This window comes from Acanthochromis polyacanthus, chromosome 15 (assembly GCF_021347895.1).
Source record: "Acanthochromis polyacanthus isolate Apoly-LR-REF ecotype Palm Island chromosome 15, KAUST_Apoly_ChrSc, whole genome shotgun sequence".
Classification (NCBI taxonomy): domain Eukaryota; kingdom Metazoa; phylum Chordata; class Actinopteri; family Pomacentridae; genus Acanthochromis; species Acanthochromis polyacanthus.
In genome coordinates this window covers 36779765-36851853 of record NC_067127.1, presented here as the reverse complement: position 1 = coordinate 36851853, position 72089 = coordinate 36779765, and the positions used below count along the sequence as shown (strand labels likewise).

Sequence of the window (72089 nt, the reverse complement as noted above, 5' to 3'; positions counted from 1 at the left end):
TGAATACACCACTTTTAAAAAGTGTGTTTTATGTGAATTTTTGTTTATCACTACAGAAACAGTCGAGAGTATAATGTTTATTACGTCCACCTTGAGTTTCCAATTATGAATTTTGGTTCTTTTATAGACCCCTTTTAAGGTTTTCTGGGAAAAAGATGAAACCTGGTGGGTCGAAAATATACATACAGCAACTTAAATAATTACTTTTGCTGATTTTGGTCCTGGTTTTACACCTTTTTAGGATTGGTTTAGGACTGTCCTAGACTTTTTTTTAACCTCAAGAACACCAAACATGGAGGAGGCAGTATCATGCTCTGGTTCTTTCTAGAAGAGCTTCTGGACTGGCTTCATGTTGGACTGGTTCTTGACTTTCTTGGGACTGGTTTATGTTTGGTTTCAGTCTTGGTTCTCCTGGTTTTGGATGTGATTTAAAGTTGGTTTAGGATTTATTTTACTCTGGATCTGGTCCTGGATGAGGACTGGTTTCAGACGGTCTTGGGCGGGTGCTTTTTTTTTTTTAATCCCAAAAAGATAAAACCTACCATCAAGCTCAGATGTGGTGAATCAACAACTCAAAAATTATAAAACAAACAAACAAACAAAAAACATCTGAAATGACTAACAAGTGGTTCAAAATTACTTAAAATTGATTCAAACTGTTTAAAGGTTTCCCAAAATGACTCAGAATTTGTCCTACATGACTAAAAGTATGTCAAAAATGACTCAAACTTGTCCACAATGACTAAAGAATTGGTCCAAAATGATGAAGAATTGATGCAAAATAAATCAAAATGTTTCTAATTTTTAAATCAATCACTTGAAATCTGCAAAAAATGGTTAAAATGACTCAGAATTAGTCAGAAAAGACTCAGTTAGCAAAGAATGGTAAAGAAATGGTTCAATCAGGCTAGAATGAAAGCTCTAGACTGGTCTCCCCAAAGACCTAACTTAGACCCATCCAGAACCTGCAGAAACAAGTTAGAGTCACAAAGACAACAAGTTGAGTTGAACTGCACCAGAAGGGGTGCATTCAAAAAATGTTTTTTAAAAAAGTTCAAATGGTTTAAAAGTTGTCCAAAAATGACTCAAATTTATCCAAAACAACAAACTGCTCAAAAATAACTAAGAATTGGTGCAAAATTTCTCAAAATCTGTCCAAATTTGCTCAGAAATTGCATGAAACCTGTTCAAAATGACTATAAAAATGGTGAAGAGGGACTCAAAATTGGTCCGAAATGACTTAGTGATAAAGAAATGATTCAATCAGGCTAGAATTAAAGCTCTAGACTGGTCTCCCCAAAGTTCTGGCTTAAACCCATCAAGAACCTGAAGAAACCAGTCTGAGTCAGGTAAACTGATATACAATGATACCGCCACCTCCATGCTGGAATAGGAACTACAGTGTCCAGAGGAGTTGAAGATAAACCAGAAGACTGAAACCAGAAGAGCCCAGCTGAGGTGGAAATGAATGAATTTAACCAAATATTAACGATTCTGTTTGTATATTTATGACCCAGAAGATCTTAAATAAATCTAAGAGGGAACTAAAACTGGATGCTAAATGACTGATGCTGTGACAAAGATCCCTGAAATTCTGCAGTGCTCCAGCTTCTGCATCCCATCCAGCTGCATGAGGAGAGTTTTTTTAACCTAAATCCAAACAGCATCAGCAATTTAGTCATTTTATCCATTTTGTGCATAAAAGCAGCTGCAGGTGAGAGGAGGAGGGTCGACGGGCTTTCAGTGCAGCGTTTTACCGTAAAATCAGAAATAATATCAGCACTGAGGCCAGACACGTTTTCCCACAATGCATCAGTGCTGCTGCTGCCACTCTGTAAGTGAATGTTTTTTTTTCTGGTCGTCTTTTAGAACAGCAGGTTTCCACTTGGATGCAGTTTATTCCTCCTCTCAGACAGATGTAAAGACGGAGGAAGTCTGGCTGAGCAAAGAGAAAATGGAATAAAAGCAAAATGTCATTGAAGTGGTCCATTATGTGCAGAACAAGGAGGGGTTTTTGTTCTCAGACTAAATTTAACTTCCTCAGTACATTTTGTGACACCTTTGGCTAAATCTATCCTAAATATGGTAATTTAAAGACATGTGACTGTGATTTTACCAAACATCGTGCACACGAGATAAAAAAAATGATGTTAAACGTAAAAATAAACCGCCTGAGTCGTTTAGTTTCTGCAGATTTTAAACTCTAAAACCCACAAAAATGGTTCAAAAGGCCTAATATCTTTGCAAAATGACACCATTTATCAGCAAGAAACTGAGAAAAACAGAACTAATCAATGGATTTTCAGCTTTGTGACAACTATCCAACCAAATTTAAGCTGGAAATCACTGGATTCTACTTATTTCACTGAAAAAACGAGTCAAAAACGGACTATTTGCAATAGATCATGTAAAATAAAAAAACATGCAAAGAAATCTGTTTATTAAAGTGAAATAATAAAATATCTACAGATTGTAAGAGTCTTTCGTTGTCTTGGGCGGGTCATGGACTTTTTAGGAGTAGTTTAGGTTTGACTTTGGACCAGATTTTGTACTGGTTTTTGACTGTATTTAGGACTGTCTTGAACATGTTTTTGGACTGGTTATAGTTTGATTTGGTCCTGGTTCTAGGTCTGTTTAGGACTGATTAAGGACTGGTTTAGGACTGTCATTTTATTTTTTTAGCCCCAAGAGCATCAACCCTACCATCAAGCATGGTGGTGGCAGTATCATGCTCAGGGCCTCTCTCGAAATGATTTCATTTCAGACTGTCTTGGGTGGGTATTGGACTTTATAGGAGTAGTTTAGGTGTGGTTTTGGTCCCAGTTTTGTTCTGGTTTTGGATGTCTTTTTAGGACTGGTTTGGGAGTGTTTCTAAAACTGGTTTCAGTTTTGGTTTAGGACTGGTTTCAGACTGTATTCTGACAGGTCCTGAACTTTTTGTGGACTGGTTTAGGTTTGATTTTGGTCCTGGTTTTGACTTTTTGAGAACTGGTTTCAATACTGGTATACTACTGGTATTTATGACCAGTTTAGGACTGGTTTCAGACTGTATTCGGACTGGTTCAGAAATTGTTTTTGGACTTGTTTAGGTTTGATTTTGGGCTTGGTTTTAGACCTTATAGGACTGGTTTAGGTTTGATTTTGGGCTTGGTTTTAGACCTGCTTAGGACTGGTTTAGTACTGGTTTAGGACTGCATTTTGACTGGTTCTGAACTTTTTTTGGACTGGTTTAGATTTGATTTTGGGCTTGGTTTTAGACCTGCTTAGGACTGGTTTAGACTGGTTTAGAACTGCATTTTGACTGGTTCTGAACTTTTTTTGGACTGGTTTAGGTTTGATTTTGGGCTTGGTTTTAGACCTGCTTAGGACTGGTTTAGACTGGTTTCAGATTGTCTTGGGCGGGTCTTGGACTTCTTTTTAGGAGTAGTTAGGGTTTGATTTTGGTCCCAGTATTTAGACTTTTTAGGACTCCTGTCAGACTGTTTCTAAAATCGGTCTCAGTTTTGGTTTAGGACTGGTTTCAGAATGTATTCTGACTGGTCCTGAGCATTTTTTGAACTGGTTTAGGTTTGATTTTGGTCCTGATTTCACACCCTTTTTAATTCTTTGGAAAAACAGGTGGATTGTGTGAAACTACTCTGACAACAGAGGAAAACAAACTGTAGAGGAAGACGAGTATAAAGCACCAAGAACAGCAACAAAGAGAGTGGAGAAGGTGAGCCGAGGTTTTCTGGGCTCTCAAGGCTTCATGAAGAATTCCTTTTGGCCTCGATGGGATCCAGTTTGTTTTTGTGAAGCAGCTTCCAAAGATCGTCTGGAGGGAAGTGACCTTTCCACGTTCTCCTCCTAAACTCACCGTGAAAAACTCTTTTCCCCAAACGCTGCACGTGAGATAAGACACTCTGTGAAGGATTAAAAGGTCAAATGCATGTTTTAAAGCTAAACATGAGGTTTAATGTCCTGCAGGAACAAATCAACCACATCCAACCTGTTTCTGATTCACCAGGTCCGGTTTTCCAGCTGGGAGTCTTTATTTGACTCCAGCAGATGACATGAACACCGCCATAAACAATGACTACATCATTAAAAAACAAACAAAATGCTCAAAAACATACATTAAGAAGAATATGGAATATTGTATGTGTGAGAACTGAGTAAATAACAGCAAACTATAAACAATCTAAAAAAAATCTATTTACATTCAGTTAAGTGGTGGAATTTTACATTCTGTAAAACGATGAATTTGTATTATTTGTAAAAGTACAGATTTTTGACCTGAGTGCAGTGTACAATGACCTGAAATATCTGTAAAAAAAAACATCATTTACAAAAATACATATGTAAAATTATACTTATTTTATTTTTATGAGTCATTACAAAAGAAAAAAATGAAAAATAATAATAAATTGTTCACAAATATTTTTGAACTATTTTAAACAGATTTTTCAGTATAAAATATTCATAATTTTTCTTTTTAATGGTAGCATATATCCAATAAAAATATTTTACTGAGTTAAATTAAATTAAAAACATAATGAGTTTTTGTCAGAAATAGAATAGAATAAAATTACTTTATTCATATATAAATAAATAAATACAATAAATAAATAAAATAAATATAAAAAAATTTCAGAAATGTTGAAATTATTTAGACTTTTGCCCCTTTATAAATAAATGATTTTAATTTCAAACACTTAATTTTCTATTACTTTTTATACTATTTTCTCTATTTAAAAAAATAATTAAAAAATTATCTTTCAATTGTTTTACTAACAATTTTCTGTTATTAAAATACTTTCAAAAAACTCTAAAAAAAACCTCCCAGTTGGTTGCTGTATTTTATAAAACTCCGTAGAGAGTGCTGAACTGATTAAATCTGAGTCTACAAATACTTCAGAATCAGTTAATTATTGCAGTAATTAAGAAGTTCTTCTTTAAATGAACGCTCGTCTGTAAACGTGTGAAGCTCTCCACTGTGTTTGACTGTATCTGTTTGTTTGACTGTATCTGACTGTTTTTGACGGTATCTGACTGTTTTTTTAACTGTATATGACTGTATATGACTGTTTTTGATTGTATCTCACTGTTTTTTGACTTCTTTAAATGAACGCTCGTCTGTAAACGTGTGAAGCTCTCCACTGTGTTTGACTGTTTGTTTGACTGTATCTGTTTGTTTGACTGTATCTGACTGTTTGTTTGACTGTATCTGACTGTATCTGACTGTATCTGACTGTTTCTGATTGTATCTGACTGTTTCTGATTGTATCTGACTGTACTGGACTGTATCTGACTGTTTGTTTGACTGTATCTGACTGTATCTGACTGTTTCTGTTTGTTTGACTGTATCTGACTGTGTGTTTGACTGTATTTGATTGTTTCTGACTGTTTCTGATTATATCTGACTGTATCTGACTGTTTGACTGTATCTGACTGTACTGGACTGTATCTGACTGTTTGTTTGACTGTATCTGACTGTATCTGACTGTTTCTGTTTGTTTGACTGTATCTGACTGTGTGTTTGACTGTATTTGATTGTTTCTGACTGTTTCTGATTATATCTGACTGTGTCTGACTGTTTGACTGTATCTGACTGTACTGGACTGTATCTGACTGTTTGTTTGACTGTATCTGACTGTATCTGACTGTTTCTGTTTGTTTGACTGTATCTGACTGTTTCTGACTGTTTGTTTGACTGTATCTCACTGTTTTGACTGTTTTTGACGGTTTTTGTCTCTCTGACCTGCTCTCAGCCTCAGCCGGAGGTCTGTGGTTTTATTAATGAAGCAGCTAATCAGATTATATGTCGGTGTAATCTTTTAATCCCTAATCCTGATAAAAGACGGGAGAATCTGATAAGGCCGACACACAATCCCTCCCTGTTGTTGTTAGCATCAGATAAGGACGAACAATGAACAGAAAAAATAAGGAATCACACTGGATATGAATCTTTCTGCAGCGTCAGACTAAAAAAACGAGTATTTCTGAAAACTGAAGCAACTGTAGGAGGATTTATTCTTTAAAAAACTTCACTGAGGCCGAATCTTAGATGACTTTATTATGAAATCAAGTTGTTACAGCAGCAGAACACAGAATATGAGGGTATAACAAAATAAAATAATATAAATATTAAATGTAATATAGAAAAATTTACTGAATACTAATAGTATTAATTAACAGTAAAGTGAACACCGACGACTTTACATCAGATCAAAGTGTCATTACTTCAGTGATGTCCCAAGAAAAGATAGAATTAGATCTGCCTTGGAGTCTGGCTGAGGATTTAAATATATACTTATTTTTATTAGATATATGTTTATTTTTGAGGCTGTTTGATGAAAAAAAGACCTCAGAATTGTGTCTGCTGGTAACTCTGGCAGCTGGTCGTGGATCTACAAACACTAATTTGAGCTTTGGACTCCAAAAAAACAACATTAAAGCTTTTTCTTGTGAACATGTGGTTTAAAAAGATGAATCAAAGACGAGTTATTTGTCCTCAGAAACATGTTTTCAGCTGCAGTCCTGATTCAGCTCTGAATTCTGCATGGAATCAAAGAGAAGCTGGATGTGAGGCGTCAGAGCTGAAGCTAACATTTAACTTTCTGCAGGATAACGATGCTGGACGCTGCAGGAAATCCACTCAGGAACAAATCAGAATGAAGAAACGGAAGGAAGACGAAGAAGATTTAAAAATAAAGATCCAGTTTTTCTGTCCTTGATTGAATATAAGACCAAATCGGAGATCAGCTTTCTATACAAAACACCTGAAAGTAAATTAAAGTTATTATTAAATGTAGTATTAGAGGGTAAATGTAGCGTTAGAGGGTAAATGTATCATTAGAGGGTAAATGTAGCATTAGACGGTAAATGTAGCGTTAGAGGCTAAATGTATCATTAGAGGGTAAATGTAGCGTTAGAGGGTAAATGTAGCATTAGAGGGTAAATGTAGCGTTAGAGGGTAAATGTAGCGTTAGAGGGTAAATGTAGCATTAGAGGGTAAATGTAGCACGAGAGGTTAAATGTAGCATTAGAGGGTAAATGTAGCATTAGAGGGTAAATGTAGCGTTAGAGGGTAAATATAGCATTAGAGGGTAAATATAGCATTAGAGGGTAACTGTAGGGTTAGAGGGTAAATGTAGCGTTAGAGGGTAAATGTAGTATTAGAGGGTAAATGTAGCGTTAGAGGGTAAATGTAGCGTTAGAGGGTAAATGTAGCATTAGAGGGTAAATGTAGTATTAGAGGGTAAATGTAGTGTTAGAGGGTAAATATAGCATTAGGGGGTAAATATAGCATTAGAGGGAAAATGTAGGGTTAGAGGGTAAATGTAGCGTTAGAGGGTAAATGTAGCATTAGAGGGTAAATGTAGCGTTAGAGGGTAAATGTAGCATTAGAGGGTAAATGTAGCGTTAGAGGGTAAATGTAGCATTAGAGGGTAAATGTAGCGTTAGAGGGTAAATGTAGCATTAGAGGGTAAATGTAGCGTTAGAGGGTAAATATAGCATTAGAGGGTAAATATAGCATTAGAGGGAAAATGTAGGGTTAGAGGGTAAATGTAGCGTTAGAGGGTAAATGTAGCGTTACAGGGTAAATGTAGCATTAGAGGGTAAATGTAGCATTAGAGGGTAACTGTAGGGTTAGAGGGTAAATGTAGCGTTAGAGGGTAAATGTAGTATTAGAGGGTAAATGTAGCATTAGAGGGTAAATGTAGCGTTAGAGGGTAAATGTAGCGTTAGAGGGTAAATGTAGCATTAGAGGGTAAATGTAGCATTAGAGGATAAATGTTGTATTCGAGGGTAAATGTAGCATTAGAGGGTAAATGTAGCGTTAGAGGGTAAATGTAGCATTAGAGGGTAAATGTAGTGTTAGAAGGTAAATGTAGCGTTAGAGGGTAAATGTAGCATTAGAGGGTAAATGTAGCGTTAGAGGGTAAATGTAGCATTAGAGGGTAAATATAGCGTTAGAGGGTAAATGTAGTATTAGAGGGTAAATGTAGCATTGGAGGGTAAATGTAGTGTTAGAGGGTAAATGTAGTACTAGAGGATAAATATAGTATTAGAGGGTAAATTTAGCATTAGAGGGTAAATGTAGCATTAGAGGATAAATGTTGTATTAGAGGGTAAATGTAGTATTAGAGGGTAAATGTAGTGTTAGAGGGTAAATGTAGTGTTAGAGGGTAAATATGGCATTAAAGGGTAAATGTAGTGTTAGAGGGTAAATGTAGCATTAGAGGATAAATGTCGTGTTAGAGGGTAAATGTAGTGTTAGAGGGTAAATATAGCATTAGAGGGTAAATGTAGCATTAGAGGGTAAATATAGCTTTAGAGGGTAAATGTAGTGTTAGAGGGTAAATGTAGCATTAGAGGGTAAATGTAGTGTTAGAGGGTAAATGTAGCGTTAGAGGGTAAATGTAGCATTAGAGGGTAAATGTAGCGTTAGAAGGTAAATGTAGCGTTAGAGGGTAAATGTAGCATTAGAGGGTAAATGTAGCGTTAGAAGGTAAATATAGCATTAGAGGGTAAATATAGCATTAGAGGGTAAATGTAGTGTTAGAGGGTAAATGTAGCGTTAGAGGGTAAATGTAGCGTTAGAGGGTAAATGTAGCATTACAGGGTAAATATAGCATTACAGGGTAAATATAGCATTAGAGGGTAAATGTAGGGTTAGAGGGTAAATGTAGCGTTAGAGGGTAAATGTAGCGTTAGAAGGTAAATGTAGCGTTAGAGGGTAAATGTAGCGTTAGAAGGTAAATGTAGCGTTAGAGGGTAAATGTAGCATTAGAGGGTAAATGTAGCGTTCGAGGGTAAATATAGCATTAGAGGGTAAATATAGCATTAGAGGGTAAATGTAGCGTTAGAGGGTAAATGTAGCGTTAGAGGGTAAATGTAGCATTAGAGGGTAAATGTAGCGTTAGAGGGTAAATATAGCATTAGAGGGTAAATATAGCATTAGAGGGTAAATGTAGCGTTAGAGGGTAAATGTAGCGTTAGAGGGTAAATGTAGTATTAGAGGGTAAATGTAGCATTAGAGGGTAAATGTAGCGTTAGAAGGTAAATGTAGCGTTAGAGGGTAAATGTAGCATTAGAGGGTAAATGTAGCGTTAGAGGGTAAATATAGCATTAGGGGGTAAATATAGCATTAGAGGGTAAATGTAGGGTTAGAGGGTAAATGTAGCGTTAGAGGGTAAATGTAGCGTTAGAGGGTAATGTAGCATTAGAGGGTAAATGTAGCATTAGAGAGTAAATGTAGCGTTAGAAGGTAAATGTAGCGTTAGAGGGTAAATGTAGCATTAGAGGGTAAATGTAGCGTTAGAGGGTAAATATAGCGTTAGAGGATAAATGTAGCATTAGAGGGTAAATGTAGTACTGGATGGTAAATATAGCATTACAGGGTAAATGTAGCATTAAAGGGTAAATGTAGTGTTAGAGGGTAAGTATAGCATTAGAAGATAAATGTAGTATTAGAGGGTAAATATAATATTAGAAGGTAAATATAGCATTAGAGGGTAAATGTAGCATTGCAGGGTAAATGTAGCATTAGAGGGTAAATGTAGCGTTAGAGAGTAAATGTAGCGTTAGAGGGTAAATATAGTATTAGAAGGTAAATATAGCATTAGAGGGTAAATGTAGCATTAGAGGATAAATGTTGTATTAGAGGGTAAATGTAGCATTAGAGGGTAAATGTAGTGTTAGAGGGTAAATGTAGTACTAGAGGGTAAATATAGTATTAGAGGGTAAATATAGCATTAGAAGATAAATGTAGTATTAGAGGGTAAATTTAGCATTAGAGGGTAAATGTAGCATTAGAGAATAAATGTTGTATTAGAGGGTAAATGTAGCATTAGAGGGTAAATGTAGCGTTAGAGGGTAAATGTAGTAGTAGAGGGTAAATGTAGTGTTAGAGGGTAAATATAGCATTAAAGGGTAAATGTAGTGTTAGAGGGTAAATGTAGCATTAGAGGGTAAATGTAGTGTTAGAGGGTAAATGTAGCATTAGAAGATAAATGTAGTTTTAGAGGGTAAATATAGTATTAGAAGGTAAATATAGCATTAGAGGGTAAATGTAGCATTGCAGGGTAAATGTAGCATTAGAGGGAATATGTTGTACTGGAGGTAAAATGTAGCGTTAAAGGGTAAATGTTAGCCTAGCCGCGCTAGACAACCACGGCAACGAATTTAATTCTCTGCCAGGGTGGGTCTAGTTACCCTCCATAAGGCTCAAGGCTGGATTCTCCTAAAACTGGCCGGACCAATCACCATGAAGTGTAGAGTCAGAAGGCGGGCGTAACTAAGTACGACAGAGGTGCGACGATTCTGACAGAAACAACTGGAAACAACTAGCCTAGCCACGCTAGACAACCCACGGCAACGAATTTAATTCTCTGCCAGGGTCGACAACAAAAACGACAACAGTCGTTGAGCTCCATTAGCACCGACTCTGAATAATCTTTCTGTTAACATGTCTGTAATATACTTGAGCTTCACCCATTGACTGTATAAATAAGGCTTCACGGAACTCCCGCATCCTCTGATTTCCAGCGCTCTAGGAACTACGTCAGCCGATTCGTTGCTGCAGAGTGATTTGATCGACAACCTTTTAGCCCGCCTCCCTCCCTGTCGAGAGTTTGTAGACCCTTATGTCTTCAGAGCTGGGTCTAGCACGGCTAGGCTAGTTAAATGTAGCATTAGAGGATAAATGTAGTGTTAAAGGATAAATGTAGTGTTAGAGGGTCAATGAAGTGTTAAAGTATAAATGTAGTGTTAGAGGGTAAATGTAGTATTAGAGGGTAAATGTAGCGTTAGAGGGTAAATTGTAGTGTCAGAGGGTAAATGTAGTATTAGAGGGTAAATGTAGCGTTAGAGGGTAAATTGTAGCGTCAGAGGGTAAATGTAGTATTAGAGGGTAAATGTAGCGTTAGAGGGTAAATTGTAGCGTCAGAGGGTAAATGTAGTATTAGAGGATAAATGTAGCGTTAGAGGGTAAATGTAGTGTCAGAGGGTAAATGTAGTGTTAGAGGATAAATGTAGCGTTAGAGGGTAAATTGTAGCGTCAGAGGGTAAATGTAGTATTAGAGGATAAATGTAGCGTTAGAGGGTAAATTGTAGCGTCAGAGGGTAAATGTAGTATTAGAGGATAAATGTAGCGTTAGAGGGTAAATGTAGTGTCAGAGGGTAAATGTAGTGTTAGAGGGTAAATGTAGCGTTAGAGGGTAAATGTAGTGTCAGAGGGTAAATGTAGTGTTAGAGGGTAAATGTAGCGTTAGAGGGTAAATGTAGTGTCAGAGGGTAAATGTAGTGTTAGAGGGTAAATGTAGCATTAGAGGATAAATGTAGCATTAGAGGGTAAATATGTTTGCCTATTATGATGAGGCCGGGGTCTAAGGTAGCAATGGGCACCATGACAACGCATCTTGTGGTCGTTAATGACCTCCGTCTGCAGCTCATGTGTTTTCAGACATGTCAATGACAACTCGACAGACTTTGTAAAACCAAATTGACTCTACAGTCTCAAAAAAAATAATTTTTACTGAAACTTCATCCCAAATGATTCATAATTTGTCTAACATCAAAGAAAATCTGTCAAAAGTAAGAAAAAGAGTCAAAAATGACCCAAGAAGTGTCCAAAATAACTTGAACACTGTTTAAAATGACAATTTTTGAATCAAGATCAAACCTAATCTCTTAGAAAACAACATCAACATTATTTTTCTCTGTCTTTGTTGTCATCTCTGAGGTAACACTTCCTGCAGTTCAACCTACACAAAGATGTTTGATTTTTAAATTGTAGATTGTTTTTTTTACTTTTTTTTAAATTTTTATTCATTTATATATACAAACAGAACATGAGATCATCATGGGTGTCACAATTACATCAAAGATTCTTTTACACATACATCACAATATAATGTCACATCATTCAAGGTGCATACACAATCCATCTTTTCCAGCGTTTGATACCTTTCTCTAGTTCGAGTCTCAAAACAAAAGTAAGTCTCTCCATGCAATAAATTTCTTTAATGATCCCATGCCACTGGTCCAATGTTGGAGGGTCCGACTGCAACCATTTCCGGGTTATAGCTTTCCTACTACTTGCCAAAAGTATTTTCAATAAATATTTGTCCCTATGTAGATCTACAAAAGAGTAATCTAAATCCACCCCTATTATTGTATTTATCTCAGCTGCCACCTCCCTCCAGTATGGTTGGACTTTCGGGCAGGCCCAAAACACATGAAAGTGATTAGCCATAGAGTTACCACATTGCCTCCAACAAACACCTCGGCTCTGTACGCCTGTTTGCCGTGCTGTTATTTTAGGAGTCATAAAAAATCTCACTACATTCTTCCAGCCGAACTCTCTCGACGATCTTGAGTTTGCAGTGGTCGCTTGTGTTTCGCATATTTCCATCCAAGTCTCTTCTGATATTTGTGTTTCTGACTCCCTCTCCCATTTTTGTTTAATGTATGTCGTAGAATGATTTTTAGAAGCTTGTATACTTCCGTATATCCTTGAGACCAACTTTTTGTTGTCTTCTTTTTGATACACATCATGAAATATGGAAATCAGATTATATTCCCCCTCCTCTTTGGTCTGTAGTTTTTTATTATAGTAGTCTCTGACTTGCAGGTATCTATAGAAGTCCTGCTTTTCCAATCCATATTTGTCTGAAATTGACTCGTAAATTGTAGATTTAAACGTCTGAGAAATATCTCTTTAGGCTGACTAAAATGTCGGGAAAACATCTCGAAGCTGAAGACATTTGCCTTGAAAAAGTAGTAAAACTGATGGAAAATATCAAAAGATGTCAACAAAAAGGAATTATTTCTGCTAAAGAAGGTGATGCTATAGCTTCTGAGGCTAAAAACTAACTAAATAAATACTGCATCTGTCAATATTTATGTTGAATTAATGTTACAGTAGTTTCTCTGTGGTGTAGATCAAATATTCAATATTTTATATTTGATTTTCCAAATATGTAAAAAAAAAAACTCCAATTTCCATTTAAATGTTCCTTTTTAATGACAGAATTAGCTTTTTTTGTGTACTTGCTGTTGTTCTGTCGCCTCCCAGAAAATAATTTATTGCTTTTGTTGTTTATTGCTTGCTGTTACTTTATTATTTACTTTTTAATGTATTTTTTAAATTGAGTTTTCAATTTTATTGCATTTTTACATTTTTGTTATTTAAATTTTGTAAACAATTTTCTTTATTTTATGTTTTTTAAATTATTGTTTATTTTTAAATAAAAATTGTGAACTTGCGGCTGAAACTGCTCTTCGTTGCCTTCCAGCGAATAATTTACCGCTTTTACTGTTTATTATTTGTTGCTCTTTTATTATTGATTTAGAATGTATTTAGTTTAAAAAATTACTTAAAATTTTAATTTTTAAAAATATTTTTTATTAAATATGTCTATTTTGATTTTTACATTTTTACTTATTTTTTATTTATTGCTGTACATGTTCTATCTGTTTTCGCCCATCCATCTTTCTCTGTCTCTTGCTTTTTTCTAATGTGCTACTCTTTGCCCTCCTATCTGCTCCTCGGGGGTAAATGCAGTTTTCTCTGATTCTGATTCTGATTGTTCCTGCATTCGTTCTCCGCCAACAAATGAAGACCTTGAGATGAATTATGAAAACAACCGTTCCATGTTTTCTGTTGCAGCTTCGTGTTTTTTTCCTCTCTTCTCTCGTCTTCTAAACAGATTATTTAAAGAGAAAGAAACCAGAGGAAAGTTTTCAGCTTCAGATTGGTGGACTCTTTGGTTCGTTTGTGAGGCAGAAGTCTGCTCATCAGGGAGAAGAAAACTAAAGAAGAACCTGCAGAGAGACACTGTTTCCTCCTTTATTGTTTTTAAATTCTGTTTCCAAAATAAACTTAGAGTGATTTAAAACGTTCAGAATGAGCTCCACATCCAGACAGAAGGTTGAATATTCAGTTTCCTCAGTCGTGGATTAAATGCTGTTTCATGACATTTAGCTCCACATTTCCTCTTGAATAATTAAGTTTCCACGAGTCCATAAATTGTGACAGGATTACAGCCGCTGACCAAAAGGCTTTTTATTAATCACCTGATTGAGGGTAAAAAAAAGGAAAATATCTGCAGCCGTAACTCACAGCTCCATTTTTAACCAGATTCCTCCATTTTATGAGGCAATAAAAGAGAGAGAAAAAAAGGTTAAAGAGGAGAGACGGAGGAGTGAAAATGAGGAAAGAAAAACAGAAGAGAGCCGGAGAACAAGTTAAGATCAGATAAAAGTTTACAGCCAGACATAAGACAAGCAGAAAAGCAATAATGGAATATAAATACAGAAATTTTATTAAATTACTTAACTGGTAAAAATCCTGAGAGAATAAATAATAACTGCTGCGCCTGAAGAATTAGATAGAAATGAAATATTGCACAGCTATAATGTCTTTATATTTCATATTTCATATTTCACTGACATAATATTTATGAAATTACAACATTTTCTTCTTTTAAAATATAAAAACTGTAAATTGCAGACAAAATAAATTCAATTACTATATTTGTTTAATATTAATGATCCGGAACTGAGGTCTACAAAAACTGCTGGACATAAAAAATGTGCATAAAATACCTAAAAATAATATTGATATTATTAAACTTTTGCTGTGAATTTTGTTGATTTAAATAGAAATAATTATCCAAATACAGATTGATGGATATTCTTTTAAATGACCTTTAAAACTGTATTATTCTTTGTGTTCTTGATTTTTCTACGTTCCTAAAACTTGCAGCTTCTGAGCTTCTGGCTTTTGATCCTTTATTTGCAGATGACCGATATATTTCTAAACATATTTCTATATTATTTCCAAACATATTTCTAAATATATTTCTGTATATTTAAAAACATATTTCTATATATTTTTAGTTATATTTCTATATATTTCTAAACATATTTCTAAATATATTTCTATATATTTAAAAACATATTTCTATATATTTTTAGTTATATTTCTATTATTTCTAAACATATTTCTATATTATTTCCAAACATATTTATAAACATATTTCTATATATTTATAAACATATTTCTATATATTTATAAACATATTTCTATATTATTTCCAAACATATTTCTAAATATATTTCTATATATTTAAAAACATATTTCTATATATTTTTAGTTATATTTCTATATATTTCTAAACATATTTCTATATTATTTCCAAACATATTTCTAAACATATTTCTATATATTTATAAACATATTTCTATATTATTTCCAAACATATTTATAAACATATTTCTATATATTTATAAACATATTTCTATGTATTTCTAAACATATTTCTAGACATATTTCTATATATTTCTAAATATATTTCTATATATTTATAAACATATTTCTATATATTTTTAATTATATTTCTATGTATTTCTAAACATATTTCGATATATTTCTGCTAAAGACGGATTTTCCGACCACTCGCTGCTGATTCTGACCACACAACAAGAAGCTCAAAGTCTCCGTCTGATGAGTTTTACTTTACATATTGGCTGGCTTTTATCCAGAAAGAGACAAAAAGAGGCAGACAACCAACAGAAAGTGAGATGAGTGTCCTGGCTAATTGTCTGTGGCTCCTGGACTCTGCTTGGCCCTCGGCTCATTGGATCTCATCATCGTTAGATTCTTACAAACTCCTTCATGTAATTAAACATTTACACTTCTTGTTTTATTGCCCCTGATTTAATCCTAAATCTGCAAAACTCAAATCCAGAGCTGGAAGAATCAGTGTGGACAAAACTGACTGAGTTTTTGTGAATCCTCCAAAATAAAAGCGCTTCCTGCCAGTGCTAACTTCCATTGTCCTTTTGTGTCTCGTTTTTGTCATCTTGTCTGACTTTTGTCGTCTGTCTCAGGTTTTTGTCGTTTTGAGTCTCAATTCTGTCATTCTGTTTCCTTTTTGTCTTGTCTGTGTCATTTGTGTAATTTTTTCTCTTGTTTATGTTGATTTTTTGTCACTTTGTAAATTTTTTATAAAGGTTTTTGTCTCTTTTTTGTTTTCACTCAGAATAAGACACAAAATGACGAAAAATGAGACAAATGTCATGAAACATTGTGCCGTTTTTCTCATTTTTTGTCGTTTTGTGTCTTATTTTGTAATATTTTGTCTTGCTTTTGTTTTGTTTTTTTGTCATTTTCTAAAAATTTTGTTGCTTTCTAACTATTTAGTCAAATTGTTTTGACATTGCTTTTTGTCGGTTGTCTCATATTTTTTGTTCTTTCACTTGTTTCTCGTTTTTGTCATTTTTTGTTTTGTTTTTGTCTCACTTGTGTGTTTTTTTTTTTTTTGCTCTTAGTATTTGACTGTAAATTATTTATTTTTTAGACATTTGATGTTATTTTATTCTTTGCTTTTGGCTCCAACCCCCTCCCCCCAAACATCAGATTCTGCTGATTTTAACTGTATTTACAAAAAAAAGTCAGAATTTGTCTGAATGTTGCAAACATATTTACTGTTATTTGTAAAGATTTCAATTTTACAAATTAACTGTATTCAGATGGAATTTTAAAGATAATTTTTGTCAAATTTCCTTTTTCTTTTCTTTTTTTTTTTTTTTACTAATAATGTGAATCTGTATTATTTCTGTTCTGTGTTAACTTGAAGCTATTCTAGTTGTCAAACGTTTCCAGAAGGACGATTAGAGGCCTTATTTTTGCTCAAAATTACAGTGAAATTTCTTTTTTTAAACGTCACATAAAGACGACAAGTTTGGATCTTTATTTACTTTCACTTCCTGGTTTTTACTTCTCATCAAAGACAGATTAAAGTATTTAAATTCAAACTTCTATGTGCAGTTTTGATCCAAAGACTCTTCAGAATCAATGAGACCTTGAATGTCTTTAATCTGGTAAATGTAATGAAAATTCTGCTTCGTTTTCCAGCTTTTTGTCCTCCGCTCTGCACCAGAAAATATTTCAAATTGTGCTGAGAAAGCTGCTGTAGGGGTCAGGTAAAAACTGTTGACCCTCTGTGAAGGTGAATAAAACACCAGCCGTCTCCGTTCAGTCCTCAGAAAACCTTTTAAACACACAGAAAGCCGAGAGCGTCTCTTTATCTGAAAGTCAAAGGCCAATTGACCTTTAGATGTAATCAGTGAGAGCAGCCGAGGAGCGACTCGTTGACATCCATCCTTCTGACCTCATGTTTTCAATAATTCAGCCTTAAAGGGTGCCGATAGAGAGAAAAAGAAGAAGCAGCAGCAGGTTTGCGTTTTCTCTCAGCAGCTCTTCATTATCACCTTTTCATTTCAGATTCCTCGACAACAAAAGAACCGCTACGACTGGAGACAAATACGTTAATGTGACTCATCTCTGCAGCATTTATTCCACCAAGTGATACGACACATGAAAAAACAAAGAAACAGGACTGGTCGGGTCACTGGAGTCGCCGCCGTCGTCCTCTGCAGAGCATTTAGTTTAATAAATGGGTGTTTTCTAGTCTAGGGACAGATTATAGGACAATAAAGAAAGCAAGAAGCCTGAGAATCCTTTTCTTTTCTCTTTGTTGTTGAATAAAAAGAACAAAAATAACAGCAATAATCTCCATTTATGAAGAACTTTTAGGTAACAAAGTGCTTCACAAGGCAGCAAAAGACAAAAAAACACAACACGGTGAATAAAAACCAAGAGAGGAAAGGTAAAAACATTAAGAAATAAAGGGCAGTTCAAGGGAAATTAAAACTGAAATAAAATCAAAAAAGATGCTGATATAAAAGTCTGATTTCTCATTTCAGCCTGTAAAAACTCTGTCCCCTTTCAGCCATGACCTGAGCTGACGAAAGACCTCAGGTGGAGGATTTTAAAGTGTGTCCTTGTGCTAAAGTTAGGAAAAATTTGGGAATGTAACCAGGAAAGACGCCACACAAAATCCTAAAATCTGTCCTAAGTCATGCTAGAATACCAGTTTAAAGAGCAGGAATATTACCAATAATCTTTATTTAGGTGCTTCACAAGGCAACAAATGACATAAAAACACAAAACTTAACTTTTGTAACACAAAACCAAGAGAGGAAAGGTAAAAACATGACTGGAAGAAATAAAGGGCAGTTCAAGGGAAATTAAAACTGAAATAAAATCAAAAAAGATGCTGATATAAAAGTCTGATTTCTCATTTCAGAGTCTGTAAAAACCCTGTCCCCTTTCAGCCATGACCTGAAATCGAAAACAAAAACTCTGATGGAAGGTTTCAGAGTGCATACTCTGAAGCTGTTTTAGACAGATTTGAAATGATTCTTGGAAAAGATGTAAGTAATTTTGTACATATTTAGTCATTTTTAGCTGCATTTTAGGTTGTTATAGATAGAATTTGTGTTATTTTGGCCACAGTTCAAGTTGGACAGATTTTAAACTGAAACTGAGACTTCTTCCTACGACCACTATGAAGCTGGTTGAAGCTGTTGTCCTCTGAGCTCCTATCTCCAAGCTGTGGACTCTCACAAACTGGTCTTCTGGTTCTGTTGTGGTTTTGGGTCTTCCAGACGTCTTCCTGTCAGAGTTTCCTCCAGTTTCTGAGCCCTTTGATGGAGAAGAAAACTCACTGACACCTTGACTTCCTTCACAGTTTCTCTGTATAAAGTTAATGTTAATCATGTTAAGTGTTCTGATGGTCTGTATCTCTTCTATTGTTAATGTCCTTTTCCTCTGTATTTTTTTAGCAACACTCTCCTGTTCTAATAATGTTCTGGAAGGTTCCACGGTGTGTTCTAACTCTACTTTCTGCAGACAGAGGGGGTTGGAAGAATCTAGAAAAGTTGGGACTCCTGTAGGATTTGGTAGCAGAAACTTTCAAGGCTCCACTGCTGCAGAAGCTTTAAGTTGTTAAAACATTACTGCTCCCTGAAAAAGGTCTTTTTGTATAATTCTGAAATAATTTTTCCGTTTTGGGAAACCTTACCTTTTTTTAACCTCTGACAGTTCACCACTTACCTTTATTCCATTTCAAGCTGTTCATTAGACTTGAACTATTTGAATCTCAATAAAAAACTGGAGTAATTGGAGCGTTCTAAAACTTTTGACCGGTCGTATACGTTTGTTTATTTACGTTACATTTGGAATAGTCATTCTTTTGCAATAAAAAGGTTCGCCATGAAAAATCTGAAGAATTACATGTTTTTATGACTTTTGGTTGCTTTAAACAGTCTTAATTTTTATATTTTATATAAGAATTTGATCTGATAAGCTGCTATCTAATTCCATCATGTCTGGAATATTTTATTCTCTTTTACAGTTTGACTTCATAGGTTTTCATCCCGTCTTCCTTTTGCACACATTTCCTGTTATATTTATTTGATCAGGGACCATGCAAATGACATAGAACACATCTGATGTATTACATATAGAGTGTACATCATTAAGATCTATCTATCTATCTATCTATCTATCTATCTATCTATCTATCTATCTATCTATCTATCTATCTATCTATCTATCTATCTGTCTGTCTATCTATAAATATAAAACTGTTTTTGTAATTTCAACTTTAAATGTATTTTTCAGTTTGTTCTCATCATTCTTATAAAGAAACTCTGAGGGAAAATGCATCTTTTAATTTCCACTTTAAGTGAAATCTTCCTCTCCAGCAGCATAAGAGGAGAAAAGAAGCTTCGACAGCCAGAAGAACTCATCATTTGTTGGTATTCATAAACCTGCCGCTGGACCTGGCGGTTAAATACCGCCCGGATAATGGAGTGCGACGCTGAATGCCGACAGAAGCGACACTTAAGGAGTGAAAGAGGAAGTCGATCCTTGAGCCGACATTCAGACGCAACCACTTACCGACGGAACACAACAGAAAACATCAGCAGCGATAGCGACGGATCGACGGCTAAAAGCTCAGAGAAACAAAACGCCTTTTCAATCAACCACTTGTGGACTCGTCGTCTCGTTAAATACAGCCTGAAGACGTGGTCGGGAACCATTAGGACGAGCTAATAAAGAAACTTCCTCGGCCCAGGAAATGAAGCCATCATGGTGGATGTCCTGAGGCGGGATGAGGAGGAGCGAGGGGGGTTTGGAAATGAAACCAGGGAGATGCTGAACTGAAAAGAATGGAGGCGTGTGAAAGGAAAAGAGAAAGAAGAAAGAACGAGAACAAACCATCCCAGAGGACCACTCATCCAGGATCTAATATAGTCGTATTCCCTCCGTAAGTCCGTTAATTACCTCCTCTGTAGCCGAGCCGGAAGGATTCACCTGGAATATGAAGCGCCAGCAGAACAAACTGTATCTGGGTTAATTACTTTACCTGCTGCCGTAACAACCAGCTCCCATTCCTGCTGACTGTTCGGTGTCACTGAATTCCACAGAACGAGCATTAAAATATGGGACAATAAAGGAAGCCCAAGAATCATTTTCTCTTTGTTGTCGGATGAAAAGAACAGAAATAACTTCAATAATCTCCATTTATGAAGTAGTTTTAGGTAACAAAGTGCTTCACAAGGCAGCAAAAGACAAAAAAAACACAACAGGGTGAATAAAAACCAAGAGAGAAAAGGTAAAAACATGACTGGAAGAAATAAAGGTCAGTTCAAGGGAAATCGAAACTCAAATGAATTTTAAAAAAAGATGCTGATATAAAAGTCTGATTTGTCATTTCTGAGTCAGTAAACACTCTGTTCCCCTGCAGCCTGATCCTAAGACCTCTGATGGAGGATTTTAAAGTGTGTACTGATGCTAAAGATACTAAAATATAGGACATTTAACCAGGAAAGACATCGTAAAATCCTGAAATCTGCCCTAAAACATACTGAGAGTCAGTTTAAAGGACAGGAATAGAAATAATCTTTATTTAGGTGCTTCACGAGGCAGCAGAAGACATAAAGCACAACACGGTGAGTAAAAATTGAGAGAAAAGGTGAAAACATTACTGGCAAGTTCAAGGGAAATAGAAACTAAAATAAAATCCAGAAAGACTTTCAAATAAAAGTCAGATTTTTCATTTCAGAGTCTGCAAACACTCCGTTCCCTTTCATCCAGGTCCCAAACCAACAAAAGACCTCTGATGGAGGATTTTAAAGTGCATACTGGTGTTAAAGGTAGCAAAATGTTGGAAATGTAACCAGGAAAGAGGCCATAAAAATCCTGAAATCTGTCCTAAAACATACTAGAAGACAGTTTAAAGGACATGAAATTAGCAATAATCTTAGGTGCTTCAGAAGGCAGCAAAAGACAAAAAAACACAACATAGTGAACAAAAACCAACCAAGAAAAGGTAAAAACATTAGTGGATGAAATAAAGGACAGTTCAAGGGAAATCAAAACAACTAAAATCAAGAAAGGCGCTCAAATAAAAGTCTAATTTCTGATTTCAGAACCTTTAAATGCTCTGTATCCTTTCAGACAGGTCCTGAAATTGAAAACAGAAACTCTGACGGAGGATTTCAGAGTGCATACTCATGAATAAAATACTAAAAGGTCAGAAATATGACCAGTAAATGGCCATAAAAATCTGTCCTAAAACACACTGGGAGTCGGTTTAAAGGAGCTGAAACAGCAGTGATGTGCTCACGTTTCTTGGTTCTGGTAAAAACTTTAACTTCAGATAACTTTAAAGGGAAGAACTAACTTCAGCAAATATTTAAAGTTTCTTTTATGAGTAGTTGTGGTGGTTGTAGTAGTAATTGGGCGAAAAGCTTAGTTGGAGATCAGACCTCCTAGGAAAAGGGGAGGAGTGGAGGCAGAAGTGTGGGGAGGATGGGTTGGACAAAGAAGGAGAACCAACAAGTGTGAAGGTCAGAGTGGTACGTATAGAAGTACGACAGGAAGTGGAAAGACTGAGGTGTGGTCGAGCTCCTGAACCTCAGCTAAAGATTTTATCTCCATAAAACAATGTTTGTGTATTTGAATGATGTTTCGTTACTCTGACACTTCAGGTGAGGAATTCTCATTTTGTTAAAAACATCCTTTTCTTGAATCTCTGGTGGAAAGAACTGAGACGTGAGGAGAGGAGTTGACTGAAGGAATGGAGGATGTATGACTAGCTAAATGGGATGAGGGCATTTAACGTTCTGTCACTGTCAGGACTTGTCTTTGTGAACATTTTTAGGTGCTGATTCTTGGTTTCTCAGACAGAAAACAGCAAATTTTGTCAGTCAGCAGCTGGATGATCAAACCTTCATGTGGAGGGTCTGCAGCTACCATCAGGAAAATAAACAGCAGTTTAACGTTGGAAAAGAAGCATCAGATCAAATTACACCAGGAGTTTCTCGCTGTTTTCTTGGTTGTGCACCTTAAATTCATCCTTCAGAGTTCTACTGTGAGATCCTGAAGTTCTGAGGGAAAACATTTGTTTAAAAGGTGGACAGATTACAAAAGATACATCCATCCATCCATTCTCTATACACCGCTTTATCCTCACTAGGGTCATGGGGGGGTGCTGGAGTCTATCCCAGCTGACTCAGGTGAAGACAGGGGACACCCTGGACAGGTCACCAGTCTGTCACAGGGCTACATATACAGACACACAATCACACTCACATTCACACCTACGGACAATTTAGAATACAGAATATTGCAAACAGGAGATTTGGCCACAACAACACAACAGTAGCTCTCAGCTCTCCAGATTCAACAAGTCCTCATATTCATACGACCGCATCGGTCGTTTGCACCGTGCACCGGAATACGACCTATGCGGTCATATGAACGTTTGCGCCCCTACGGGGAAAACGAACGCATTACGAGATTTAATTCGCGAAACGGCTTTTCCGTCGCAAAACGGCTTTTTTCTCACTTTCCCAACACGTTTTTAGGGTTATAGTTAAGGTTAGGGTTAGGGATAGGGACAGGGATAGTGTTAGATAAAAGTTTGTTCATGATGACGTTTCACCTGCGACTCCAGAGTGTCGATATTTACTCAACCGCCAGAGGTCTCATACGTCAAACGTAACACTGGGTCGTAATACGGGCGTGTACAGACGACCTATGTGGTCATTTTTTGTTTGAGGACAGGCTCCCAGATTTGTCTCCCTGCTTCTACTTCCTTGTCCTACTCCTCCTTCTTCGCCTTCTTCTTCGTCTTCTTCTTCGCCTTCTTCTTCTTCGCCTTCTTCACCCTCTTCGCCTTCTTCTTCGCCTTCTTCGCCTTCTTCTTCGCCTTCTTCTTCTTCGCCTTCTTCGCCTTCTTCTTCGCCTTCTTCGCCTTCTTCTTCGCCTTCTTCTTCTTCGCCTTCTTCGCCTTCTTCTTCGCCTTCTTCTTCTTCTTCGCCTTCTTCTTCGCCTTCTTCTTCTTCGCCTTCTTCGCCTTCTTCTTCGCCTTCTTCTTCTTCGCCTTCTTTGCCTTCTTCTTCGCCTTCTTCTTCGGCTTCTTCTTCTTCGCCTTCTTCTTCTTCGCCTTCTTCTTCTTCTTCGCCTTCTTCTTCTTCGCCTTCTTCTTCTTCGCCTTCTTCTTCCCCTTCTTCTTCTTCTTCGCCCTCTTCTTCTTCGCCTTCTTCTTCTTCTTCGCCTTCTTCTTCCCCTTCTTCTTCTTCTTCGCCTTCTTCTTCTTCTTCGCCTTCTTCTTTGCCGCCTTCTTTGCCTTCTTTGCTTTCTTCGCCTTCTTCTTTGCCTTCATCTTCTTCTTCGCCTTCTTCTTCGCCTTCATCTTCTTCTTCGCCTTCTTCGCCTTCTTCTTTGCCTTCTTCTTTGCCTTCTTCTTCTTTGCCTTCTTTGCCTTCTTCTTCGCCTTCTTTGCCTTCTTTGCCTTCGCCTTCTTCTTCGCCTTCTTCTTCGCCACAATGAACTGTACTGACACACATCTCAGAAAGAGAGATTGTGAGACAGCGATCTTAGCTTTATTATAAACCACAATAAAGTTCTTCTAGTCTCATCTGCCCACCTTCAGTCCGTGTGAGCTGTTGGATAAGATCCGTGTTGTGTCTATCTGGTGACCTCGGGAGAAGAAGAAGAATCTTAGAAAAGCTATCTTTGATTAATCAACCTGTTGAGTCACAAGGTTCTCATCCTCCAACGTCGACCTTTCATGGATATTATACCTCAACCTTCAGATTGTTTATCATCTAAACGTTCACTGCATGTGAGCGTACATGTGGATGTTAAAACCACGAGAACACGGTTTGTAAAGTTCTGTTCTTCGTTGTGATCTCTGTCTTTTGGACGGAGTTTAACAGATTCATGGACACTTTTTTTAATACATCAAGACTTCAGGCAGAATTAGAAATGGGGAAGACTTCAGCTTTTAATTTCTATAAACACAGTTCCTTAACTGTTTAATCACAACTCAAACTCTCTGTATTTACAGTTTTTTCAACCCTGTCACCACAATATGACACAAATTTAAATAAATATCAACAATTTAGCACCTCTTCTTTGTAAATATGAGCAACTTTGCAGCTTTTTTGTGTAAACACCGATATTTTTGCTCTTTATTGTAAATACCTGTAGTTCTTGCACCTTATTTCTTTGAGAAGCATGATTTGCATGTAAATTAAATGCTGTTTTACATACAAGTACCAACAATTTTGCACCTTTAATGTTTAAATATCAACAACTGTGCAAATACCAACATTGTTTGCCTTTTATTTGTTAAAACCAATAATATTTGAACTTTACTGTGTAAAAACCAACACTGTTGCCCCTTTATTGTGCAAATAAAAGCAGTTTTGCACTTTTAATGTTTGAATACCAACAATTTTGCATGTTTATTGTGTAAATACAATATGATTTGCATATTATTTGTTATAACCAACCATATTTGACCTTTACTGCACAAATACCAACAATTTTGCACTTTTGTGTAAATGAAGAGTTCATTTGCAAAAACAGATAATTCCGTTTTCAGAAAACTCATTTTTTTATTGTTTACTTGAGATAATAATAATAATAATAACACTAATAATTCATTTTTTTCTCTATTTTGTCATATATTTTACTACTGAGTCAAATCCACTCAACTTCAGTTTGATTGATATTATCTCAAGTAAACAATAAAAAAAGTTTTCTGAAAATGTATCAAAACGAAGTTATCTGTTTTTGCAAATGAACTCTTCAAATACCAACAATATTGAACCTTTATTGTAAATACCAACAATTTTGCACCTTATTGTGCAAATTCTAATATTGTTCTCATATTTGTAAATACCAACAATATTTGACCTTTACTGCGTAAAAAATAACATTTTTGTGCTTTTGCTGTTTAAATACCAACAATTATGCACGTTTATTGTGCAAATAGCAACATATTTTTGCAAATTTATTGTCTAAATACCAACAACGTCGCACTTTTATAATAAATACCAACATTTTTTCACTTTTATTGTCAATACTAACAATTTTTGCACCTTTTCTATGCAAATATGAATCATTCTACAGCATTCTTGTGGATATATTTTTGCACTTTTAATGTTTACATATCAACAATTTTTCATGTTTATTGTGCAAACATCACTATCTTCTGAATGTTATTTGTAATTACTAACGATATTTGACCTTCATTGTGTAAATATCAACATTTTCACACCTTTTTTGTAACTACCATCCATGTTTGTACCTCCTTTCTCCCAGTAGCAGCAGTGCACAGGTTGTTTTCCTCCTGATGTTTCTAAACTACACCCATGTCTGCTGGTTTGTCGTGTGATTCTGCTTCCCTTCAGCCTCCTCTTTGGTTCCATATCTCCACAGTCTGCTCTCTCATTTGCTCTCATCAGTCACACATAATTTGCTTTCGTTCATCCCTCCCTCTCGCTGCATCAAACTCCCGGCGAAGCGTCTTCCTGCCGTCCTCCTCTGCTTCTCGCTGTCAAACAGAACTGATCTCATATGAGGCAATCTGCTGACGACAATCTCTGCGGAGCGAGAACATAAAAGAGAGCGCGAGCTTGAAAGAGACGGGGGAAGAGTGGGAGTGTGCTCTAACAATGCAGCGCTTTATTAAAATGTCAAACACAAAGGACTACAGAAGAAGGGATATTACTACTACCAAAAGCACATTAGGCACAAGTAGATTTCTTGGAGTGGGAGGAAAATGTCAGGAGGACTTAATTTATTCGGAGCTGACTGGTGAGCCGGGCTGCCTCGCTTCAAACCAAGGCTGGAGAATAATTGATGCCTATAAACATAAAAACTGTTTTTCTTTTTTGTTTCATCGTCTTATTATTAGATTTTATGCTAAAGGTCAGAATCAGGAGCTGGAAGAGCTGCTGTAATAAAACAGATGGAAGGATGGACGGACGGACGGATGGATGAATTGATGTATAGATAGATGGATGGATGGATGGATGAATGCGTGGATGGATGGATGGCTAGATTTAATGGATGGATGGATGGAAGGATGGATGAGTGGATGTACGTATGGATGGATGAGTGGATGCATGGATGGATGGATGCATGGATGCTGCTGTAGCTTGTAAACTTTTGAACTCATTGATCTGATCAATAAAGAACTGTTTTTATTTGTTTGTGTCAGGGCTCCCTCCTCACCCCCGTCCTTCCCACCTGACATCCCCAAATACCCCTTTTCCCATCTGTTTCCTCCCGCTCATGCTTCTCTCCCCCTCTCCTGTTCCTCTGGCCTGTCTGTCTCTCATCCACTCCTCTGCCCTGCCTGTCTCTCATCTGTTCCTCTGCCCTGTCTGCCTTGCCTATCTCCCATCTGCTCCCCTGCCCTGTCTCTTCCTTTGCAGCTCGGTGCCTGAGTGGAGTCTAGCTTCTCAGCTGACTCCACTCAGGCAATCAACCTCCTCCACGGCTCCCGGGCAGCTGACAATCATCATGCTAACGACTCACCTCCACAATAAGTACCGGCTCAGCCTTCCACTCCCTGCCAGAGTATTGAACAAGAACTACTCAGTTCAGTTTGCTCTCTAGCCTCTTCAAGACCTGTTTTAAGTTTCCGCCGTGTTTCTAACGTTGTTTTCTCCTGCTTCTGTTCAGTTCAGCTGCCCGGGATCCCCCGCCATCCTCCTTCCCCTCCGGCTCTCCCGACAAGTCCTCACCGGTTTCTCTTGCCTGGACTCCCACTCCTGCCTGGACCCCCACTCCTGCCTGGACTCCCACTCCTGCCTGGACCCCCACTCCTGCCTGGACCCCCACTCCTGCCTGGACCCCCACTCCTGCCTGGACCCCCACTCCTGCCTGGACTCCCACTCCTGCCTGGACCCCCCACTCCTGCCTGGACCCCCACTCCTGCCTGGACTCCCACTCCTGCCTGGACCCCCCACTCCTGCCTGGACCCCCACTCCTGCCTGGACCCCCCACTCCTGCCTGGACCCCCCACTCCTGCCTGGACCCCCCACTCCTGCCTGGACCCCCCACTCCTGCCTGGACCCCCACTCCTGCCTGGACTCCCACTCCTGCCTGGACCCCCCACTCCTGCCTGGACCCCCCACTCCTGCCTGGACTCCCACTCCTGCCTGGACCCCCCACTCCTGCCTGGACCCCCACTCTTGCCCGGAACCCCCCGCTCCTACACCCTGGTTTTCCCCCACCTGGCCACCATTTTCACCCCCAAACAATAAACCACTTGCATTCAGCCAGCCTTGGTAGTGTGGCTTTCTGCTCGGGTCCACCAGCTCAGCGCGTGACAGTTTGTTTTAACTTTGCTATTTTAAAATGTATGAAGTTACAGCCAGATGAGGGTTTTGGTAGTACCAGCAAGAATTTAAAACTACTTTCATCCCTGATATTTTTTGAAAAGAAAGCAACATTATTTGAACTTTATTGTATAAATAACAACAGTTTTGTGCCTTTATTGTGCAAATGTGAATAATTTTGCACCTTTACTATGTAAATATCAACATTTTTTATAGTTCTGCTTCTTTCTTGTGTAAATACAAACAATTTTGCTCATTAATTGTTTAAATACCAACAGTTTTTGCATTTTTATTGTACAACTACCAACACTATTACAGTTTTCTTGTAAATACCAGCAGATCTGTCAACTTAAAGCTTTTTAAAATATTTTTTGACCTGGAAAAGATTCCCCAACATCCATTGGAAACAGCATTAGTTACTAAACACAGAGTTTCTGAACAGGAAGTCTGCCTTTTATGGAAACAGGAATGTTAAATGATGGAGTTTTTTGTCAATTAAAAAGACCAAATCTGACAGTATCAAAGACTAAATGTTTTATCATGTTTGCAGCTTTTAGTTAATCACTTTTTTATGACAGTTTATTACCATTTTCTTAACTTTTGCATCTCTGTTTTAGTTATTTGCTGATTTTGTTTTCATGAATTTTGACTTATATTCCATCCATATCATATATAAATACCTTTTATCCCTTCCCTTTTTAATATTAATGCCTCATTTTCTCTCTGATGTTTCATTTCCTCTCTTACTGAGTCCTTTATCTGTATTATGACGTTATTTGTATTTTTTATTGCCTTTATTTTTTAAATTAGTTTCATCTGTAAATCATTTTGTGTTGCATTTTAATTGTATGAATAATGCATTTTTAAAAAATCTACAAAGATATCTGCCCAAATGTGTTCATTTTGACAATAACTGATTAAAAATCTGGCAGTTTTAGTTGATTTTTTTTGCTGAAATCTGCATTATTTCTGCACAATAACCTCCTTTCTGGTTGGATTCTAACAGAACGACTGAATGCTGCTCGTCTGAATGAGAATAAACGTTTCCTCCGGGGTTCTTCCAGAAGAATGGATTAAAAAGTGGACTTTGAGAAATAAAGGAAGGTGAGCAGGCGAAACGTTCACACGTGAAGCTGGAGTGTGAGAACCAGAGCGAAGTGTGATAACGAAGGAATGGAATGAAAACACTGTGAAAGTTTTCTCTGTTTTTCTCTGGAACTGTTCTTCCCTCCTGATTTCCTGCCAACAGAAAACACATCAGCCGGAGTGTTCTGTCTTCAGCTGAAAAAAAAACAACACGACAGAGAGAATAAACGTCCTTTTCTGTCTCCGTCTGCTGATTCCACTGGTGGAAAAACAGAAAAGTTCACCAGAAGCTCGTCGTGTTGCACCACAAGAATGCATCTCAGTGCTAAAGTAATAAACAGCTCTCCCTTTCAAAATAAAAGCTTTGACCTGAAGGTTCAAACCTCAGATTGTCATGACGGGAAAAACAACAAACAACATTTCCTCTGAGGCTCATAAATCCTCCACATGTCGGTTTCAGGTCAACTGAGGCTGAAAGAGCACAATTTAAAGAAGATTTATGAACTTATTAAGTAACGACCACATTCTGCAGACATTTTCCATCCTCCTGTACAAAGTCTGGAAGAAAGAACTCATGAATTTCTTCTTCTGGTGAATAAAAAAACAAAGAAGCACCCAAGGAATGTTTCTGATGCTTTAGATTTTAAGAACCAGCAACTGAAACAACAATAAAAGAATGTATATATACACACACACACACACACACACACACACACACACACACACACACATATATATATATATAAATATGAAAAAAGTATATATACATATGCATACAGGTAAAAGCCAGAAAATTAGAATATTTTCATAAACTTGATTTATTTCCGTAATTGCGAACAAAAGGTATAACTTTTACATTATATGTAATCATTGCACGCAGACTGATGCACTTCAAATGTTTATTTATTTAATTTTGATGATCATAGGTGGCAACAAATGAAAATCCGACATTCCGTGGGTCAGAAAATTAGAATATTGTGAAATGGGTCAAGTTTGAAGACACCTGGTGCCACCCACTAACCAGCTGATTAACTCAAAACACCTGCAAAGGGCTTTAAATGGTCTCTCAGTCCAGTTCTGAAGCTTACACAAACATGGGGAAGACTTCAGATTTGACAGCTGTCCAAAAGGCAACCATTGACACATTGCACAAGGAGGGCAAGACTCAAAAGGTTATTGCTGAAAAGGTTGGCTGTTCTCAAAGCTCTGTGTCCAAACACATTAATGGAGAGGCAAAGGGTAGGAAAAAGTGTACAAGCGACAGGGATCACCGCGCCCTGGTGAAGATTGTGGAAAAAAAACCCATTCAAAAATGTGGGGGAGATTCACAAGGACTGGACTGCTGCAGGAGTCAGTGCTTCAAAATCCACCACCAAGAGACGCATGAAAGACATGGGTTTCAACTGCCGCATACCTCGTGTCAAGCCTCTTTTGAACAAGAAACAGCGCGCAAAGCGTCTCACCTGGGCTAAGGAAAAAAAGAGCTGGACTGCAGCTGAGTGGTCCAAAGTTATGTTTTCTGATGAAAGCAAATTTTGCATTGCCTTTGGAAATCGAGGTCCCAGAGTCTGGAGGAGGACAGGAGAGGCACAGGATCCACGTTGCCTGAAGTCTAGTGTGAAGTTTCCACCATCAGTGATGGTTTGGGGTGCCATGTCATCTGCTGGTGTCGGTCCACTCTGTTTCCTGAGATCCAAGGTCAACGCAGCCGTCTACCAGCAAGTTTTAGAGCACTTCATGCTTCCTGCTGCTGACCTGCTTTATGGAGGTGGGGATTTTATGTTCCAACAGGACTTGGCGCCTGCACACAGTGCCAAATCTACCAGTGCCTGGTTTAAGGACCATGATATTTCTGTACTCAATTGGCCCGACCTTAGCCCCATCGAAAATCTGTGGGGTATTGTTAAGAGGAAGATGCAGAATGCCAGACCCAAAAATGCAGAAGAGCTGAAGGCCACTATCAAAGCAACCTGGGCTCTCATAACACCTGAGCAGTGCCAGAAACTGATCGACTCCATGCCACGCCGCATTAATGCAGTCATTGAGGCAAAAGGAGCTCCAACCAAGTATTGAGTACTGTACATGCTCATATTTTTCACGTTCATACTTTTCAGTTGGCCAACATTTCTACAAATCCTGTTTTTGTATTGGCCTCAGGTAATATTCTAATTTTCTGACCCACGGAATGTCGGATTTTCATTTGTTGCCACCTATGATCATCAAAATTAAATAAATAAACATTTGAAGTGCATCAGTCTGCGTGCAATGATTACATATAATGTAAAAGTTATACCTTTTGTTCGCAATTACGGAAATAAATCAAGTTTATGAAAATATTCTAATTTTCTGGCTTTTACCTGTATATATATATATATATATATATATATATATATATATATATATATGTTTAATAACCTAGTTTTACTTATATTAAAGTATATTTTCAGGCTAATTTCACATTTTTCTAGTTTATTTTATTCATTGATATTTTTGTTGATTTAAATTTTTCAGAAAAAAAGTAAAATTATAAAAAATTACTGAATTGTTTTTTATTTATTTAACTTTTTTGATACATTCAGATTAAAATAAAATTATGCATAATTAGGTTGATTTATTAATGAGATTAATTTAGAAGCGTGAGGTTGCTCATAAGTGTACCTGGTACCAGAGCAGCTTGGGCCAAGTATCGATGATCAGCTTTATGTTCATATGATCACACTCGGGTGAAGAGAGGAGCAGAGCTGTCAGCTGATCTCCACCTGGCGGTGACCTGGATCTGATGGAAGGAAGGCTGCTGGACAGACCCGGTAAACCCAGACGTGTAGTGAGGGTGAACTGAGAACATCTGGAGGAGGACCCTGTCTGTGGGGTTTTCAACTCCCACCTCCTGAAGAGTTTCTCCTCCATCCCAGGGGAGGTTGGAGATGTGGAGTCTGAGTGGTCCATGTTCAAAGCCTCCATTGCAGAAGCAGCTGCTTGGAGCTGTGGTCTGAAGGTCACTGGTGTCTGTCACAGCGGCAACCCCACAACCCACTGGTGGACACCAGTGATGCGGGAAGCCGTCAGGCTGAAGAAGGACGTTTTTCAGGCCTGGTTGGCTCAGGAGTCTCCTCAAGCAGCTGAAGGGTACCAGTGGGCCAAAAGGGCTGCAGCTGCAGCAGCTGTGGAAGCTAAGGAGGCTATGGAGAAGGACTTTAGGTTGGCCTTGAGGAAATTCTGGCAAACAGTTTGACACCTCAGGAAGGGGAGGCAGGGCTTTATTCAGGCTGTATACAATGGGGATGGAGAACTGCTGACCTGTACTGGAGATATTGTCGGGTGGTGGAAAAAGAACTTTGAGGAACTCCTGAATCCGGTAAAAACGTCCTCTGTAGGAGGAGGAAGAGCCTGAAGAGTCTTTGTCCATATCCATGGCAGAGGTCATGATGTAGCTCCTTGGTGGCAAGGCGCCAGGTGTGGACAAGATCCTCCCTGAGATGCTGAAGGTTCTGGACATTGTTGGACTTTCCTGACTGACACTTCTCTACGATGTCGCGTGGGCATCGGGTACAGTACCTGTGGAGCGGCAGACCGGGGTGGTGGTCCCTGTTTTTAAAAAGGGGGACCAGAGAGTGAGTTCCAACTACCGGGGTATCACACTTCTCAGCCTCCATGGGAAAGTTTTCTCAAGGATGCTGGAAGGAAGGCTCTGACTGATTGTTGAACCTCAGATCCAGGAGGAACAATGTGGATTCCATCATGGTCGTTCAACGGTGGATCAGATCTTTAGTCTTGTGGAGCTGCTGAGGGGTCATGGGAGTTCGACCTGCCAGTCTACATGTGTTTTGTAGATCTGGAGAAGGTCTACGACCGTGTCCTCTGAGGGGCTCTGTGGGGTACTGAGGGAGTATCTGGTACCAGTCTGATATGAGCCATTTGATCCCTGTAAACCACAAGGAGAAGATCTCAGTTTACTGTCCATCTAAGTTCCAACCCTCACCTATGGTCATGAGCTCTGGGTAGTGACCCAAAGAATGAGATCGTGGATACAAGCGTCTGAAATGAGCTTCCTCTGTAGGGTGTCTGGGCTCAGCCTTAGAGATAGGAGGAGAAGATCATACATCTGGTGGGAACTCAGAGTAGAGCTGCTGATCCTTCACCTCTGAAGGAACCAGTGGAGGTGGTTTGGACATCTGATTCAGATCCTCCAGGGAGACTTCCTTTGGAGGTTTTCTGAACACATCCTCCTGGGAGGAGACCCCAAGGTAGAACCAGAACCCTCTGGAGGGATTATATATCTCATCTGGCCTGGGAACACCTCAGGATCCTCCAGGAAGAGCTGGAAAGTGTAGCTGGGAGGAGGAACGTCTGGAATGATCTGCTTCATCTGCTGCCTCCATGACCCAACCCCGGATAAGAGGAAGGAGATGGACTGATGGATGGATGGATGGATGTTTGGAACCCTGAGCTTCAGCAGGAAACTTCTGGGTGAGTTAAAGGATTGTTGGGAAGGTGGAGTTGTGCTCTTTTGTTTTTTTATTTCTGCAACTTGCTGCAATAAACACTTCCAGAGCAGTTTGTGAATTTAAGCAGTTAAAAATGTGAATGGTGCTAAAACTCCAGAATAAACCTGAGGTGATGCTGACAGAGCTGAGATGCTGTAAGGTAACGTGATCTTCTTGGATTCATCACTCGTCTCTTTTCAGTCCTTCTCTCTCCTCAGATCAACATAATTTCATCAATATTATCCTTTTTGTGTCAGATCTAAATGACACTGCAGAGGATCAGAATGAAATTGATGCAACTATTAATGTCTGCTGATTTGATCCTCAACACACATGGAGGAAAAATAAAGATGGATTTAGATCAGGGCTGTCCAACATGAGGTCTGTGGTCCAAAAGTGGTCCTCCAGAGGGTCCAATCCGGCCCTCAAAGTGGAAAAATTACAGAGAAGACATTAACTGTAGATTGTAAATTAGTAAAAGTATAAATTTAAAATCATTTCTAGACCATGACAAGTTGTTTGGATCAGAAAGTAAAATCCGAGATTTGTCATTGTTCTTTTGTTATTTTGTTTCTTGTTTTTCTAATACCGGTAGTTTGTCTCATGTTTTTGTCGTTTTGTGTTTCCTTGTTGTCTCACTTGTGTTTTTATTTTTTGTTTCTTTTTTATGTCATTTTTTTGTCTTGTTTGTGTCCATTTTTGTCTTTTTTTGGTTCGTTTCTCATTTTTGTCATTTTCTGTCTCATTTTTGTCATATCTTGTCTTGTTTGTGTCCTTTTTTGTCTTTTTGTGTCTCATTTTTGTAATATATTGTCTTGTTTGTGTCCTTTTTTGTCTTTTTGTGTCTCATTTTCGTAATATGTTGTCTTGCTTTTTTTGTCTTTTGTCTTACTTTTGTCGTTTTGATCACAAAATAAAACACTATATCGTTCAGTTCCAGATACCTGCGACTAAATGCTGTGTTCCTTTGTAGAAAATTAGGAGTTGTATATTCATATTTTTTCATAACTGGGAGCTCCCCAAGCTATTTCCTACCAAACCTTTCCAAAAACCACAAACCAGAGTTTAATTAATTTGATTAAAACGGCTTCAGACTGCATCCCAGAGCTCACCTGTCCTGTCAGTTCTCCAGTTTTTCCTGAAAACTCGGAGGAAAAGGAGACAAAGTGGAAGAATCACTGCCAAGAGGACAGAGAATTAAACTCAGAAAATCATCGTCTGGCGTCTTCATCAACGTAAAAAAGAATAAAAAACAAACAACTGATCTTCTCCTGTCGAACAAACAACATCAGGGATTAACTGTCAACAACAACAACTGTCTCTGCTGCTTAAATTATACATGTTGAGCAGAAATCAGAGGAAACTAGAAGCCTGATTATGGTTTTAAAGGATTTATTGTCAGTCTGTGATCAACACAAAGAGTTCTGTTCACTAATTTACTGAATGCTGCTGCAACCATTAAACAGAAATCATCATTTTTACATCATCAAACTATGACTTTACGCTTTATTGAACACATAAATCGACATTACTGCTGATTCTTTTGGAGATTTTTGCATTTAGTCGCTGGAAAAGCAGAAAATTCAGCAGCAAAAGTGAATGTTTGTGTTGTTAATCCACGTTGTTTGTCATAAATTAGCGTTTTAGTCACTTTGACCTGCAGTTCTTCACTGTATTAGTCATTACTGTCAGTTTCCTTTTTATGGTTAAAGGTTTGAATGATCTAAAGTCACACGAGACTCAAAAACTGTCAAAGTTGTTCAGAGAAAATCAGAAATAATGATGGTATGAAATATAAATAAATTAAATTCTAGCTGTGTAAACTAATCCTGTTTTCATTTGAGTTTCACGTAAGCAGTTAAAATGTAAAAATGCATGAATTTTTCCACAATAAAATTCCTGTTCTGGCCTTAATTTTCACGTGTATTCGTTTATTTTTGCTTTTTATTCTTCATTGAATCATGTTGACACGAATAAAAACACTAAAATGAATTATAATAATCTGTCTGTCACTATGTGTATGGATATAAATACTGTAAAATAAAGACAAAATATATTTTAATGAAATATTTTATATGAAATCACCATTTTTGTATGAGACGTTTCTGAGTATATTCTCCATAATTTGGCTGAATTTTTACATTTTTTTTGACTATTTGTGTCCAAACATTGAAATAGATTTACAATATTAATTTGAAAATTGTTCTCCATCATATTTTTAATGGGAAAATTTCTATTTTCTTTAAAAAAAAAGTAAACTTCAATTCACTGATTGGAAACGTCATCGATACAGATCAATACCAGATCAATACCAGATCAATACAGATCAATACCAGATCAATACCAGATCAATACAGATCAATACCAGATCAGGAAAGGTCTCTGCTACTATCAGAGTGAAATAAAACACATTTCAAGGGTTTGATGATGAAATTAGTCCTTCTAATGTTCATTTCTTTTCATTAGTTTGATTCAAAATGTTGCAAAAAATCTGTCTTCTTGTTCTTCTTCTGAATCTCTGCAATTCTTTGGTTATAATTTATAAAAATGCTAAAACAAGACAAAATATTACAAAAATGAAACACAAAAGCACAAAGAACAATCCAGTATTTCACTTTCTGATCCAAACAACTTGTCATGGTCTAGAAATGATTTTAAATTTATAGTTTTACTAATTTACAATCTGCAGTTAATGTCTTCTCTGTAATTTTTACACTTTGAGGACCAGACTGGACCCTCTGGAGGACCACTTTTGGACCACGGGCCTCATGTTGACGTCGATGTTGAACTTCTAACTCCACCTTGATGCGTAAAATAAATCTAAAATCACAGAAAAGAGACGCAGAAACACATAAAGTGCCTCATAAATGCCTCTGTTTGACGTGATTCATATTAAAAGAGGGATTCAGTGATTCATCCTGAGTGGAAATAAAGTTTTAACTCTTTCCTCAGATCGATGCCGTGGCTGAGATTAGGAACAGATTACGGTGGAGGTTAGAGGAGACAGATTTAACTGCTGGTCGGATGCTGCTCTGGCTGGTTTCCCTTAATAAGAGATTTATCTTTGATTGTCAATAAAATAAACATCCAAGAGGCTTAAATCAGAGCTGAAGAGGCTAATGGAGCCGCTGGCCGACGTCAGCTTCAAATATTTCTGCTTAAAATTCAGAATTTAAACTCCAGCAGAAGATTCAAAGGCTGGACGGTCTGTCTGATGTTTCTAATGCAAAAAACTGAGCAGAAAATGTAGAATTCCAGAAAAAAATCGACTTAAAGTGTGACAGCGAAAGCTAAACTAGCCAACAGACGTGAAGTCTCTGCACATAAAGTTGGATTTTCAGTGCTTCTGTCTCATTTTTCTGAGACAAAACGACCTGAAAGTGATTCAGACCAACACAAAATAGACGCAAAATCAGCATTAACACATGAGAAAACTATCTGATGAGATTTAACGACAAAAAAGAGACGTAACTAAGAAAATAGACCGACAAAAAGGTGAATTTCTTTGTAAAAACGAGCTCAAAGAGACTCAAACTGACCTGAAATAGACACCAACAACAACAAAACGACCAGAAACGAGACAAGTTAAAAAAGAGACAAAAAATGACAAAAAAGTTACGAAAAATACAAGAAAATAGACAAACGATACAAATGAGACCAAAAACAAACACAAATGAGAAACAAAAGAACAAAAACAAAACAAAACATTACAAAAATGAGACAAATGATACAAAACAAAACAAAAAATATGACAAAAAGTTACAAAGTGATAAAACATTAAGCAAACAACGCAAGCAAGAAAAAAGAACCCACTAAAATGACAAAAACAATGCTCAAAACAACAATAAAATGACAAAAATAAAACAAAGACCACAAGCGAGACAAAAAGAAAACACAAAAAGACAAAAACAAGAAAAAAACAAGATCAAAATGATAAGAGTCAGACAAAAAACAACAAAAAAGACTAAATATTACAAAAATGAGACACAAAATGACATGAAATGAAACACAAATTTACAAAAACAAGACACAAAGTACCAAAAATGAGATGAACGACACAAGCGAGACAAAAAAACATAAAACGACAAAAACGATACACAAAAACAGCGAAAAAAGCAAAACACAAAATGACAAAAATAAGATAAAAGACACAAGCAAGACAAAAAGGAAACACAAAACAACGAAAGTCAGCCAAAAACAGACAAAAATAAATAAAAACATGACAAAGTATTACAAAAATGAGACACAACATGACAAAAGACTTTTGTTTAGCAGAAACTAAATGAACTGAGGGACCTGTTTCTAAAGCATTTTATGACGCCTCACAAACAAACCCACAAGAAAAAGAGTTTACTTCAATTAAAAAGTTGATTTGCAGAGAAATATGATTTTAAATGTGGACATTAAAGCTCAGCAGAAACATTATTCTGTTCAGTTTCACTTTGAGGTGAAGCAGAAATGAATTAAAGTTGCTGCTGAGGGATTTTCTCCATCCTCAGGTGTGTAACTGGATCTTTTTTTTATTCCTGAACCTAATTTTCCCCTCGCTGGTGCTTTAAATAAGAATATCATGTGTGCCGGGTTAAATAAAAGGGGACCGTCGGTGGTGAAAAGCTAATCAGAGCCTCCTCCAGTCCGTCTGACGGATGCAATCAGCTGATGAAACCCACAGAAAGACGGAGGAGCTTCAGTCTGTTTTCACACGTCTGCCGTCCATCACCGCCTCCATCGCTTCACCTCCAGCTGCTCCAGCCTCCGACCACATTTAATAAATATAAAATAAATAATAGAGCTGGATAATGAGCGTCTTATTACTGGAACAGCAGCTCTGTGCTGATGGATGACAGGATGAGGAGGAGGAAGAAAGTAACAGAGGCAGAAGATGAGAAGATCTCGCTGAGGGATGAGTGACCTGGAGACCAGGTGAGATGACGGTAATCTGCACCTTCAGACGTTGGGAAACGTAGTTCTCAGCTCAGAACCGGATCAGGTTTCAGTTTATTAGGGTTTTACAGAAGTTCTGTTTCTGCATGAATAAAGTGAGTTTAAATGAGGTCAAGTCAGATCCTGATTTATATTTTAGTTTTTAAACAACAGATGTTCTCAGAGAAGTTCTTCCCAGGACAAAACAACGAGTCTGGATGATGAATGAGCAGAACACGCTGAAATATCAGGGATAAGAGCCTGGAGTCGTGTTTATGATGGTGATTTACTTCAATAATTAACGTACGAAGGTTTTAAACCCGACACACATTATAATAGAAAATGCTACTTTACATATATCATAATAAAAAACAAGAGCTTTAATAATTAATAGAACAAGAACAACTACAAGTACAAAGCAACTCATACGAAGAAGAGCAACAACAACAACAAAAACAACAACTATAACAAGAACAACAACAAAAACAACAACTATAACAAGAACAACAATGACTAGAATAACAACAACAATAACAACTATAACAAGAACAACAACTATAACAACAACAACTATAACAAGAACAACAACTATAACAAAAACAACAACTATAACAAGAACAACAACAAAAACAACAACTATAACAAGAACAACAATGACTAGAATAACAACAACAATAACAACTATAACAAGAACAACAATGACTAGAATAACAACAACAATAACAACTATAACAAGAACAACAATTATAACAAGAACAATAACTAGAACAACAACAACAATAACTATGACAATAACAACAAGTACAAGATCAGCAACACGAACAACAATGGCAGAGACAAAACAACAACAAAAGGGCAACAACAAGAAGTAGAACAACAATGACAAGAACAACAACAACAACAACTGCATTAACAACAAGAACAAGAACAACTATATTAACAACAATAGCAACAACAACTATAACAACTATAACAAGAACAACAACAACAATTACAACAACAACAACAAGAACAACAAGGACAACAGCAACAACAACTATAAAATGAGAACAACCACAAGAGCAATTTTTAACATCTTCCTCCCAATAAACTACAAAACGTACTTCAAAAATGAGTAAAAACTGTTGAACGATCAACAGAGCAGCAAATATGTGCTCTCATTCTGACAGTACAGCGATCAGGGAGAGCCGTGTGGAGTCAGAACTCCAAATTAATTCAATTTATCACTTTAACCAAGACACCAAACACGTTTAGGTCCTTAGAAGCTGAAGGTGTTGATCTGTTTCTCTCCCAGCTCTGCTCTTTTCTTCCTTCTTCCTCCTTTCCTGGTAATAAGTATAATTTTAGCTCCAGTCCTGAGAAATCCTGGTTCTGGACGTGTTTAAGATGCTGCCTGCATGCTGCCGTTTCCTGCAGGAATTAGAATGAATGTTGGTTCACGGTTTCAGGCCTTAGTCAGCAGCTGTGCTTCTGTTCTCTGTGATCTGCTCCTCTGATACGATCTGCTCTCCAAACAGGTTCACCTGCAAAATGTCAAGTGTTTCCTTTGTCAGCAGAGAGTTTTCCTCACGTCACCGCCTGGTTCTCGTCTCTGACTCCAGGCCTCGTCCACGGTGACCTTCTCAGGAATCAGCATCTCAAATGAAACCTCAAATGTGTCATGTTCTGCACTCAATAAAACCGTCACCTCAAAACTGCACAGTCACAGTCAATGCAGCTTTACTTTACATCAGGGCTGTCCAACATGAGGCCTGTGGTCCAAAAGTGGTCCTCCAGAGGGTCCAATCCGGCCCTCAAAGTGTAAAAATTCCAGAGAAGACATTAACTGCAGGTTGTAAATAAGCAAAACTATTATTGTTCATTGGGCCTCATTCATGAACGCGTTCGTAGAAAAGCGTTCGAAAGAACGGCTTTAAGAACTCCAAGAGAAAAGTACGTCGGATTCACGAAGCGTTCTTGACAAGCCAAATCTGTTCTTAGGAGGGAGATGAGCCGGATTCAAGAACAGTCTCTACGAACACCCTCCCCTCTCATTAACATGACATTTACATTGTATTGACTTGTAAATATAAAAGGTACACCCTCTAAACTTCCTTATAAGGCAGCAGCAAGAGAGTGTTTGAGACACGTGAGCACTGGAGTGCAGGTGAAACTCCGCCCACCAGAGTGATGGTCATTTCTGCAGATGACAGAGCTTCAAACAGCCAATAAAGTCTGACCTGAGACAGCTAAACTTTTATACTCAGAAAGGGTGTCTGTCGTAATAAAACACCCTCTGCCTCTGCTGCAGTGACAGGTAAAACTGCCCAGGCCATGTCCGCCTTGTCTCCCCGGTCAGCGCGTATGTGCACACCGGGGCGTGTGCACGTGGCGGCGGTCAGCGTGGTGGATATTACGCTTACGTTGCAATAGTTATTGCAAGTGCACGTGGCGGCGGTCATCGCGCGTGCACGTCGTAGTGGTCATTGCGCTTGTACCTCCCACAGACCTCTAAACACGTTAATGTGACCAAGTGCAGCTTCAGAAAAAAATCTGATTTTGAGTTTAACTGGCACTGAACTATAAAACCATTGATCACTAAAATTCACTTGAATAAATCTAGTTTTAAATTAAATAATTTGTGGTAATATTTGAATCATTTTAAGAAAGAAATTCAAATTTTTGGATCAGTTTTGACTGTAACAAAATTCTAAAAGAGCAGATTTTTTGTGTGTAAGAGTCCTCCTGAGTGTTCTTAGAATTTGTTCTTACTTTTAAGAACCGGTCAGTTAAGAACACGTTCGTGAATGCCAAAAATCTTCTTAAGAAGGCTCTAAGAACAGATTTGTTCTTAAGAACGCTTCATGAATGAGGCCCATTGTTCTTTTGTTGTTTTGTGTCTAATTTTTGTAATATTTTGTCTTTTTTTGTTCTTTTTTGTCTGACTTTTGTTAAGTCAACACCTTCTGACCTCCTGCAGCTCCATATCATCATACCTCCACCTCCGTTCTTCACTGTCAGGACCATCCATCCACTGTGGTAGTCCTGGTCAGGTTTTCACCAAACATCTGGACTCCATCTGAGCCCAACTCATTGATCTTCATCTGACCAAAGAATGTTCTCCAGCATGCATCAGGCTTCTTCTCATGTTCTTCAGCAAACTTTCATCTGGAAGTTTAGTTCTGAGCAGCAGCCAGGTTTAGTTCTGGTCCTCCGTCCATAGAGGTTGATGTTCTGAAGGTTCCTTCACACTGTCTGAGCTTCACACTAACTCTGGTTTCCATGGAGAACCCCTGAACCAAGTCTGAAGCAGCTGATGTCTGTTTTTACAGCTGGATGGAGAAAGTAGTTCACTGTCTGTGAAGTCATTTTAGGAGCTCTGATTAGTGGTACTATGACTCCTTCTAGACCTCCTGATTAGTGGAACTATGACTCCTTCTAGACCTCCTGATTAGTGGAACTATGACTCCTTCTAGACCTCCTGATTAGTGGAACTATGACTCCTTCTAGACCTCCTGATTAGTGGAACTATGACTCCTTCTAGACCTCCTGATTAATGGAACTATGAGTCCTTCTAGACCTCCTGATTAGTGGTACTATGACTCCTTCTAGACCTCCTGATTAGTGGAACTATGACTCCTTCTAGACCTCCTGATTAGTGGAACTATGACTCCTTCTAGACCTCCTGATCAGTGGAACTATGACTCCTTCTAGACCTCCTGATTAGTGGAACTATGACTCCTTCTAGACCTCCTGATTAATGGAACTATGACTCCTTCTAGACCTCCTGATTAGTGGTACTATGACTCCTTCTAGACCTCCTGATTAGTGGAACTATGACTCCTTCTAGACCTCCTGATCAGTGGAACTATGACTCCTTCTAGACCTCCTGATTAGTGGAACTATGACTCCTTCTAGACCTCCTGATTAGTGGAACTATGACTCCTTCTAGACCTCCTGATTAGTGGAAATATGACTCCTTCTAGACCTCCTGATTAGTGGTACTATGACTCCTTCTAGACCTCCTGATTAGTGGAACTATGACTCCTTCTAGACCTCCTGATCAGTGGAACTATGACTCCTTCTAGACCTCCTGATTAGTGGAACTATGACTCCTTCTAGACCTCCTGATTAGTGGAACTATGACTCCTTCTAGACCTCCTGATTAGTGGAACTATGACTCCTTCTAGACCTCCTGATTAGTGGTACTATGACTCCTTCTAGACCTCCTGATTAGTGGAACTATGACTCCTTCTAGACCTCCTGATTAGTGGTACTATGACTCCTTCTAGACCTCCTGATTAGTGGAACTATGACTCCTTCTAGACCTCCTGATTCCTGCTGACTCTGTGCTTCTCTGGTTTTTACTTGCTCACTGATCTTCCTGGATCTTTTTCCATCTTTGTCGAGTCTTTCAGTCAGACTTTCTCTTCCTCTGTTCAGTTCTTCTCCATGGTGAGCCATGATGCAGACATAGATAGACCCAGTCCATAGGTTCAGAACTGAGAAGGTTCTGTTGTTCTCAGCTCATTTTACAACCATGTTTATCAGTTAGATTGATTTAAATCATAGTTTGGTTTCACTGATCACAGCTGGATGATTTTCTCCTTTTGGGGTCTAATTGTTTAAAAGAGGAACTACTCGACCGTTCCAGTTAGAAGTAATGCAGTTTTTGAGAGGCAAGTGATATTTAAGAGGAACATACTCACTTTTGGAGTGTCCTGTCCATAATTCCCTGTTTGTTTGTGAACTATTAAAGCATTTATACAAGCAGTCTGAACATACATTTGAGAAATGAAGCTGTCACTGTTTGATGTTTCTGCATAGATTGTAGGAATACGAACGATGAATAATGGTAAAAGAGGCTCTTATTTTTAAACATTTTCAAGAGAAATTTCTGTGTGAGCTGACTTTGCTGCTAACATTTTGACAGACAGAGGCTTGGGTAATCTGCCGCTATCAGCAAACAGCACTTACATGGAATTGCGGAGCACTTAGCAAAAAGCTCCTCTACAGAGCCGCTGACCGTTTATGATAAGAGGAAGGAAAAGCATCATTTTATTCCTATCTGCTATTCAAGGAACTCCTCCAGGCGAAGAGGTGCTCGCTCTGACTCTGAATGGGAAGATATTATTAAAAACATTTACAGTATCAGACCTGCTGCTGTACGTTTACAGTGAAGATAAAACACGAGTTTAAAAACGGTTTCTGCTTTCATGAGACATTTCCTGTTTTACTGTCCTGTAAACTGGTTTCACCTGGAAGTCTGGAGATAAATCGAGCTCGGCCGGATCGTCCATGCAGACGTCTCCATGCGTCTGTGAGGGGCGTGCACGTTGCTGCGTGCACGTCGTTGCGTGCATGTTGCTGCGTGCACATGGCTGTGTGCTCGTGCACGGCGGGCCACATCTATCACAGAGTCCAGAGAGCTACAGAGTGTGAAATCAAGTCTGACATTCACGGTTCCAGCCTCCCAAGGCCGTCCTAAAGCGGAACACTTAGAGCCCAGTGTCACTTTCAGACTCAGAATAATAGCGGCGGCTCTTTGAAGATGACTTTTCATTCTCTCTCCGACTCTTATTCATTCTGACCTCAGCGTGGAAATAATGGAATAAACGCTCTCCTCTGACAAAGACTCCTCCGGTTCTCTTCTGCATGCTCTCTCCAAAAAAAAGTCTCAATAATGAATTTAAATACTCAACAAAAAGAAAAAGAAAAGAACAGTTTGCAGACCTAAATATGGACGACGTGGAGGTTTGATCTGTTTAGCAACTATGTTAACTTTGAAGTTAATTTCCATATGAAATTTACAATAAATATCGTCTATATGTTGATGATAAACATGAGCAAACAAAAAGCTTCTGCTGTAGAAGAATGGTGATCCATCCCTCCAGCTGACCTGCAAGAGACTTCAGGAATCCAAACACAGCACTAAGACACTTTATCTCACCTCCATGCTCCACTGTCAGGACTATTTATTCACTAAGGACTCATCTGGTCAGCCAGTATTTTGATTTATCCTCAGATATTCATTCCCCTTTTGCACTCATGCTGCCCCATATAATCACACTTCCACCTCCATGCTCCACTGACAGGACTATTTATTCACTGTATGTCGATTATCTGACTGTTCACGAGTAACAGAAGCTTCCAACTGTTTTTGTGCATTAAATATTAAATACAAGTCATAAATAAATAGATGTTTTGGATTGCTATAGGCTAAGGGACCAATTTTGTGTCAACGTTAATAATTCTAACGTCTCAAAAAACAAACACATTATCGACTCAACAATCTGTATTTTTACAAAAAATTTCTGTTCAATTTTTTGTATTTTTGAAATACTGGAAAATGTCGATGCATTTACAAAAACCCACAGTGAATTTAAATGTCTGATGTCTGCAACTTTAAAAAAAATTCAGTTTTATTTTCAGTGACACGGACGTTTTTGAAGATTAAAATAAACATTTTTATAGTTTCACAAATACTTTCTTTTTGTATAATACATGAAAGTGTTCAAATGTAATTTAATAATATAAATAAATTTGTAAAATTAAATATTAGTAACAGCAGAGAAAAAAGTTTTTAATGTAGATTTACTTGTTAAATAATAAATTTCTTAGATAATTACAGACATTTTTAAAATAAAAAATTGAAAAAATGTGTTTTAGTGAGTGTATGTTATTTATAAGGATTGTTAGTTTGTTAAAATACAGTTTTTATGATTATATATCATCTGTCTGTCTATTTGCACATATACATGGAAATGTGTTTTATTGTGGAAAATTATTCTATTTTTCTGAGTTTATTTTTCATTATTTAACAGTTATTTTAAAAAAACAATTCAGTGTTTTTTGTTTCTTTTATTGCTCAAGTTGCTGGAAAAACACATTTTTTGTTTGAACTTTTCATTATGTTTATTTTTTACAGTGTACTGTCAGTATTTTTCTGTTATTTTTGCTTTCACATTTTGCCAGATTTTTATTTTCACCCTTTACATATATGTGTATGATGTAAAATTAGAGCTTGAAAATGTATTTTAATATTTTTAAAAATATTCTATTTTATTTTTATTTTACATTTTCAGAAACATAAGCTGCAGGAAATTACATGTTTTTTTTTTAAACATTTTTTGTCAGTTTCATTGGTCTCTCATGTCCCATTCTTGTGCTTCTTAAAATGAAAAGAGAAAATCTACTACATTTTTTGTACACTTTCTGACTTTTCAAATACATGTTTTTCTTAACATTTTTTGTCAGTTTTATTTGTCTCTTTAGTGACATTCTTGTGCTTTGTTTTGTTTTAGTTTCTTAACATAAAAAATGAAAATGTACAAAATTTTCTTACATTTTCTGACTTTTCAAATACATATTTTTTGACACTGCAGCTGCAGGAAAATTTCCGTTTTTTTTGTTTTTTTTTTTAAATTTTTGTCAGTTTTTCGTCTCTCTTTGTTCTTCTCATGACATGTTCTTGTGTTTTGGTTTGTTTTTGCCTCCAACATTTTGGGTTCTTTTCTTTCTGATTTCTTCACTATTTTTCGACTATTTTTCTCACCTTTGCTTTCTGCTGCAGACGACCTGCTTCTCCGTCTTTTTGTTTTATTTATTGAGCTTCAGTTTCAGCTCTTCTCCTTTTTGTTCTTGAATTTCTTCCAGACTCTCTGCATTTGATGAGACACATGTCTGGCTATGTGAGATTAGGTTTTGTGTTCGTTCAGGCATTCGACTGCGTTGCAGGGCCGTTTGTCATGCACAGCGCCGAGGAGCATTATGGGATGCCGGGCAGAGCGGAGCCTCGAGGGCCTGAGCCGGGACAATACTGCACACTGTGGTGAAAGTGAGCTGAATAAACTGTGGGTCGATTCTCTGAGGTTCTGCTGAGTAACAGAATAAACAGAAGGTTTGTTCTCTGACTCACTTATGCTGAGTCTAAATCTGCAAAACCACACTTTTCGTTTGAGCTGCGCGAGAAGCCGGACTCTCAGCGGAGTTGAGCTGAATGCACTTTTATTCTGCGTCTTTTTTTAAACATTAACTGCAGCGACAGAAAGCTGCTGCAGCTCCAGAAACACAATAAACGAGTCCTGTTAAAATGCAGGAATGCGACATCCAGCAAAACACGTCAAAATGTCAAACAAGCGTCGATGCAGTTAAAGCTTGAAGTTTGTGACGGTGAACCAACTGTGAATGGTGTGATCTAGTGTCTCCATAAGGTTCCTGTTAATGTATATCTATCAATGGATCCATATTTCTACTAAAATACAGTCTTTGGTTGACATTTTACCAACATTTGAGGCTCTACCATCAGTAGAATCTGATGTATGGAAAATTTGACCAGACAAGGTTCCACTCTTTAGACATTTAGACCTGAAACTTGTCAAAAATGGTGAAAAAATAGTCCAAAATAACGGAAAACTTGTCCAAATTGACTCATAATTTGTCCATAATTTCTCCAAACTGTCAAAAATCATAATAATGAGCAATTATTCAAGCTAAAAAATGAAAAAAAGCTGCAAAAATCTTCAATCAAAAGTAGCATCTTGCTACCATAAAGTTCCTCTAAGTGTTTATATGTGCATGGATTCATTTCTGATGAATCTGATGTGTGGAAAGTTTGACGTGAAATCTGTGAAAAATGGTCCAAGCGACTCAAAATATGTTGAAAGTGACACAAAATTTGCCTGAAATGACTCAAAATTGATCCATAATTGTCCAAAAATTACAATAATGAACAATAATTGATGCTTATAAAAAACAAAAAGTGCAAAATGTTCAACCAGGCTGGTTTAGTGTTTCCTTAATGTTCCTGTAAGTGTTTATATATGGATAGATCCATATTTCTACTAAAATACAGATTTTGGTCCACATTTCTCCAACTGTTGAGGTTCTAACATCAGTAGAATCTGATGGTTAAGTTTAACCAGACAAGGTTCCACTTTAAATTATATTATTAAACTTTATAGACATTTTGACATGACAAAATGCCAATATGAGTCCATTTCCACCATTGTTATGAGTTTTTTTTTGACAGATTTGAAGTTATTTTGGACAAATTTTGAGTGATTGTTTTAGGTAATTTTGGACACATTTTTAATTAAATGGAAAAATAAAATGCACAATTTCCAAATTCAGCTGGTCTAGTGTCTCCATATAGTTCCTGTAAGTATGTATGTATGGATCCATATTTCTACTAAAATACAGTCTTTGGTCCACATTTCACCAACACCAACATCTAACAGCCAACATCAGTAGACTCTGATGTGTTAAAGTTTGACCAGACAAGGTTCCAAACTGTAAACATTTGGACATGAAAATGGTTGAAAATGGCACACAAGTAGTCCTAAATGACAATAAATTTGTCAAAAACTTCTTGAAATTACTCCAAATGGTCAAAAAGTACAGTAATAAACAATTAAGACACAATACCAGCCTGGATTGAAATTTTTGCACTTTTTTTTTTCCATTTTCAAGCACCAATATTTTTAAAAATGTGGCCTCTACTGAAGCCACACAAAAAGCAATCAACAACAAAGATAAGTTTAGTAGTTTAATAATTCCTTCAAGACGTGTCTCCAAAACAGCAGCAGTTTTGTCGACTTCAACTAAAATCTATTGAAGGAACCTCTGGTGGACGAACGGAGTGCAGAGTCAGTGAGAAATGACACAATAGTTGCTTTATTTTATGAATTTATGCTCCCCAGAAAGTCCCCAAAGCTTCCTAAACTCTGAAATTTATCACGTTTTTGCTGAGTTTTGAGAATGTGTTCATTCATTACGACTGAAATGATTCTTCTTTCACTGAACGTGAGCAAAATTCAATATTCTCTTTTTCTTTCTCTAAATGTTTGCATCTCTGTTCATTTAAGTTAATAATTACTACTGCTGCTGTTGCCTGATGAAAATAAATGGAGTTTCTGGTTTTCGCTGGCTGCGATTTATCTCACAGGCCAGTTTATCAGACTTAAAACTGGCAGAAATATACAGAGATAATAATTCTGTAAAATAAAATCATCCTGTTTGGATTCAGTCCCAGACTAAAGAAGCTTTTATAGGTCAAGTTTCCACTGCAGTTATAAAAAGATAAAGACTATCGAAGAAGAAACTTCTAAAACAGTGAACATCAGTCAGCATCACCTCGTTGTTTAGTGGCATTTATCTTTAAGATGGCTCAAAATTGATCCATAGTTACTCATAATCATCCAAAAATGACAGAAAAATCTGATGTGAGGGAAGTTTGAGCAGACAAATGTTGATGTGGACTCATTGATAGGAACCACCAACCTGGTGTTCATAGAGGTCTAGATATTCATAGAGGTCCAGATGTTCATAAAGGTCTAGGTGTTCATAGAGGTCTAGGTGTTCATAGAGGTCTAGGTGTTCATAGAGGTCTAGGTGTTGGTGTTCATAGAGGTCTAGGTGTTCATAGAGGTCTAGATGTTGGTGTTCATAGAGGTCTAGGTGTTCATAGAGGTCTAGATGTTCATAGAGGTCTAGGTGTTCATAGAGGTCTAGATGTTCATAGAGGTCTAGGTGTTCATAGAGGTCTAGGTGTTCATAGAGGTCTAGATGTTCATAGAGGTCTAGATGTTGGTGTTCATAGAGGTCTAGGTGTTCATAGAGGTCTAGATGTTCATAGAGGTCTAGATGTTGGTGTTCATAGAGGTCTAGGTGTTCATAGAGGTCTAGGTGTTGGTGTTCATAGAGGTCTAGATGTTCATAGAGGTCTAGGTGTTCATAGAGGTCTAGGTGTTCATAGAGGTCTAGATGTTCATAGAGGTCTCGATGTTCATAGAGGTCTGGGTGTTCATAGAGGTCTAGATGTTGGTGTTCATAGAGGTCTAGGTGTTCATAGAGGTCTAGGTGTTGGTGTTCATAGAGGTCTAGATGTTCATAGAGGTCTAGGTGTTGGTGTTCATAGAGGTCTAGATGTTGATAGAGGTCTAGGTGTTCATAGAGGTCTAGGTGTTCATAGAGGTCTAGATGTTCATAGAGGTCTAGGTGTTGGTGTTCATAGAGGTCTAGATGTTCATAGAGGTCTAGGTGTTGGTGTTCATAGAGGTCTAGATGTTGATAGAGGTCTAGGTGTTCATAGAGGTCTAGGTGTTCATAGAGGTCTAGGTGTTCATAGAGGTCTAGATGTTCATAGAGGTCTAGGTGTTCATAGAGGTCTAGGTGTTCATAGAGGTCTAGATGTTCATAGAGGTCTCGATGTTCATAGAGGTCTGGGTGTTCATAGAGGTCTAGATGTTGGTGTTCATAGAGGTCTAGGTGTTGGTGTTCATAGAGGTCTAGGTGTTCATAGAGGTCTAGATGTTCATAGAGGTCTAGATGTTGGTGTTCATAGAGGTCTAGGTGTTCATAGAGGTCTAGATGTTCATAGAGGTCTAGATGTTGGTGTTCATAGAGGTCTAGGTGTTCATAGAGGTCTAGGTGTTGGTGTTCATAGAGGTCTAGATGTTCATAGAGGTCTAGGTGTTCATAGAGGTCTAGGTGTTCATAGAGGTCTAGATGTTCATAGAGGTCTCGATGTTCATAGAGGTCTGGGTGTTCATAGAGGTCTAGATGTTGGTGTTCATAGAGGTCTAGGTGTTCATAGAGGTCTAGGTGTTGGTGTTCATAGAGGTCTAGATGTTCATAGAGGTCTAGGTGTTGGTGTTCATAGAGGTCTAGATGTTGATAGAGGTCTAGGTGTTCATAGAGGTCTAGGTGTTCATAGAGGTCTAGATGTTCATAGAGGTCTAGATGTTCATAGAGGTCTCGATGTTCATAGAGGTCTGGGTGTTCATAGAGGTCTAGATGTTCATAGAGGTCTAGGTGTTGGTGTTCATAGAGGTCTAGATGTTGATAGAGGTCTAGGTGTTCATAGAGGTCTAGGTGTTCATAGAGGTCTAGGTGTTCATAGAGGTCTAGGTGTTGGTGTTCATAGAGGTCTAGGTGTTCATAGAGGTCTAGATGTTGGTGTTCATAGAGGTCTAGGTGTTCATAGAGGTCTAGATGTTCATAGAGGTCTAGGTGTTCATAGAGGTCTAGATGTTCATAGAGGTCTAGGTGTTCATAGAGGTCTAGGTGTTCATAGAGGTCTAGATGTTCATAGAGGTCTAGATGTTGGTGTTCATAGAGGTCTAGGTGTTCATAGAGGTCTAGATGTTCATAGAGGTCTAGATGTTGGTGTTCATAGAGGTCTAGGTGTTCATAGAGGTCTAGGTGTTGGTGTTCATAGAGGTCTAGATGTTCATAGAGGTCTAGGTGTTCATAGAGGTCTAGGTGTTCATAGAGGTCTAGATGTTCATAGAGGTCTCGATGTTCATAGAGGTCTGGGTGTTCATAGAGGTCTAGATGTTGGTGTTCATAGAGGTCTAGGTGTTCATAGAGGTCTAGGTGTTGGTGTTCATAGAGGTCTAGATGTTCATAGAGGTCTAGGTGTTGGTGTTCATAGAGGTCTAGATGTTGATAGAGGTCTAGGTGTTCATAGAGGTCTAGGTGTTCATAGAGGTCTAGATGTTCATAGAGGTCTAGGTGTTGGTGTTCATAGAGGTCTAGATGTTCATAGAGGTCTAGGTGTTGGTGTTCATAGAGGTCTAGATGTTGATAGAGGTCTAGGTGTTCATAGAGGTCTAGGTGTTCATAGAGGTCTAGGTGTTCATAGAGGTCTAGATGTTCATAGAGGTCTAGGTGTTCATAGAGGTCTAGGTGTTCATAGAGGTCTAGATGTTCATAGAGGTCTCGATGTTCATAGAGGTCTGGGTGTTCATAGAGGTCTAGATGTTGGTGTTCATAGAGGTCTAGGTGTTGGTGTTCATAGAGGTCTAGGTGTTCATAGAGGTCTAGATGTTCATAGAGGTCTAGATGTTGGTGTTCATAGAGGTCTAGGTGTTCATAGAGGTCTAGATGTTCATAGAGGTCTAGATGTTGGTGTTCATAGAGGTCTAGGTGTTCATAGAGGTCTAGGTGTTGGTGTTCATAGAGGTCTAGATGTTCATAGAGGTCTAGGTGTTCATAGAGGTCTAGGTGTTCATAGAGGTCTAGATGTTCATAGAGGTCTCGATGTTCATAGAGGTCTGGGTGTTCATAGAGGTCTAGATGTTGGTGTTCATAGAGGTCTAGGTGTTCATAGAGGTCTAGGTGTTGGTGTTCATAGAGGTCTAGATGTTCATAGAGGTCTAGGTGTTGGTGTTCATAGAGGTCTAGATGTTGATAGAGGTCTAGGTGTTCATAGAGGTCTAGGTGTTCATAGAGGTCTAGATGTTCATAGAGGTCTAGATGTTCATAGAGGTCTCGATGTTCATAGAGGTCTGGGTGTTCATAGAGGTCTAGATGTTCATAGAGGTCTAGGTGTTGGTGTTCATAGAGGTCTAGATGTTGATAGAGGTCTAGGTGTTCATAGAGGTCTAGGTGTTCATAGAGGTCTAGATGTTCATAGAGGTCTAGGTGTTGGTGTTCATAGAGGTCTAGATGTTCATAGAGGTCTAGGTGTTGGTGTTCATAGAGGTCTAGATGTTGATAGAGGTCTAGGTGTTCATAGAGGTCTAGGTGTTCATAGAGGTCTAGGTGTTCATAGAGGTCTAGATGTTCATAGAGGTCTCGATGTTCATAGAGGTCTGGGTGTTCATAGAGGTCTAGATGTTCATAGAGGTCTAGATGTTCATAGAGGTCTGGATGTTCAAAGAGGTCTAGGTGTTCATAGAGGTCTAGATGTTCAGAGGTCTAAATGTTGGTGTTAGATGAGCAGAGCTGCTTCATGTTGAAGTTTAACAGCACCTGAGCCTCATTTTATTGAATGTTTCCATTCAGATTCATAAAATTAACACTGAAATGCAGCAACATGTTTCCTTCATTCTGATTTAATCGACTCAAACTGACCGTCCGGCAGCCATAACTCTTAATTTCACACACAACTAATTCGTTTTCTCGATTATATTTTGATGTGAAACCAGCTGCAGTCTGTTCATAAAGGAAGATTCTACAGAGCATCACACTTCACATTTGATTCATTTTATGCATCAAAAAGTTGTTGGAAACAGAAAACTAATTTTCAGGATCATGTTTCCTGTTAAGTACTTAAAGCTGATCCTTTGAATGCATTGTGTTTTGCAGTTTTCTGGTGTTTCATCACAAACTTTTTCACATTTCTGCAGTTTTAGTGAATGTTTGCAGTGAAATACGTCAGGATTTAAACCCGGCTGAAGATCAGAAGAAACCCCGTCTGGTTCTGATGGTTTCAGGCTTGAACAACGATGAAGAAACTCTTTGTTTAATTTCGGCATCAAAACAGACGAGACAAAAAAGAAACCATAAAGATTTGTCTAAAAGGCATCCGTGCACTACAAAGAAACCTTGAAGTAAACAATTAAAACGCTGCTGTTTAGGCGTGTTTGATTCCATACCAACCTCCTCTGCTGCTGTTTGTCTGAGAACACCTTAAAAAACCAGAGAAAATGAGCCGCTATTGTCTGGAAACAAGAGAAAATCAGTGGTGTGGGGAAAGTTTGTGTTTCTTCTGCTTTAAATCCACATTGAGGCATCGTCTGAGGGTGTTAATTACTACTCTGTCTCACTAATAGACTCCCAGCATTAATGCAATCAGCCTCAAAACCAATTAATTCAACATCTGCTCTGATCAAATTTGCCTCTGCCATGTTTTGATGATGTATCCACACACAATTATTGCCTTAATCTGATGAGAACAATTAGTCTTCTTGCCACGATGGTGCCGTCTAATTATCAGACGCCGCTGATCCGCATCACACCATCCAACCTTTTATTTTTTTTCACATTTTCTGCTGTTTTTAGTGTTTTTTTTTCTCCCACAAGCCTTTCTGTGTCGCTGTGTTTTCAAGCCAGCTTTCTGTTGTTTCCTTTCATAATGATAATAATTATACAGTAAAACTCTAGTTATTAAATATCTATTTCTGGAAATTCTCCATTTGTTCCATTTACTACGACCTTGTTTTACTATTTTATGAACAAAAAGACAAGAAACCCTTCAACTCTCTGAGCTTCAAGCAGTTTCTGGGTGTTTATTTGTTGCTCCTGTTTCATTTTAACTAATATTTATAATAATAATATTTAATATTTACTGCGACATAAAGTCCAGCAGCTCTGTAGAAACAAACAAGAAGTCTGGTTAACTGTAATGGAAAACTATGAGTAATGTTATGTTAAATTTCAGGAAATATAACAGCTTGAGTCACGGAATATAATGAATGAATGAATGAATGAATCAATCAATCAATCAATCAATCAATCAATCAATCAGTAAAATTAAATGGAATTAAAGTCAAATCCAAATAAATTGGTGAATAATATTACAACCATAAATAAAGTAAATAATATCACAACAACAAAAATAGAAATAAATAAGTAAACTGATTGATTTTTTATCAAATAATGAATAATTAAATTAAAATCTAAACAAATTATTAAATAATATTGAATCATAAATAAATAAATACATAAATAAAATCACACATAACTTCATAAATAATAATACAACAATGAACAAACAAATAAATAAATAACATTACATTGAATTAAACTGAAATATAAATAAGTAAATAATATTGCGGCCATAAGGAAGTAATTTTTTCATAAAATCTAAAATAAATGAACAATATTACCACAATAAATACATTTTAAAAAATGCAATAAATAAAATTGTAATAAATACATCCATTAAATTATATAAATTGAATTAAATTAAAATCTAAATAAATATGCAAATAATATTACAGCCATAAAGAAACATTTATTTCAAAAATCAAAAACAAATAAACAAATGATATTACAACAATAACAAATAAGTAAATAAAGAAATAAATACAAATGAAATAAATGAATTCATTCAATTATTTCAATGAAATCAAATTAAAATCTAAATAAATAAGTAAATAATATTTAAACCATAAGTAAATAAGTAAAAATAAAAATAATTAATTTCATGACAATAAATTAAAAAACTAAAAATAAAATTAATGAATTACTTAAATTACTTAAATTGAGTTAAATTAAAAATCTAATTAGTAAGTGAAGAATATCAATATAAATTAAAACAAATACAACAATAAATAAAGAACACTACAGTCAAAATAAATGAGTTGATGAATAAAAAACAAATTCTAAATAGATAAATAATATTACAACAATAAATAGCCACAAATACAAACAGAAATGAACAATATTGATCAAAAATAAATAAGCAAATAAATAAACAAAACTTAAATTTAAAAATAAATATATAAATCATTAATATTATGAAATAAATAAATAAATAAATTCATTAATAATAAATTTTGAACTTTGGGCTCTATAAAGTATTTCTATTCTATTCTATTCTATTCTATTCTATTGTGTTCTGTTCAGTCATTCACAACATGTTTGCAGCCTCTGCATTTTCTAGGCTCCTTTTCATCTAACACATAATTATTTAGCAGGAAAAGAGCAACAGAAAAGCAGTAAAATAAAATTTCAAAAAGCTGTCTTAAATTAAGACGTATCACAGAAAAACTAATGCAGGAGAAAAATATTTACCTCGAGGATGTAGTTTAGCTGTAAAGGATGGAAATTTTTCAGTAGTTTTTGACTCTTTTAAAGAATGCTAGGTGTAATTAGAAACCAGAGACGCTGAATATAGAATTAATACCACTAATAATAAAGCTTTATTCCGCTGACACCTTTACGGTCGCCGAGTTTGTCGTCTCCGGATGACTTTTGATTGGCCGCTGATTAATGGCGGTTTCTCCGAGCTGCAGCTGTCTGAGCGGTGAATGAGTGTGTGGACTTAGCATTTAGACCGCCTCTCTAAATCAACCTGCTGCTACACAAACACTGACTTATGGAGCCGCAGGTGACGCGCTGTCAGCGAACGCACCGTCCTCCGTCCAATCAGAACGCTGGCTCACTCACTTCAACCTGCGTCTGAGGCCTGGGGTGTCAAAGTGTGAGAATAATGGAGATTTATGGAGCAGAGAGGCTGAAGTGACCGAACGAACCAAAGACCGGGTCAGATATGAGGTCTGCAGCTTAAAATACAGCAGGAGCTTCAATACAGAGAGCCAGAGAGGAGGAACAAAGACATGAAAGGAAGAAAACGAGATATAAAGAAGGAAAGTTAAAGGTAAAGCCGGTCAGAGAGGGAAGCGAGATAAAGAGAAATGACTTTAAAAGCTAAAAGACAGCAGACAGGCTTGTTGTCTTTACAAAGAATAACCAAAATGACACAAATTATCAACCTAAAACTGTAAAAATATAAGAAATAGTTGAGGATTGAACTTTCTAATCATCTTAAAATGCAGGTATGTCATCAAAATCACTTTAATCTTTCAAAATTGGTTAAAAATAACCTTTTTGTTCCAACAAAATTCTGTAAAAAAAAAAAAAATACACTTTTCTGCACAAATGTGAAGATATGGATGATTCTGTTGTGACCAAAAATTAAATGATTAAATAATCTGTGAGTTTTTTGCTGAACTGCAGGCAGCGTTTTGTTTTTTTTTGTTTTTTTTCAGAGCAGAGAGGAAACAAGTAGAGAAACAAATTTAAATTTCTAAATAATAAAAAATATCTTTAATTTGGAAAGCTGCTAAGTTTTTCTTCTAGTGTTTTCCAGTGATATAAAGATAAATGTGAGATTTTTGCTTCATATATTCATATACAGTCTGTATATCCAATTTCATCATGACTTTTTGGATATTTTTTAGCGATGTTTGAACCACAACGTCTCAGAAACTATTTAAGATAAAACCTGAAATTTTCACTCTGATTTCTCATCATGACGTGGATTCTTAATCTATAATATTACGTTGAAATAGTAGAAGAATTAGGTTTTTGTGCTTAATTTTTTAGAGACATATTGTTGTTCAAGCAGTAGAAAAAAAATGTGTTGAAAGTGAGTCACTGAGATCTGAAAAAAAAACCTCTAAAAATATGCGATATATGAAGCTAATATTTTACAAATATATGTTTTGTAATCAAAATAAGAATCAAGGTAAATGCAATTTCAGCATCACAACTAGAAACCAAACAGCCTGAAATAATGAAACACACAGAAAAAAAGATAATTATAGGAAATAATAAAGCAGAGAAAATGAAATATCCTCACAATAATAGTACAAAAGTATCATAATTTGGCTCCAGAGTTGACCTGAACCAGTGATTTTAAAATGAAAGAACAGAAATAAACAGTTCAGCGAAACATAAAACAGCAAACACACTGAACTCATTTCATTTCCGTCCACTTTCTGTCCGTCCAACAACAGCTGACCCAGTTCATGTGAAAGGCCTCCATTATTTCTGTTTTTGTCCTGTTCCTGCAGCGTCTGTGGACGGTCGGCGTGTTTACCTTGTTTTCTGTTCGGCTGTTTGATGAGTCATCCTCAGGTTAGCGCCGGAACAAGATTCATTTCTGCTCAGAGACGAGCCGCCGAATCCAATTTGGACAATGTCAGGCGTTTCATCTGCAGTTAACGTGAAGCAGCTAATTACAGATTTGCATTTCCATCTCGGCGGACTGATTGCGGCGCAGATAGAGCGAGCACAAAGAAAGAGAGTGACGGATGGAGATGCAGATTGGGAATCTGAGAGGAGGCTGCTTATTGTTGTCGGCGTTGGGGTGAGAATAGTAATGAAGGAGGGACAGTCACTGCTGCTACAGGTTGATTTGAGCTTTTACTGTCTGCTGCTGTTCGGCTTTTTTAGGGTCCAGAAAGAAAAATGTCACAAAATCCAACTCAAACCAACTAATGATGGGGAATTCTTTGCTCGTTTTACCCATTTGGAAACTAGAAAAAGCTTGTAAGCAAAGAAAACCTGCAGATGTAGCTTGTTTTTACACAGAATTAGGGATTTTCTGTTTTTAACTGGAGCACAACTCTACATCCTGATCCTTTATTTACATCTGATAATTCTGATAATATCATAATAAATGCAGCATTATGAGTCAGTAAATGATCAGTTAATAACAAAAACACTTTTTAAGGCTATCCTCTCTAAATCTGGCTTGTTTTTCCTACAGTAGCTCTGATCGGAGGTCATTAAGCACCACAGAAGTCTTTGTCATGGTGCCCCTTTACTAGCTGGACTACCACAATGCTCTCTGCTTACCTCCTCTGATCACTGCAGTATTAAATATTATGACGCTCCAGGTTATGTACACTACTTTAAGTTTATATTATCTAAGGGGCCGTTTACATGAGGAAGCTTGCAGGTGAAAACGGCAAAATATTTCAACAAAACACCCTACCGTTTATACGAGGACGGCGTTTTGGGGGCTTGAAAATGCAAAAATTTGAAACCGGCCTCCAGAGTGGAAAAGTAGAAAACGCTCCGCCGTTACGTTTCCGTCTAAACAGCAAAACGCAAAACTTTGCCGAGATCTGACCACGTCGCGTACGCGATTACGTCACATACGTGCTTTGGTTTGCCAGCCGGTACAAGGAAGTAAACAAAGATGTGTGATTATTTCCATCCTTCGTACCTTCAAGCAACTCTGGCAGCTCTATGTACACTACAGGAGTCGTACCAACAAACGTACAGAATCTGTACAGATTCCATTCATGAACATTTACCGCGGCGGAGATCCGAAAAGGGAGATAGTACGCATGCACGTAGACATGGCGGAGTTTTATCACAGCGCCACCCAGCTGCCTGGCATGCATATCCAATCGAATTCCACACACTATAGAGTCACCGTATATACGCAGATTTCCTTCAAAACCGTTCGTCTAAACGTGAAATGACAAGACGCCACTTTTGCGTTTTCTGCTAGGATGGTCCTCGTTTAAACGGCCCCAAAGAAAGTGGTTTTAAGTATCGACCAGATTGGAGGCAAACAACCATCTCTAAAATGAATTTTGGTTGAAGTCAGTAAAAGCTGCATCATGAAACTTAAGATTTTCTGAGTGCCTGAAGTCTGCCAGCAGGTTTTAAAGGCACGTGAAGTTTGAAAAAGATTTATCGTAATGTTTTTGACACATGAGCTCTGCTTGGAGGTCATCATCCACCACAGAAGTCTTTGTCATGGTGCCCATTTACAAGAACTAATCATTCATGAATGACTTTAATGAATTCTTCAAAGTTGGTTTCTTAACCAAATCTAAGCCTAAAATTGTGATGTTTAATCAAAATATCTTTATTTTACATGTTTAATTTATATATTGTTCAAAAAATAAGAATATTTTTGCACCAGATTCATTGAGAAAGTTCTGTGCTTTGACAAAAACAAAGCGACTTGTCGACTGAACTGCAGGTTGTGTATCCAGAACAAGAATCTGGAGTCAAACAGTTTTAGAAAAGAATCAAATAAATTCAACTTGTGTTTTTTTCCTTATTTTCCTGATTTCTGTCGTACATGAAAAACGTCTAAGACATTTCTTCATTCTCTCTCCTTCTTCATGGTGTTCTGTTTCCTCAGAGCTGCAGGATTTTAGATCTTTAACTGTCTTTTTTCATCTTATAGTTGATATCTAGTGTCTCTTTGTGGACATTTTTACCGCCCGGACAAACGTCGTTTGCCGGAAGGTATTGTTTTCAGCTGCATGGTCTTGCTTGCTTGTTCCGTTGTTTGTCTGTAACAATTTGGTTTGTGCGCGATAACTCGATAAAATATTGATGTAGCCTCACCATATTTGGTACACAGCTGTACCATAATAAGACACAGGTCAAGTTCGAATTTGGTGACCGTGACCTCATTTTCAAGGTCACAGGGGTCATCTGTGTCGCTGGGTGGTCCAAGTTTAGTAAAACTTCTTGTTATGTATTTTTGTTTATTTTGTTGCTCTGTTTTATTAGTTCTGATTCTTTTTTGGAGTTTTCTCTCGGTTAAGTCGTGTCAGTGTTCATTTTGCATCTACTTTGTGTTGTTTTGTGTCATTTTTGGGTCATTTTATTCCTCTTTGCTGTGTTGTCACATTGTGAAGTTGCATTTTTATGTCTATTTGTTGTAGTGTTGCAAAGAATTTTTTTTCTCCTATTCTATAATTCTAGTTTCCATAGAGCTGCAGGACTTTATATCTTTTGCAGTTTTTTTGCACCTTGTAGTTCATATTTATTGTTTTTTTTTTGTAACCATGTGTTGTGTATTTTTGTTCGTGTTCTTGCTCTGTTTTATTAGTTCGGTCTCTTTTTTGGAGTTGTATTTAAGTCAAGTCGTTTTTGAATTTTTATGTTTTAATGTTCATTCTGCATCTATTTTATGTTGGTTTGCATCAATGTCAGGTCATTTTGTGTCTCTTTTCTGCACTGTTGCATCGTTTGCTTGTTCTTTGTGGTAGTTTTAGACAGAAGTTTGTCATTTTTCTTTTATTATTTCTAACTCAAACATTTCTTCACTCTCTCTCCTTCTTCGTGTTGTTCTGTTTCCACAGAGCTGCAGAACTTTACATCTTTTACTGTGTTTTAGTTGGCATTTGGTGTATTTTTCTTCATTTTATGTCTTTTCATTGGTTCTATCTCAGTTAGATAGCTTTTTTTTTACGTGTGTGAGTTCATTTTGCATCTATTTTATGTTGGTTTCAGGTCATTTAGTGTGTCTTTGTGGTATTTTTTGCAGTGAAAAATGAGCCCACAGTGACAAAAAAATGTGAAAATATGAGAAAATAAATTCCTTTCCTCAATTAAATGTTAATAAAAATCTATGATGACAATAATAATATTTCTCTACCTTCTTCTCCATCTGATATAAGTCCTTCTACATGTGCAGCTTCATAGAAACAGGATTTGATCGGAGAGATAGTCGTTGCATTATAGTATCCAGAACGTCTCTTCTCTATAGACTTTGATAAAACCCTTTCTGTTGGCACAAGGACCCCTGAATGAAAAGCATCGATCCGGCTGATTGTTGCCTCTCAGCAGATTTTCTTTCCTTCAGAAGAATCAGAAAGTCTGACGCTAACATGCAGCAGCTTCCATTAATCCTCTCAGGTCAAAGCTTTGTTTCCTCTTGACTTAAAGACTAAAACACTCCAATGAAGCTCTTCAACAGGACCAACAACCAGAGAGGATTCTGCCTTCCAGCCTTCAAGATGTTTGAAAACTGCTGCGTTTCAACAGTTAGCTCTTTGAAATCAGAGTAAAAACAGCTTTTTTTCCTGTAGATGGAAGATATCTGGGGCTTCTATACGCTGTAGTGTTGCACAAACATGGATTTACCTTCACATAAAAACTGGATTTTATCATCAAAACGATATCAGACATTGGAAAAGGATTATAGGCGTGATAGCAAAAACTATTTTATCTTTTACTCTGATGCTGCCTTTTCATTTATATTTAGCTGCTCTAATGTGTGATTTTCTCCAGTGGGATAAATTAGTCTATCTTAGCTTAGCTTATTTTAGCTGATCTTATTTTATCTTATCTTATCTTACGTTAGCTTACCTTAGCTGATCTTGTACAAGCTTATCTTATGATTTTGTCGTTACTTAGCTTAGCTGATTGTAGCTTAACTTAGCTTAGTTTATCTTAGCTTAGCTTAGCTTAGCTTACTGTATCTTATAAGCAGTGAAACTTATGGTGAACGTTGTAAGTTACTACTTAATAAAAGTTTCTTGTTATAAACTATACTTTAAATATCATACACGCTATATTGTTCTGAGATATAATATCTAGAATTTCTAAGTTTTTTAGTGTTTCCTGGTGTCTCTACTTTCTTGTTTTTTTCCCTCCATTTCCTGCTCTAGTTTTCTCTGTCAGTGACTCTTTGCTTCCTGAACTGAGATTCAGACAAAGAAAGGCTGAAAAAACTCCATCTTCCTGCAAACACCCACACAAACACAGCAGCGTTTAGCAGATCATTGGGCTGCTGACATCCTCGCAGACATCCAGACACGAGTTCGGATCTCTGATGACACGACTGGCTGTGGCACAAACGCAGCGAGTCGAGTGGAAATGTGTGCCAGCGGCTACAAACAATAAGAAGCTGATTAACATTCAACATCCACTCTCTTTCCTGGTGTTTGTCTTTAACCTCCTTCGTTTTTTTGTGCTGTGATGCTTCTGCTCCAAGAAAACAAGATAAAAGAGCAACAGAGCAAGAAAATGAGCGCAATTTAGCTTAGCTTAGCTTAGCTTTCTTTAGCTCAGCTTGTTTTATCTTATCCTATCTTTGCTTATTTTAGCTTCTCTTATCTTCTCTTTGCTTATTTTAGCATATCTTATTTTATCCTAGCTTAGTTTAGCTTCTCTTCTCTTAACTTAGCTTATCTTTGCTTATTTTAGCATGTCTTCTCTTCTCTTATTTTGTTTATCATAGCATATCTTATTTTAACTTAAGTTATCTTATCGTCGCTTGTCTTAACATATCTTCTTTTAGCTAAGTTTAGTTTATCTTTGCTTAGCTTAGTTAATTTCATCTTTGCTTGGTTTAGCTTATTTTTTAATCTTATTTTATCTTAGTTTATTGTAATTTATCTTAGCTTATCTTATCTCATCCTGTCTTAGCTTACATTGTTGCAGCTTATCTCATCATAGCTTACTTTAGCTTAACTTATCTTTTCTTCGCTTATTTTAGCTTTTCTTCTCTTAGCTTAATTTATCTTATCTTAGTTTAGCTTACCATGTCTTATTTTACCTTAGCTTAGCATAGTTTATCCTAGCTTAGATTATTGTAGCTGGTCTTTTCTTTTCTTAGTGTAGCTTAGCTTAGCTTAACTTTTCTGTTTTAACTTAGCAATTTACTGTCAAACTTACCCTGATTTCCTAAATTAAAGAAAATAAAATCACAGAAAATAAGAATGAAAGAATGAAGAGAAGGTAATGTCCACATCAACAATCTGTATTCTTACAATAATTATTGATCAATCTACACATTCTAATGATAAAATTACGCTTTTTTTTTTTTTACAGGATTTACATCAGATGAAAAATATAGAATAGAATAGAATGCCATTTATTGTCACTATACACAAGTACAATGAGATTTAGAGCATCTCCATCAGTGCAAGATACATGTAATAAAAATCACAAAAAAGGATAAGTTAAAACAGTTAAAAAGAATAAAAGTGCATGGTCAGTGTGATATTGCACATTAGAATAGTCCGTATTTCACAGTAGACGGTTTTGAGGTAGTCTGGGGGGGGGAGGTTTGGAATGTCAGTGCATGTTTGAATTCAGAGTGGTGATGGCTTTTGGAAAGAAACTGTTTTTGAGTCTGTTTGTTTTGGTTCTGATGCACCTGTAGCGCCTTCCTGAGGGCAACGGGACAAACAGGTCGGAACCAGGGTGGAAGTTGTCCTTGATGATGTTTCCTGCCCTTTTAAGGCAGCGGGAGGTGTAAATGTCCATCAGGGAGGGGAGGGGGCAGCCGATGATTTTCTGTGCTGTCTTAACAACCCTCTGAAGCCCCTTCCTGTCTGCCATGGTGCAGCTGCCGTACCACACTGTGATGCAATAAGTCAGCAGGCTCTCAATGGACGAGCGATAGAAGGTCGTCAGCAGGGTTTTATTATTGTTGCTTTATTGATACTTTTGAGAAAAAAGTATATTAAAGACTAAAAAGTGACCAATAATTACAGATGTGAGAGAAATAAATTCCACATTAAACATTAAAAAATCCAAACTACAAATATATTTGTAATTATTTTATTTATTTAATATAATTATTTGTGAAATTTTGATTGTATAAGTTCACAATATGTAAATGTGAGTAATTACTGTAACGACCCTCCATCTTCACACCAGGGTGCCCGATCAGGAGCCGAGGGTGGCCACCTGACAGAGCACACCTGCAATCAGAGCTGCATTTATCTGCTCTCTCTTTCCCAGTCAGGTGGGCCTCGCTGACAGAAGCGGTGTGTCTGCAGAGCTCCAGCCTCACATGTGGGTTTTGGTTTCACGTGCGTTTGGACGGCGTCAGTTACGTGCGGTCAGGGGAGGCACTGCCTCACCTGTCATCATGACAAAAAAGAAAAAAGAAAGTATACATAAATAAATATTAATATTTTCCACTGATCTGTGCTAAAAATGCATTTGCAGTATGACTACAAATTTCTGACATTTTATGGAGTGAAAATTGCTGAATTTGAATTTTTTCGATCAAATCCAGGGCAGAAACCCCGGGTGAGGCAGGGGCGATCTGTGGCTCACATCTGACTGCATGATCCAATACAAAGTGGGTTGCATGACGCGTGCCCGTTTCTGTTCCTCAGCATATCGCCTTTACGGAAATATTCGTTATACACCATGACCTTCTGCAGTCTGTGTGTATGTGTGAGAGAACTATTCCTGCTGATTGCACAATAAAGTGCAGAGAAAAGTCAGCAGGTGAGGCAGGCAGTACTCTGCCTCAACTCAAGGGGGCGTACACAAGCTGGCAGGTGCTTTCTCGCTGCGGTGCTGGCTTCAACAGAGGAAATCCAAAGTCGGCACCAAGCTAAAGCCAGTAGGTCTGCACACATCTCTGTACTTTAATTTGTTTACAGTATGTATGAATTGCTTAAGGGCTGCACAGTGCAGTAGTGGTTAGCACTTTCACCTTGCAGCAAGAAGATCCCCGGTTCAAATCCCGGCCTGGGCCTGGGATCTTTCTGCATGGAGTTTACATGTTCTCCCTGTGCATACGTGGGTTTTCTCCGGGTACTCCGGCTTCCTCCCACAGTCCAAAAATATGTTGAGGTTATAATAATAATGGTTACATTTATATAGCGCTTTTCAAGACACCCAAAGGGCTTTACAATAAATCCATTATTCATTCACTCACACATTCTCACTCTGGTGGTGGTAAGCTACATTTGTAGCCACAGCTGCCCTGGGGCAGACTGATGGAAGCGTGGCTGCCAATGCACACCTACCTCTGACCACCACCAACATTCACACATCAGTGTGAAAGCAGCACTGGAGACAAGGCGGGTAAAGTGTCTCGCCCAAGGACACAACAGCACATACAGACACACAATCACACCTACGGACAATTTAGAGTAACCAATTAACCTCAGCATATTTTTGGACTGTGGGAGGAAGCCAGAGTGCCTGGAGAAAACCCACGCATGCACAGGGAGAACATGCAAACTCCATGCAGAAAGATCCCAGACCCAGGCCGGGATTTGAACCGGGGATCTTCTTGCTGCAAGGCGACAGCGCTTACCACTACTCTACTGAGCAGCCCACTTCTTATTATATATTATGTTTATATTTTTATATTCTTATTATTTTATATTATTTTATATTTTATATTCTTATTATTTCATATTATGTTTATATTTTTATATCCTTATGGTTTTGTATGATGCTAATATTTTTATATTCTTATTATTTTACATTATGTTTATATTTTTATATTCTTATTATTTTATATTGTTTATATTTTTATATTTATTATATTTATTATTATTATTTTATATTATGTTTATATCTTTGTATTCTTATTATTTTATATTATGTTTATATTTTTATATTCTTCTTATTTTATTTTTTTGTTTAGAGTGAGTGCAGCAGCTCTTGATGCTGTCAGATGGGAACAGATCAGAACCAGGTTTGGTTTCTGTCGTCTTGTCTGTAAACTCGTGTAGATAAACTCTGAAACCACAAATCCCTGGAGCTCGTCTCCATCCTTCAGTCAGGAAATCCATCTTCCTGGAATTACCGACGACGACTGTAGCCTCCAGAGCCTCTGAAGGCCTCGATGCTGCTGCTGCTCCTCCTCAGGTCTTCTCTGGATCCAGTGAAGAATCTAGAACTTCTGTAGAACCACACATGAAACAAACCGCAGACTTTAGTTCCCAGAAAGACGATAAAAGATCCTGAGTTCTGATTCAATCCACTGCAGGAGAGAATTTACATTTTTAGACATTTTAGTCGACAAACAAGAAACCAGAAGCAGACGAGCTTCCATCAGATCTCCATAAATTATTTTAATTAACACCAAACCGTTCAGACGTTGATCATCCAAACATTATAGATATAATCATAAGTTTTGATTTCAGGAGGGATTTAGAAATGAAATTCACCTTAATATTTAAAATATGAGCATTTTGTCTGAAATAAAACATAAAAGACGTATTTTTTTTAAGCTGCTTTAACCGCTAGGCACATTTTGAGTCATTTTGGATAATTTAGATCTCATGTTTGAGGTTTTTGAGCCATTCTGGGTGATTTTGAATTTCTCTTTGGAGATTAATAAGTATCTATCTATCTATCTATCTATCTATCTATCTATCTATCTATCTATCTATCTATCTATCTATCTATCTATCTATCTATCTATCTATCTCTATCTTTAGCTCATTTTGGAAGAAAAATGTGTCATCTGGACATATTTGGAGTAATTTCAGTCGAATTTCTAGTAATTTTAGACAAATTTTAAGTCTTTCTGTGCAAATTGTGATTAATTTTGGATAACTTAGATTTAATTTTTGAGGTTTTGGTGTTATTTTCTGCAGCCTTTTTATACAGCGAAATATTCTTTTTTTTTTTTCAGAACAGTCCTACAGTTCAGCTTTGTGTTTGTCAGTTTCACTCAGCAGAATGATTTCCTCTGGCAGTCGCTGTGTTTTTGTCTTTCCTTGACATTGTGCGTTGCCGTTAATTCATGGCAGCTTTTCCAGATGATTCGGTCCCCGGTCGTCTTCTTGAGCTGAAGGAGATCTTCGGTTTTACACTTCAAAGTCTGTTTACGGTGTCAGGAAGTGGAACTTCAGATGTGAGAGAAGTTGTTTAAAACCTTTTGTGGCTTCAGAGGGGAGGACTGAGTCAGGGGCTGGAAACTGCCAAGTTTGAAAATGTGTGGCAAGAAAAACAATCGATGTCCGTCCCATGATCGTAAACGCAACTTCTCAGGAATCTCTGAGGGAATTTCTTCACATTTGAGCCAAATGTTCCCCGAAACTGAACAAGAGCTGATTGGAACTGGAGGTAGAAGTCCCTCAAAGGACACACTGTAAAATAAATGATTCAAAACTACACAACAACGGAAGATCGTCATTATTCATGTGTTATGCAGTTGATTATAATTTCTTATCAACGATCAAAGAAGCAAACACTTTATAAAGACATAGAAATCCAAATTCTGAAAAATATATTTAAAATTACTCCAAAATTACTTGAGATTTGTCCAAAACAACTCAAAACACTTCCAAAATGACTGAAAAAACAAGTAAAGACGGTCCAGAACGATTCAAAATGTTCCCACAGTGACTCAAAATTAGTCTAAAATGATTCAATATTTGCCCCAAAATTTTCCAAAAATTACTCAGAATTTGTCCAAAGTGACTTCATAATGATGAAGAATTGAACACAGGAACTAAAAAATTTGACAGAGACTTCACAAAGATGGAAAATGATCCAGGAAGATCAACTCAGGAGGTTTGAACTCAGATGGAGTCCAGATGTTTGGTGAGAACCTGACCAGGACTACCACAGTGGATGCATGGTCCTGACAGTGAAGCATGGAGGTGGAAGTATGATGATATGGAGCTGCAGGAGGTCAAAAAGGGATCCAGGAAGATCAGTGAGCAACTAAAAACCAGAGAAGCACAGAGTCAGCAGGAATCAGGAGGTCTAGAAGGAGTCATAGTTCCACTAATCAGGAGGTCTAGAAGGAGTCATAGTTGCACTAATCAGGAGGTCTAGAAGGAGTCATAGTAGCACTAATCAGGAGGTCTAGAAGGAGTCATAGTAGCACTAATCAGGAGGTCTAGAAGGAGTCATAGTACCACTAATCAGGAGGTCTAGAAGGAGTCATAGTTCCACTAATCAGGAGGTCTAGAAGGAGTCATAGTTCCACTAATCAGGAGGTCTAGAAGGAGTCATAGTACCACTAATCAGGAGTTCCAGAAAGAGTCATAGTAACACTAATCAAGAGGTCTAGAAGGAGTCATAGTAGCACTAATCAGGAGGTCCAGAAGGAGTCATAGTTCCACTAATCAGGAGGTTCAGAAGGAGTCATAGTACCACTAATCAGGAGGTCCAGAAAGAGTCATAGTACCACTAATCAAGAGGTCTAGGAGGAGTCATAGTAGCACTAATCAGGAGGTCCAGAAAGAGTGATAGTAGCACTAATCAGGAGGTCTAGAAGGATGCATGCACTGGTGGTGACCTTCCTCTAGGGTTCCCGGGGTTGCTCTCTGGCTCTGCGGGGTCGGGGTGGCTTGTGCCCCTCTCCCTGGTGTTGGATGTCTCGGGTGTCTCCCCCATTGAGCTCTAGGTCTGCTGGGTCTGCACGCTCTCCCTGGACCTCGGGGTGTCGGCGGCTGATCTCTCCTGGGCGCCTGGCTGGTCCGGGGGGCTTCGGGTGAGTCGGCCCCTCCGTTGCTCCCCTGTCCCTTCCTGCTCCGCTACCCTCCTCCTCCCTCCTCTCCTGCCTGCCCGCCCCTCCTCGCCCTCTCCCTCTCCCGTGGGGGGCCGGTGGCCCTCTGCGGGCGGGTGGTCTGGCGCGGGGGCTGGGTGTTCTCTCTGGGGGGGTGGCTCTGGCCCACCTGGGCACAGGCCTTCATCCTGGCCTGTGTGCCCCCACTGGAGTCCAGTTTCTGCTGGCTGGGGGCCTCCGTCCGGGCCTGGTGCTGTCCTGGGGTGTGGTGGGGTGGGTGGGGTCTCGGGGGCGCTGCGGGGTGGGCGCCCTGCGTCCTTGTCGTGCCGGCTCCTGGGTGGGTGTGGCGGCTTGTGGCCCTCGCTTCCTTGTGGCGCGGCCTGGTCCCCCCTTCGGGGTGGGGCGCCGCATGTGGCTGACCTGTGTTGGGGCTACGGTGCCTGCCGGGGCGCTGCTCTGATCTGCAGCTCCCGGGGGGTTCTTGTGCCGGCTGGGCCAGTTGGTTCGTGTGGGCCCTCCCCGGTCCCTTGCCTCTTGGCTCTGGGGGCCCTCTGCGTCAGTACCGGTGGTCTTGCTACCTGCCTCCCCCACTGCTTTGTCCTCTTGGGCCAGATCCACACCAGAATGCCTCTGATTGTGCACCTCACATTTTTCACACCTCACTGTAAATAGCAACCTTTAGGCACATATAGGGACACAACATTTAGGGCCCCGAGGGCAGGTGGGGGTGGGAACGATGGGCACTGTGGTGGGGCGGGTGGCAGGGCTATACGGCCCTGTCTCCCCCTCATCACCCTCTTGCCTGCCTCCCCTGCTCTCCAATCTTTTTTTTAATGCACCACACACACTCACCTTGGGGCTAGGTCTGGGTTGGCTAACGCCCCCCAGCCTTCCCACTTTTAATGCACCACATGACACCCAGGGTTACACTACCACGGTGCTGGGATAATGTTTCCCGTTAGGGATCGGGAGACATATTAATAGGAGAATAACGGGTGGGTTTCACCGTTATGGCCTCTCTGGTGGGATCTGGCCCCCATATGGCTTTACGGCTATGGGGCGGCGGGGTGCACCATCATCCGTGTCGCTGTGGCTGGGGGTCCCCGGGGCCGGGGGTCCGGGGCCTGTGGGGGTTCTCCTGCTTGTCCTGCTGGTCCCGGCTGGTGCGGTGGCTCTTGCTGGGCTGCGGGATCTGGATTGGCTGTCCTGGTGGGTGCTGTGGCTTTGGCGCGGGCTGGTTGTGTGTGGTGCCTCTATCCTGGTGGGGGGGTTGGTTCGTGTCGCGGGATGTGGGGGCCTTGGGTGTGCTGTGCTCGCCCGGGGGCTGGTGCGGGTGGGTATGCGGGGTGCCCCCCCCATTGGCGTTGCCGGGCCCCACTGCTCTGTCCATTTTTGCCCTCTGGACTCGCATTGGGTCCCGGCTCCGGTTCCCTCCGGCCGGCCTCCGGTGGCGGCCTGCCCCGGTGTTGGGCTGGTTGCCGTCCCTTCGGCGGGGCGCTCTGCCCCTGTGTCTGGCTTCCCGGCTGCTTGGGGCCGTCGGCCCCCCTTGGGGGTGGGGGGTGGGTGGGGTGTGGGTGGGTGGGGTGGTGGGGTGTGGGGGTTTGGTGGGGGCTGGGGCGGGCGGGGTTGGGGTTTGGGTGGCGGGTGGGTCCGCTTGCCCCGGGCTGCCTGGGCCGGTTCCGGCGTGCTGGGGGTGTTGGTAGCTTCGCCCTCTTGTCTTCGGGGTCCGTGTGGTACATGGTGGCCCCGGTTGCTCTCTGGGGGCGCTGCCCCGTGGCTCCTCGGCCTGTGGGGGGGTGCCCTGTCGGCTTGGCACTGCACTGCTGTGATGGCTGTTCTGGGCTTCGGGGTCTTTCACACTTGCATGTGCATGTTTGCTCAGGTCCCACCAGCTCCTGTCGAGTTCCGCTGTTGAGCAGTGATGGGACCCGCCGGAATGTGCTGAGACTCTCTCCAGAGTCTAATCTCAAACTAAACCCTCTCTCCTTTTCTCTAGTATCTTCCTCTAGTATCATCTGGCCTATTCCACTCTATACTAACATGACACCCACAACTATGGTGTTTAGTACTGTCTGGCTAATTATTCTTTCATTTATTTATTTATTTATTGTTTGTTTGGTTTTCTGTTCTCTTGTGTATGTGTTTGCTTTTTTGTCTTATTGATGGGTAATTATTAGTTGGGAATAGCACAACACCTGATATTCTTCAGATGTAATAGCATTGCTTGCTAGACCCTGTCCCTGTCCATCCCCTCTCGTCCTGTCCACCCCTTTGTTTCCCCTCACATCACCACTGAGGTGTAGCACTGCCCTCCCTGGCTCTTAAACAGGGTAATGTAATAAAAAGTGTCAGCTTAGCTTTCAGGGAGGGCTGGTGATGGTCACACGCATGCACCAAATAATAAGATATTTGGCTGCAAGACTAAAATATGCATTAATCTCATAAAGTGTTGACACCCCTTTCATGGAGTTAAACAATGAGAATAAATGCAGACAAAAAAAAAGAAAAAAAAAAAGGAGGTCTAGAAGGAGTCATAGTTCCACTAATCAAGAGGTCCAGAATGAGTCATAGTTCCACTTGTCAGGAGGTTCAGAAGGAGTCATAGTACCACTAATCAAGAGGTTGAGAAGGAGTCATAGTTCCAGTAATCAGAAGGTCCAGAAGGAGTCGTAGTTCCACTAATCAGGAGGACTAGAAGGAGTCATAGTACCATTAATCAGGAGGTCTAGGAGTCATAGTTCCACTAATAAGGAGGTCTAGAAGGAGTCATAGTACCACTAATCAAGAGGTCTAGAAGGAGTCATTGTTCCAGTAATCAGAAGGTCCAGAAGGAGTCGTAGTTCCACTAATCAGAAGGTCTAGGAGTCGTAGTTCCACTAATCAGGAGGTCCAGAAGGAGTCATAGTTCCACTAATCAAGAGGTCCAGAAGGAGTCATAGTACCACTAATCAGGAGGTCCAGAAAGAGTCATAGTACCACTAATCAAGAGGTCTAGAAGGAGTCATAGTTCCACTAATCAAGAGGTCTAGAAGGAGTCATAGTTCCACTAATCAAGAGGTCTAGAAGGAGTCATAGTAGTACTAATCAGGAGGTCTAGAAGGAGTCATAGTTCAACTAACCAGGAGGTCCAGAAGGAGTCGTAGTTCCACTAATCTGGGAGCCCGATCTCACGAGGATTCGTGAAACTGTCACGTAAGTTTTAGTTTTGGTTTCGTGCGCACCAACACGATTTCGTCATGTTTTTCGTGCCGCTCACCACGAAATGCGCACCAATGTATTTTAAACGGCGGACTTTTCGTGCCACTCAGAACGTATTTCAAAAGAATGTGTATATTATATTTTTAATGTAAAACCGTGGCGAATCCAACGCTATATTTTGCATGACATCGTCCCTAAACATAACCCTAACCATAACCATAACCATAACCTAACCATAAGCCGGTGGTACACTTACCAATTTGCATAGGAATTTCAAGAATGTCCGGCGGCCAGCGGCCGCAAACGCGATCACACAAGCAGTATACGCCGATGGACAGCTTAGATCGTCATGAATCCGCCGGTATAAACCACTTTCAGATGTGATTACCACAGCGAAAAACATTTCGTGGTGAGCGGCACGAAAAACAAGACGAAATCGTGTTGGTGCGCACGAAACCGAAACTAAAACTTACGTGACAGTTTCACGAATCCCCGTGAGACCGGGTTGAATCTGGAGGTTCAGAAGGAGTCATAGTACCACTAATCAGGAGGTCCAGAAAGAGTCATAGTAGCACTAATCAGGAGGTCTAGAAGGAGTCATAGTAGCACTAATCAGGAGGTCCAGAAAGAGTCATAGTAGCACTAATCAGGAGGTCTAGAAGGAGTCATAGTACCACTAATCAGGAGGTCCAGAAGGAGTCATAGTACCACTAATCAGGAGGTCCAGAAAGAGTCATAGTAGCACTAATCAGGAGGTCTAGAAGGAGTCATAGTAGCACTAATCAGGAGGTCCAGAAAGAGTCATAGTAGCACTAATCAGGAGGTCTAGAAGGAGTCATAGTACCACTAATCAAGAGGTCCAGAAGGACTCGTAGTTCCACTAATCAGGAGGTTCAGAAGGAGTCATCGTACCACTAATAAAGAGGTCTAGAAGGAGTCATAGTTCCAGTAATCAGAAGATCCAGAAGGAGTCATAGTTCCACTAATCAGGAGGTTCAGAAGGAGTCATAGTTCCACTAATCAGAAGGTCTAGGAGTCGTAGTTCCACTAATCAGGAGGTTCAGAAGGAGTCATAGTTCCACTAATCAGGAGGTCTAGAAGGAGTCATAGTTCCACTAATCAGGAGGTCTAGAAGGAGTCATAGTACCATTAATCAGGAGGTCTAGGGGTCATAGTTCCACTAATCAGGAGGTCTAGAAGGAGTCATAGTTCCACTAATCAGGAGTTCCAGAAAGAGTCATAGTAACACTAATCAGGAGGTCCAGAAGGAGTCATAGTTCCACTAATCAGGAGGTCCAGAAGGAGTCATAGTTCCACTAATCAGGAGGTTCAGCAGGAGTCACAGTACCACTAATCAAGAGGTCTAGAAGGAGTCATAGTAGCACTAATCAGGAGGTCGAGAAGGAGTCATCGTATCACTAATCAGGAGGTCTAGAAGGAGTCATAGTTCCAGTAATCAGAAAGTCCAGAAGTAGTCGTAGTTCCACTAATCAGGAGGTCCAGAAGGAGTCATAGTAGCACTTATCAGGAGGTCTAGAAGGAGTCATAGTTCCACTAATCAGGAGGTCCAGAAAGAGTCATAGTTCCACTAATCAGGAGATCTTGAAGGAGTCATAGTAGCACTAATCAGGAGGTCC

At 38.5% G+C, this 72089-nt stretch overlaps 1 protein-coding gene and 1 long non-coding RNA gene across 14 annotated transcripts; both read right to left on the bottom strand.

Annotated features, from left to right (window-relative positions):
* Positions 1–23012: 23012 nt before the first annotated feature.
* Positions 23013–31584, bottom strand: LOC127537567 (late histone H1-like). The gene is made up of 4 exons (XM_051960166.1): positions 31523–31584; positions 31297–31432; positions 23499–23744; positions 23013–23348 (listed from the first exon to the last, which is right to left on the bottom strand). Exons 1-4 carry the CDS (start codon positions 31582–31584, stop codon positions 23013–23015), a joined length of 780 nt encoding a protein of 259 aa, XP_051816126.1.
* A 9551-nt stretch (positions 31585–41135) lies between these two features.
* On the bottom strand, positions 41136–42376 carry LOC127537451 (uncharacterized). Of its 13 annotated transcripts, none has more exons than XR_007947088.1 (5): positions 42319–42376; positions 42047–42216; positions 41809–41978; positions 41605–41774; positions 41137–41570 (listed from the first exon to the last, which is right to left on the bottom strand). It is a non-coding gene; the product is annotated as an uncharacterized LOC127537451 (long non-coding RNA). The 13 variants fall into 13 exon arrangements; XR_007947083.1 differs by having other exon boundaries at positions 42047–42284; positions 42319–42357; XR_007947087.1 differs by lacking the exon at positions 42319–42376 and adding an exon at positions 42251–42315.
* Positions 42377–72089: the final 29713 nt, after the last annotated feature.

What these genes read in the sequence shown, in the direction of transcription:
- LOC127537567 (XM_051960166.1), bottom strand. Translation starts at nt 31,584, where the DNA reads ATGGACCACTCAGACTCCACATCTCCAACCTCCCCTGGGATGGAGGAG. An exon ending in GAGGAGAAACTCTTCAGGAG is followed by an intron (nt 31,433 to 31,522) that starts GTGGGAGTTGAA and finishes GGGTCTGTCCAG; the next exon opens with CAGCCTTCCTTCCATCAGAT. An exon ending in AGGCGAAGAAGAAGAAGAAG is followed by an intron (nt 23,349 to 23,498) that starts GCGAAGAAGAAG and finishes AAGGCGAAGAAG; the next exon opens with AAGAAGGCGAAGAAGAAGAA.